At 38.8% G+C, this 60,948-nt stretch overlaps 1 protein-coding gene, 1 long non-coding RNA gene and 1 pseudogene across 3 annotated transcripts; 2 read left to right on the top strand and 1 right to left on the bottom strand.

Annotated features, from left to right (window-relative positions):
- Positions 1 to 19,419: 19,419 nt before the first annotated feature.
- LOC139440004 (uncharacterized) lies at positions 19,420 to 40,348 on the bottom strand. The gene is made up of 4 exons (XR_011650112.1): positions 40,137 to 40,348; positions 27,755 to 27,794; positions 26,508 to 26,573; positions 19,420 to 19,742 (listed from the first exon to the last, which is right to left on the bottom strand). It is a non-coding gene; the product is annotated as an uncharacterized lncRNA (long non-coding RNA).
- On the top strand, positions 38,844 to 50,002 carry GTF3C6 (general transcription factor IIIC subunit 6). 2 transcript variants are annotated; one of them, XM_004461212.4, is made up of 6 exons: positions 38,844 to 39,225; positions 39,561 to 39,641; positions 40,360 to 40,423; positions 40,533 to 40,577; positions 42,734 to 42,847; positions 46,600 to 50,002. In XM_004461212.4, the coding sequence occupies exons 1-6, from the start codon at positions 39,175 to 39,177 to the stop codon at positions 46,899 to 46,901; spliced, it is 657 nt and encodes a 218-aa protein (XP_004461269.1). In that variant the 5' UTR covers positions 38,844 to 39,174; the 3' UTR covers positions 46,902 to 50,002. The 2 variants fall into 2 exon arrangements, with proteins under 2 accessions (XP_004461269.1, XP_071074730.1); XM_071218629.1 differs by having other exon boundaries at positions 38,950 to 39,232.
- Positions 48,984 to 52,617, top strand: LOC101417722 (heat shock cognate 71 kDa protein pseudogene; annotated as a pseudogene).
- The last annotated feature ends 8,331 nt before the right edge of the window (positions 52,618 to 60,948 follow it).

Below are 60,948 nucleotides of genomic sequence, written 5' to 3' on the forward strand. Positions count from 1 at the left end.
TCAAGCTCAGGGTCTAACCACTTTATGCCCTAGATTGCTGTGACTCCTGAGGAATCTCCTAGCTATGTCATGTACAGATAAATAGTCCGACAGAAAGAGAGGCCATGTCACTTATGATTTAAGGAATACAGACTGCCCAAGTTCACAGTCCAGGTCTGCCATTTAGAAGCAATGGGACCTGGAGCAAAGAAGTTACTTTAACAAATCTATGCCTCAGTTCCCTTGCTGGTACAATTGGGAAGATAGTGTCTCCTTCATAGGGGTTGTTGTGAGATAAAATGAGTTAATAAGAAACACACTTAGATATATGCACTTGACATATAATAAGTGCTCAATAAATGTAGACTATTATTATTATAGCAAGTATCATCTTCCTCAGGCATTGTTTCAAATTAATAATATATCCTTTTCATAAGCCTTAGAAGGTTCTCAGCAGTTCTTCATAGCAACTGTAAACTTATATACACGATATACATAAACTTATATATACTGAGCCCTACAGCCCATTTCAATTTATCTTCTCTTCTTCCTCCCCCTTACTGAAACAGATTCTTAACTGGCTTTGAAGTATAAGCTCCACTTCAGCAACCCAGTCTGCTAACAAAACCACACAAGGGTCATCCACATTTGCCCTGAAGCTTCACTGAATACCATCCCTTTTTCCTAGTACTCTCATCTTGTCTTTTCTTTTTATTTCCTTGCTCCCTTTCTCTCTCTTCTTCCTCCTTTTCTCCCACCCTCCAGCCTTCTTTGGCTAGTTCTGACCCAAGTATAGAGATAGAATTATCTATATGCTCCATGTGCATTTGTAGTTCTAGATTATACATTCTTATGTATTTTCAATTATGTGTGTCCAGATTATCCCATTAGATCATAATGTCTGCAAAAATCTGCTTGTCTGTAACAAAATGTTCATAATGTTACCAACATGTTCACAATTAACTCATGGGAAAACATTTTAATTTTCTTATTTTATTTTTTTTAAACATTTGGTTCTCCTCCAAATCCCATCTTCCAGAAAAATTAAGACAATAGACAATAAAATGAAGAGAAAGCTATGCCAGGATATGATCTGAGACAGGCAGGCTATGTGGAAGGGAGGCCTGTACCAAGGAACCCAGGATCAAGGCTGCCACTCCCAAACCACTACCTTCCTAGAAAGCATGGACAGTAAGAAACAGTAAGTAGTTGAAAATGGCCAGAGTTGCTATAAGCAATTGGTCTGAACTCTAAGCAGTCAATCACTTATTACTGACCATTATCATCATTATGATCATCATGAAATATTTAGCACCTTTGTTGAGAAGGTGATACGCTTACAGGATACAAGGAGATACTGAGTGCTTCTTCCCTGTGATGAACTAAAAATCAAGTGGGGTGCTATAAACCCCACACAATTTGCTAAGCCACCTGCATAGCATAAAAATAAGAGGAAGCCATTGTTAAGGGCTATAGCAAACAATTAGTGCTTCATGAAGAAGGATGAACTTGGTCTGACCCCTAAAGAAAGGGTCGAATATTTAATTAGCATAAGGAAAAGCAGAAGTTTTAAGTGGATACTGTATGAATATTATATTCTTAAAACTGAAATGCGGGAAGCGAATGTGGCTCAACCAATTGGGCTCCCGTCTGCCATATAGGAGGTCCAGGGTTTGATACCCAGGGCCTCCTGGTGAAGACAAGCTGGCCCATGTGGTGAGCTGGCCCACGCGGAGTGCTGGCCTGTGCAGAATGCTGCCCCGTGCAGGAGTACTGCCCCACACAGGGGTGCTGGCCCACGCAGAGAACTGGTGCAGCAAGATGATGCAACAAAAAGACACAGAGGAGAGATAATAAGAGATGCAGCAGAACAGGGAGCTGAGGTGGTGTAAGAGAAAGATTGCCTCTCTCCCACTCCAGAAGTTCCCAGGATTGGATCCCAGAGCCACCCAATGAGAATACAAGCAGACACAGAAGAACACACAGCAAATGGACACAGAGAGCAGACAATAGAGGGAGGGGGGAGACCATAAGTAAATCTTTAAAAAAAAAGTAAAATGCCATTTAAAAACTAGGTTTCACCATTATTTTATAACAAAGCTATCATTCTGATGACATTTATTGAGTACTTACTAGCTGAAAACCCTATGCAATGGGATACAGAAATGAACAGGGTATGACTCCTGACCTCAAAACCCTGGAGAATATCATTACATAAATGCCTAACTGGGGAAGCAGATGTGACTCAAGTGAAAGAGCTTTCTTCTACCATATGGGAGGACCTGGTTCAATCCCTGGGGTCTCCTGGTGAAAAAGAAGACGAGAAAGCGTGTCTGCATGGCAAGCTAGTGCCCGCATGAGTGCCCACGTGGTGAGCCAGTGCCCACGCGAGTGCCCGCGTGGTGAGCCAGTGCCCTATGCAAGTGTTTCATGCAGCAAGATGATGATGCATCAAAAGAGAAACAAGAGGAGAGTTAAGGTGAAGCACAGCAGAAACTAGAAACTGAGGTGGCTCAATTGACAGGGAACCTCACTCACCATCAGAGGTCTCTAGGATGAAATCCCAGTGAATCCTAGAGGAGAGAAAATGAGAAGAGAAAACACAGACAGCAAAAATAGCAGGGTGGGAGGAAGGGAAGGGGGGAAATAAATAAATCTTAAAAAAAAAAAACACAAAAACCCTAACTGGTAACTTGCAGAATGAAGGAGCCTCAGAGAGTTGGAACTCCCAAAACTTTTAACAAAGGTTTCCTGACTGCCATACTGTTGTGTAGTCTATCTCTAGAACACAGTAAATCCCTTAATTGGCAAATTTTGGCAAAATGTTATTGTGGGTGACACCAGGCGAATAAAGAGTGTCTGGTACAGTGATCCATAAGGCTCACTGATTTGCAGCATTGAATGCTGATGCTGTAGATTATTTTATCATCTTTATCATCGTTATCACTGTAACTGGTGTTTGTCAGTTCCTGTCTCAGTCACGAGACCTTTCTGTTCCTGAAAAAAGATTAAGTAAACTGTGTGAAAGGGACCTTATTATTATCCAATCCAGTTTCCTCGTTTTATAAATGAGGCAACTGAGAATTTGCTGAAGATCACGAGGCTTTCTCTTTCATTCGTTTCGCTTATGAGAAATAAACTTTGATTTGTTTTAGATCACAATTTGTCTCGTTTGACATTTCTTACACTCCCTGTTTGATGAATAAGCCAGGATGAGCTATCTGTGTCAGTTAACACTGATACCATTAAATGCTCTAAGAAACTTCTGCGGCCCAGCTCCACGTCCCCACTAAGTACAATACCACCTATCTGTGCCGGGTCCAAACAACTTTTGTTTGCCCAAGATGTCAGTCAGCACTGCTGAATGCAATAATACATAAGGAATTTTAATTAGTATATATTATCTTTTTTCCAAGCTTCAATTTTAAATGACACCCGATTAGTTTGGGTAGTATACTTCTGCGTAGAGATATATGTGTATGTTTTCCTTTTTTAGAGAAGTTGTCAATTTAAAGGAAAATCATGGAGAAAGTACAGAGTTTCCATATCCCCTCTACACACACACACACACACACAGTTTTCCCTATTATTAACATTTTGCATTAGTGTGCTACCTGTTTTACAATTGATGTAGCAATATTATTATTATAGTTATTTTATTTACTATAGTCCATAGTTTATGTTAGGGTTCACTCTTCATGTTGTACATTTACACAGGATTTTAAAAACATTATTGGGGGTTGGGGGGTATATGGAGACCTCATTTTTTTAATAATAAATAAAGACAAAATAATTTTTAAAAAGACAAAAAAACACAAAAAAACATTATTATTCTTTTTTTCTTTCTTAGAGAAGTGGGTTTACAGAACAATCATGCATAAAATACAGGATTCACACATACCACCCTATTATTAACAACTTGCATTGGTGTGAAACATTTGTTACAATAGATGATACCACTTTTTAAAAAATTTTTTATAAAGGGTATTTATTTGGGGTAGGAGTTACAGATAACAGGCCGTAAAGCATAAGTTACTTCCCTCACCAAAGTCTGTTTTCACATGTTGGAGCAAGATGGCTGCTGATGTCTGTGAGGGTTCAGCTTCCTGGGTTCCTCTCTTCCCAGGGCTTGCTTCTTTCTAGACTTAGGGTGCCTCTCTTCCTGGGGCTCCAGCTTAAGGCTTCAGCATCAAATTCTAACATCAAAAACCCATGATAGCACATTTTTATAATTTTACTATTAACTTTAGGCTCATGGTTTAACTTCGGGTTCACTGTATAGTGTAGTTCCATGGATTTTTTAAAGAATTTATTGTTACCACATATAGGTTTTAATGTTAGGAACTTTAGAAACACTGATGTTACTTTTTTCTCCCGAATCAATCCTTTTTACCCCTATGTACTGAGTTTTCATTTGCAAAATGGATTTTGTTCCAAGTCATCAAATACCAAATTCTTATATTGTATACTATATTATAGGTGACACAAAGGACACAAAATAATACATGGTCCTCTACGCTCAAATTACTTATCAGAAAGTAGGCAGACAGGCATAGAAAGAAGCTCATGAAAGAAATAGGTCCAATTTACTTAACATAATATGAGTAAAAAAATTTTTTTTATTCTTCCTAAAGTGTGTCTAAAGTTATCAGTGACTTATGTAAAGTCACTGGTGATGTCCATCTGGGTTCCCAGTTTAATAGAGTGACTTCCATCTCTTGCTCTTAATAGAAAATTTGATGAATATAGGAATTCTGTGGCAATTCTGAAGCAAGCAACTCTCCCCTCTTAAAAAACAACAACAAAAACCCCGCAGTGTGAGTTAACATCTGAGAAAATAGACACAAACTAAAAACCAGAGCATGAGAGAATCCAGTTAAGATGTTACTTAGTGGTGTTCATTGCTTATAGTAAAGATGTTATTATAAACAAAGAATGAGGTGAGACAAAAATAAGAGGACGAGCCAATGACAACTATTAATTCAAGCTCATTTTTTAAAAAATACTGGACAATTTTTGTTTGTTCAGTGCTCTCCTCCTTAGTTACTACCCTGCATCACTAAAAGTATGAAAAGAAACATTATCTTTGTGGAAAAATCCCAGCCTCATAAATCATAGTGCAAGCTAATCAAACTGCATTGCCAACTTTTTGTTTATTTTCTCATTCATGAATATATAAAAGCACCAGGGGTGCTTGATAAACATTAACTGACACTACATTTCTATAGTAGACAATAAAATCAGCTGGAATTTTAAAATTTTACCACTGGTCTTTTAATTATCAGCACAACAAAAACAAAGTAAATGTTACTTGTGTTCACGTTAGAAGGTATTTTTCTTTAACAAAAAAAAAAAGAAAAAAATATTTTAAAAAGAAAGTATTTTTCTTCAGACCTTCATTAACCAAAGCAACATTGGCACCAGGAAGATTTCAGTAATCTCACGATAATATTAGATGCTACTCCAACAGGAATCAAGTTCTGTTCATCTGGTGAGAAGTCAGTTTCCTATTGGGAGATATACAATGATGAAGTTATAGCTGAGGTATAGGTATGTTTTATAGAATTGTCCTCTTAATTATAAAAAATAGGCATGTACCTCAAGCTTATGCTTAGAACTGGGATTAAGGGTCAAATTGCTACTATGAAACTCTCTGGGGGAGAGGATGTAGCTCAGTTGTTGAGTGCCTGCTTCCCATATAAGAGGTCCCGGGTTCACTCCCGAGTACTTCCTTAAAACAAAACAAAACAAAACAAAACAAAACAAAAACTCTCCTGCTCTGTTAATGCTCACAGTAGACCATCTTGCTCTCTGATTACCCTATATATTGATGATAACTAACTTTGTACACAGTGGTGCTATGCTCACAAAAAAAAAGCACTGGAAATCCAATGTGCCTATATAAATGCCAAGTACAATTACTATTTTTTCAAACAACCCCAAATTTTTTATAGTGTTTTTTTTTAAAGATACATAGAACACACAAAACCAAGTATTACTATTGACCCTCTGCCTTCTACTACTCAGAGCTCCTATGGCAGTTTTAATATGAGGACATCTGTGTTAATTACCCACTGCACCTTTAATGTGATCTCATAAAACCTACGGCTATCAATGTCAGGGTTTCAGAACTCACATGGACACCTGGAGAGAATGTATTCAGGGTGACAGGTAAAAGGTTTTCTTAGTACTGCAGGCATCCACTGGACTGAGTAGATGTTAATCAATGTTAAACTACACTGGAAGGCAATGCCCTAGAAGCAAGAAACAAACTTCTGTTTATTTCAAGGACTATTGGACACCCTCCAAGTTCATTCCAACTGCAACAAAAACAGAAAGAGCTAAAAAGGAAACACAAAACTACAGAAGACAAAACTGAATCCTTAAAGAGTTCAGAACTGGTCATTTCACATCTCTGATTTGATGCTTTGATCCTTCTTTTATAAGCAAATGCAATCTTAGTTTAAAGCCCCGTCTCACTCTGAGAGAATATGCTTCAATGTATAAAGGAAAAACGGACAAAAAAACGACATACATATTGAGTTGAAAGACTATATTATTGTTCCTTCAGCCAGATTTTATCTATCATTGTTCATGACAGAAGATGCTGCAATTTATTATCTGCCTGAGTGGGTGTTGTTGAAAAGACCAATACTATACTACTCTAAAGTTTACTGGGTGTGGTATATTTTTCCAATTAGGAATTAAAGTTAGAAGGGCAAGTCTGCAACTGACTCTAAAGTGGTGAAGGAAGGAAGGGAGGGAGGGAGGGAGAGGGGGAGGAAGGAAGGGAGGAAGGAAGGAAGGGGAAGGGTCTTATGCTTAACAACAAAACTTCAATTAACTTTTTTGTTTTAATTTCTTTTTAGCACTGCTTTTGCAGCATCCTATAGGTTTGTTTGTTTGTTTCTTCCCTCATCCCCATTCCCCCTGTTGTCTGTTCTTTGTGTGTTCTACTATGTCTGCTTGTATTCTCATTAGGCGGCTCTGGAAACCGATTCTGGGAACTTTCAGAGTGGGAGAGAGGCGATTATTCTCTTGTGCCACCTCAAATCCCTGTTCTGCTACATCTTATTTTCTCTCCTCTGTGTCTCTTGTTGAGTCACCTTGCTGCGCCACTCTCTGTGTTGGCCAGCACTCCTGTGCAGGGCGACTTTCCTGTGCTGGGCGGCATTCCCACGCAGGGTGGGACTCCTGTATGGGGCGACATTCCTGCATGGGGCCGGCATTCCACATGGGCCAGCTTGCTCTGCGTGGGCCAGCTTGCCCTCACCAGGAGGCCCTGGGCATTGAACCCTGGACCTCCTATATAGTAGCCAGGAGCCTAATTGGTTGAGCCACATCCCTTTCCCCTATTTACTTTTATAGATGAAATGCTAGAAAATAACTCCTTGTGTTTTTATTCATTAGCTAGATGTGTCAGAAATAATTAATACCAAAAAGTAAAATACCAATGCATTTAAATGTTTGCCTTTCAAGCAAAAAGCTGAGTAATCTCCCAAATTTAGCTCTTGGTTAATGGCAAATTTTACTCCCCACCCAACCATTTACAAACTCTGACATTGAGCAAGTCCCTCAACCTCTCTAAATCTAGCCTGTTTATAAAATTTAGGGAGTTATATTGTCTTGGAAGTTCCTTCTAGCACTAACATCTATTGTAAGTTCCTTTTTTACAAACAGGGAAATAGAAATTCTAATCTTAAGTAACGTTCCAGAAGTCACATGATAAGAGGAAAGCCTAATTTAAAAAGAGCCAACTAATCATATCCACACTGGATACACACACCAACAAGGAGCCCATTGTAGAAAAACTGTCCTCAACTTCGCAGGGCACTCCAGCTCTCGAGATCCATCCTTGACTGATCAGGGGCCAAAAGTCTCCATACTCTCCAAGATGTGGGGGATGGGGGATTATAAACTGTCTGGTGTCATCTTGGGGATATTTTCATCTGTCAGAGAATAGCAAAGCTCCTGGAGACAGGGGTAGGAAGGAAGCAGCAGCCTGGAGTTAACATGATCTCTTCAGAGACTTGGGAGAGGTGACTTGGCCGTGGGATTGTTGCTACAATGGGCTTTGTGCTTTGTTATCCCTTGTAGCCACCCAAACACTTTCTGGGAAGTGAGAAAACACGTTAGACTCATTTGAATCCCTGCCCTTTTTATGCGATTTTAATTATGGGAACTTGGTTTGGGAAGCTGTACAAAAGATTTGAGTACTGATCCTCTGGCTCATCAGCATGTGGTAAATGATCTTAGCTTTCTTTGTGCAGCTTTACGCTGTAAAAAGGCAGGCTCCTCGTATGAAGCGTCCACTTCTCTAAAACGGAAAGGGAGAAAGTAAGAAAGGACAAACTGTTTAAAGTGGACACTAATACTTTGAATAATAGCAAACATCTACATAGAATTTCTACTGTGTAGTCTCTGGTCTAAGCACCTTATACTATTGACTCATTTAATTCTCACAACAACATTATGAGGTAAGGACACTGTTCTCATTTTATAGACGAGGAAACTGAGGCACAGGGTGGTTAAGAACTTGCCCATGGAAGTAAATTTGGTAAACGGTGGAGTTTTATGAACCCAGGAAGTCAGACTCCAGGGTCCATGCCCTTAACTACTGAGCAGTTACCCTCATGAGCCCTTTTACTAGTCCTCCATTGTACTTAGGGTTTTGGTGCTCAAACTTGAGAGCATCAGAATCACTTGAGGCACTTGTTAAAAATATCTATTTCTCTTCTTTATACCCCCAGCACCACCAAGATTCTGATTTCAGTAGGCCTGAAGACTCTCTCTCTCTAATATATATATTAAAATATATATTTATTTATTTTTTTTTTAATGAGGTATCAGGGATTGAACCCTGGACCTCGTATATGTGAAGCAGGCACTCAACTACTGAGCTACACCATTCCTCAGGAATCTATATTTTAAAAAATCATTCCAAGTGATTCTAATATACGGGTCCTAAGTACCACACTGAGAAATACTAACTTAAGGTAAGAGGATTCCTTCTTCTGAGGGAAAGAAAAGTTTTCTTCTCTGCAATTTATTCACTCATTCAAGAAACATTCATGAAGCACCTACTCTAATCTCAGAATTATATTCTAAAGTCTGTGTGTCCCCCATTCCTGGCAAACCCATCTCATGCTTCATTCATTAATGTACTGTATTTAATAAATATCTACCATGTGCCCAACAATGAAAGACACTAAAACAAATTCAAACTTTTTTGAATCCTGCTCCCATGGAATTTGTACATTTATTGCAGAGACTAAACATAATATACATTAAATCGTTTTACTAATTCAGCAGGCATTTACTGGATGCTCCCCATGTGTCAGTCCTTGAGTTAACTCATTTCTATAGAGAAGAAATAATGTAAACAGTGAATGAGTAAGGGTCAAAAATGAGTGATTCCTACCCAAAATAATTAGGTAGGCATGCACAGTGCAGAAATAGGCCACTCAGTTGGATCATTTACATTGTAACCCTTGAAGCTTGGACTTAGACTTGGTCTTAGAATTAAACACGAGTTAGTTCCTCTGCCTTTTGGCTAAGATCAAATGTAAATACTAGATAAGTATTTCCTTCAATTTCTTTGCGTTAAACCAGTTTCACTTTTTAATTAATTCATTTAGTCATTCAATAACTTTAATGAACACACAACAAAGTACAAAGAAGCCAAACAAAAATTTAACTCAAGGCACTTAAAATCAAGCTGGAAAAAATATATACACAAAAACTAACAAATACAAAACAGAATATAACCAATATGATTTGAAGTTGCATATGGAAATTTATAGGATAAGTAGAGGGGGTGCCTGACAAATAGTAAGTGTTCAGCAAATGAAATGGGTTTAATGAATTTAAGATTATGAGTGGGCTGGTTAGGACAAATTTTCTGAGCAAGGAAAGGAACAGTCTTGGCCTGAGAAGACCAAGCAAAGGTCAATCTGGTGGAGCAAATAACATTTAGTAAAGGCCCAGAGGCAAAAAGCAAAACAAAAACCAACCAACCAAACAAACAAAAAACACACAACAGAATGTAGAGCATTTCAACAGATTGGCTTGGTTGGAACAACAGGGTGAGTGGGTGAGTTTGGGGGGTAAAAAGGAAGAGTGCTAGGTTTGATAAGGTACCGCAGATACTGATATAGGCCAAACTGTCATGTCAAATTAAAACATTTTGAATACTCTCAAGTACAACAGTTTTGTTCTTAGAGCTTTGACATCCTTTCTTGAAATAAAATGATAACAAAAAGTTAATTCTAGGGGAGCTCACACACGAGGTCCTGGGTTTAATCCCCGGCCCTGGTACCTCAAAAAAAAAAAAAGAAAAGAAAGAAAAAAAAAGTTAATTCTCTTAGATCAAGGCTATTTTAAAAGGTAATATTTTGTAAATAGATAAAAGGGAAATACCACCAAGATAACAGGGCAATAAATAAAATGGTATAGACAATGTAAGAAGTATAAAGGAATTTAGAGCTTATTTTTTTTCTAATTCGACTCCTTTCACCAGGTGAGGGGGCCAAAGATCCAGGCAATGCAGGGTCCTTTATAAGGTGACATAGCAGCTGTGGCCAACACCAGGCAAGGCAGCTGCCTTACCAACAGCTGATGGAAACTTTATGTTCACAACTCTACCTGAATAGCATGAATGTTATTATTTGATGATCAAGATAAAAAATACAAAATACATAAGAAAGTTTAAAAAATAAAAGATAAAGACACCATAAACAGAAAACCTTGAAATCTAAGTGAGGGAAGTTTAGATCTAGATTAGGGCAGTGGCTCAGAGAAATGAGAGGTGGGGGACATTCCAGTTGAAAAATAGTAAGACTTTTACAGGTGGCTGCCTGAAAGAGAAGGCCAAAGAGAGAAGTTAAAAAAACAAGTCCCCAACTAGGAACCTGAGAAGTTAGACCTATTGGTTTAGTTTGGATGTGGTGATTGTTTAAGGGGAAAGGTGATAGCATAAGAATACATTTTCATCAAAAAGTAATTCTTCAAAAATGCAATTCCTTTTTATTAATTTAAACTTTTGCTCAATCTATTCTGGAACTATCTCAGCTTTTTACCTTTTAGGAACACAAATTCACTCAGGCCCCCTCAAGGAATGGGAGGTCTATTTTAAGGATACATGTGACAATAGAGGAGATAAGAGTATCATAGGAAACTAAGAGTAGCAATATGGTTGGGCTTCGTTTGGAATCTAGAATAAGCACATAACTGGGCAAATTCCGTGCACACCTATGTGTGAGACTTGGTTATCTTGTCATTCTTGACTGCAGCAGGAATGCAATAGTCCTCAACCAAGAGGGTGTCACTATTTCTCTCTATCTCTATGACTACCAGCCAACTACCTCATTTAGTCATAGCTTCTGCTTACTCATAATTCCAGTTTACCCACTGTCTCTCTATAACCAGCTTTCAAGTTCTCTCCCCCACAATTCACAGACTGATTTCCTCTGTGTATCACACGGTTCAAATTCTTGAAAAAGTTTGAGAGCAGTTCTCAAGCTTCAGTGTCCATCAGAATCACCTGGAAGCTCGTAAAACAAGATTGTTGGGCCTGATTCCCAGTGTTTCTGGTTTAGCCGTGCAGGATGGGGCCTGAAAACGTGCATTTCTAGCAAAATCCCTGGTAATGCTAACTACACTGGTCTGGAGACCACATTTGAGAACCCCTGACCTGGTTAATCACTCTTTGCTCTGTTTGAACATAGCAGCACCATCCTTCTGGACTAACTCTCAGGCTCATAATAGGAGATTTTTGTCAACTTCCTTCTCTGACTGGCCTCCTCAATCAGGCAGTCACTCAGGTGAATGGAACGTCTCTGCTCTCGCCTTTTATTTTCCTAATCCAGGGTCTTATCTACTCATACCTGAATATCTACAGAAAAGCCTCCTGCTCAGAACAACCTCAGACAGCTGCCAAATTATCTTCCCTACTGGCAGTCCTCAAAAATTCTTTATGGTTTCCCTGAAGCACTTGAGTTAGACCCATTTGCCCATGACATTAAACTAAACTTTGGAACAGCTTTAAACTTTTTACTCTTAAGTCAAAATATTTCAATATTTATTTGTTCTCACTGACATTCTCTTTCTACCGTGATTGCCTACCCTTCCCCTTGAGAACCCACTTACCTGAGACCTCTCAGGACCAGATTTTAGGAAAAACACTTTATCTTTTCAATAAAGATGACTCTGGAATTGGAACCTCTAAACCTCCTCAAGTTCCGCGACTACATTTTCAACTGCTAGCAGCTGGCGCCACCTAACTGTACTCCCAGGAGCTCAAATTCAGTCTCAAAGCTAACCTCAACCTTTATGCCCTTAAGCTAGTTCTTCCTCAGGTTATTCTTTTTTTTTTTTTTTTAATGGTACAGATGCAGAGGAAGGAGCCCGGGACCTCATATGTGGGAAGCCAGTGCTTAATCATGAGCCACTTTAATTTCCCTGAGTTGGTTCTATCGGTTGCTTACTTGTTTGTTTATTTATTCTTAGGAGGCACTGGGACTGAACCTGAGACCTCCTATGTGGGAAGCAGGCACTCAACTGTTTGAGCTACATCCACTCGCCTCATGTTATTCTTATTTCTGTTTTAAAATACCCCCATTTTACCAGTTATCTAGGCTTTTAAGCATAGTAATTTGGATTCTTCTCACCATCTGTTTTAGTCACCTGGCTGCTAAAACAAATACCATCTAATGGATTGGTTTAAACAACAGGATTTATTTTACTTAGTTTTGAGGCTAGGAGAAGTCCAAAACTGAGGCATAGGCAAGGTGATGCTTTCTTCCCAAAGTCTGTGCCATCCTGGGGTTGACTTCTGGAGATCCTTTGTCCTTAACTCTTCTGTCACATGCAATGCATATGGCAGCCTCTCCTGGCTTCTCTTCCTCTGTTGACTTTCAATTGCTGGTTGCTACCAGTGGCTTTCTCCTCTGTGGCCTTCTCTATAAGGCCTTCAGTAACAGGATTAAAGCCAATCCTGATTCAGTTAGCATACACCTTATCAGAAGTAACCTCATTAAAAGGTTCTATTTACAATGCTTTCACACACACATGAATGGATTAAGAACATATTTTTCTGGGGTACATAGCTCCAAGCCACCATTCTATTTGCCCCTTTCCTTTCTCTCTTCACCTCATCCCACTACATCTATTTAGGAGCAACGTCCTGTAGATTCTACCACATATGACAGGGTCTGCTGAAACCTGTAGCTTCTGCTACAAATGTCATTATAATGTTCAAGCTGTCATTTACTTTTCATCTAGACCAGTGTTTCTCAAACTTTTCCACAGAAGTGCTTTTAAAAGCAGAGGAAAAAAAAAGGGGGTGAGGAGGGGATCCTTAGGATGTGTAGCCTGAAGCAACTTTTAAATCTTCTACCCACTGTGGAGAAATTTCTAGATAGACTTCTGTATTCCTCAAAAATTTATGCACATTTTGCTTTCTCCTCCATTGATTTTTTTCCCCTTAAACTTTTTATTTTGAAATAATTTTAAACTTACAAGACAGTTGCAAAGGTAATATTAATACAAAGCCCATACGAAGAACTCCAATATAACACCCTAGATAACCAAATCCACCGATTTTCACATTTTGCCACATTTGCTTGCCTCTTCCTCCCTCCCCGCTCCCTCCTTCCTTTTCTTTTTATCTATCTATCCATCTATCAATGTATTTATTTTCAAAATATTTGAGAATAGGCTACATACATCATGCTCTTCGAACATTAATACTTTCATACACTTTTCCTGAGAACAAGGATATTCACTTATAAAACCACGTTAAATATAGTTATCAAGTTCAAGAAATTTTACATTGCTATCAAGCTTACAGTCTATAGTCCAACTTTTTTAATATGTCCTTTTAGTGTTTTTCTCCTCCATTATTAGATCCAGTTCAGGATCATGTGTTACATTTAATTACCATTGTCTCTTTAATTGATCCTTTTTTGAAAAAAATTGTGGAAACATACATACAACATCAGTTTTCCACCTCTACCACTGCCAAGCCTACCATCTACTGGGATCAATCACATTCACAATATTGTGCTACCATCTATTACCAAAACTTTCCCATCACCTCAAATAGGAAACCTACACCCATTATGCATTAACTTTCCATTCTCCCTCCACCTCACCCCTGATAACATGTACTCTACTTTCTGTCTCTATGTGTTTGTACACTCTATTTGATATAAGTGGAATAATACAATATCTGCCAGTTTATGATGACTTATTTCACTCAACATGATGTTTTCAAAGTTGATTAATGTAGCGGCATGTATCAGTCTAAAACAGATTAAGAAGATGGCCAAGGACTAACAGGCAGACCTAAATGCTCTCACAAAAACAATGGAGAAAGAGCCAAAAGCTGTCCAAGGGACCTGCTTTGGGGGTCAGCAGACCAGGAGGGTGAGGGACAGAGAAACAAAGAAACTGAAATGATAAACATGAGTTACCAAGCCCCCATGGCAGCCAGGAAGGGCTCCCCTCCTGCACCCCCCAAGATCTTAATCTGGGGTAAAACCCCTAGCTCACTGCAACCAACTGAGGGGAACAGACATCTTCTTTCCTGTCAACTATTTCAAGGGGAAAAGGAGGGGAGGTTGGGGTGCTCTTCTTTAGTGAACTTGGCCAGCAAAGCCTGCTTTGAATCCCTGTTCTAGAAATTCAACATAGAAAACAGGAAAGCCAAAACTGAAACACTTCAGTGGAAAGGAGCACTAACTAGTGCCATCTGCTGGCAAGTCTGGAAATTGCATGGACAAAAGCTGTTCTTGCTCTCTGTGTCCAACCCCTGGATACGAGCGGCCCACTAGTGAGTCCCTGGCCCAATTCTGCAAACTTAAGCTGGGCAATTTTAAAGACTGAGAATAAGTTGACCAAAATAGCAAAGAAAACCCATGGGGGGAAAAAAACCAATAGGCAAGAAAAAGAAATTGGCCATCAGAGTAAATTCACCGACATATTCAGATGCCTAGACATCAGCAAAAAATTACAAGCTGTATAAGAAAACAGGAAGAGATGGCCCAGCCAAATGAACAGACCAAATATTCTGAAGAGACACAGGATTTAAGACAATTAATCAATGATAATCACATAATTCTCCTAAATCATGTCAAAGAATTTATAGAAAATATGACTAAAGAAGTAAAGGATATTGAGAAGACACTTGGAGAGCATAAAGAACTATTTGAAAGCCCACAAAGAAAAGTAACAGACCTATGGGAATGAAAGACACGATGGATGAGATTGAAAATACATCAAAGGCACATAAGAGCAGATTTGAATTACTTTAAGATAGAATTAATGATTTAGAAGACAGAACATCTGAACTGGAAAAAAGACAGGAGAATAGAAAGAGAAGAGAATGGAAAAAATGGAACAGAGTCTCAGGGAATTGAATGACAACAAGAAATGCCTAAACATATGCATTATTGGTGCCTCAGAAGGAGAAGAGAATGGAAAAGAGGCAGAAAGAATATTTAAGGAAATAAAAATGAAAAACTTCCCAATGCTTATGAAGGACATCAATATCAATATCCAAGGACAACGCACCCCAGACAGAATAAATCCAAACAGATGTACCCTAAGACACCTACTATTTAGAATGACAAATATCAGAGATAGAGGATTCTGAAAGCAGCAAGAGAAAAGCTAAGCATCACATACAAGGGAAACTTGATAAGATTAAGTGCAGACTTCTCATCAGAAACCACGGAGGAGAGAAGAAAGTGGTATGATATATTTAAGGTACTGAAAGAGAAAAATTGCCAGCCAAGAATTCTGTATCCAGCAACACTGTCCTTCAAAAATGAGAGTAAGTTCAAAATCTTCACAGACAAACAAAAACAACATGTTACCAAAAAGACCAGATGTACAAGAGATACTAAAGATGGTACTGCAGCCTGAAAGGAAAAAAAAAAACAAGAGTGAGAGATTTGGAGAAGAGTTTAGAAATGAAGATCATTAGGAATGGTAAACTATAGGATAAGAAGTCAGACAATAGAATGGTATGACAACAGAGAACTGAAGGACAAAATGGATGAAGTAAGTAATACCTTTACAGTAAAAACACTGAATGTTAATGGACTGAACTCCCCAATCAAAAGACATAGACTGATAGAATGGATAAAAAAATACAAGCCTTCTTCTATATGTTGTCTACAAGAGATCCATCTCAGATGTAAGGATACAACCAGGTTAAAAGTGAAAAGCTGGAAAAAGTTATTCCATGCAAATAGTAACCAAAAAAAAAAAAGAGCTGGAGTACAGAAAATAAATGTAAAATAACAGTATTATAGTATATGGACAGAAATTACTCAGTGCAACTAGTAAATTGTTCCTGCGATCAGTATTCTGTAAATTTCTTCATACAAAAGAAACACTTGCATTTAATTGAAGAGATTTTTTTTTTTTGATACTTCGTTTTTCTTTAACCCTTTCTTCTGTATACTCATTAACTAAAATAATCCATCTGGATCAATAATAATTTAGCATGACTACTGTTGAAAAAGATTTTCAGTTTTTCTGCCTCATAAAATTATGAGTTCACATATTGTTATCTGCTGTAATTCATTCCAATAAGATGTGAAAATTCCCAAATAGGAATTTGATTTTCCAGAAAGAATTATGGCCCAAATGGAAATTAAATAACTAAACCAATGATTTATTTCATTCTTAGAAATTATTATGTCCAATAGTTAAAGCTGTAATATAAAACTTAGAATTATATAATTTCTATTATATTAGAATTATTATTTACATTTATAAATGTTTGTTGCTATATTATATATTTCTTATAATTGATTATATTAAATCTAAACTTGCCTTGCAAAAAAAAAAAGAGTAAAATATGAGTAAAATAGGTATTTTTTCCTTCAATGGAATACAAACTATTAGGTAAGTGCAAAATGTTCCTTTTTAAGACAAAATGTTAATACTTTCTCAAGGTTACATTTTACTAAAATTCTGCTTCTAAACACAATTTTCATGCAGGCTCTTCTTAAGTTAGAAAGTGTATTCTAAAGGAATAAGAGCAGATTAAACAAATTTAATTAATTTGTCTCCTCCTAGTGGTAAGTGTTTATATTTCTCAGAATTGTATTTCTGAATTTTCCCATAAGAGTCATCTTAAACTACAGTTAAAATCAATTGGCCTGTTTTAAGTTCCAAGGTAATGACAAAGAAAATATCTGAAAAATATTTACACAAGGAAATAAAGGACTCTAAATAGTTCACTACAAAAGGTACATTATTACAAAAGTTGGCAGTAATGGAAGAAATGAAGGACAAAAAGGTATAAGATTTATAAAAACCCAATAGCAAATGGCAGAAAAAGGTCCTGTATTATCAGTAGTTACTTTAAATGTAAATGGGTTAAACTTGTCAAAAGGCAAAGAATGGCAGAATGGGTTTTTTTTTTTTTTAAAGCATTACCCAACCATATGCTGTTTACAAGAAATTCACCTTATATTAAAAAACACTAACAGATTAAAGATGAAGAGACAGGGAAAAAATATTCCATGTAAAAACTAATGAAAAGAAAGTTGGGGTGCTATACTAATAACAGACAAAATAGATTTTAAGTCAAAAACTGTTATAAGGGACAAAGAAGGAAATGATATATTGATGAAAGAGTCAATTCAACAAGAAGATATAAAAACTATAAATATATTTGCACCTAATAGTAGAGCCCCCATCAATATGAAGCAAATATTGACAGATTTGAAGGAATAAATAGACAGTGATCCAATAATAGTAGGAGATTTAAATATACCACTTTAAGGGATAGGACTTCTAGGCAGAAAATCAGTAAGGAAATAAAACACTTGAACAACACTATAAACCAATTAGACCTAATAGACATATATAGAACATTTCACCCACCACAGAAGATTACACATTCTTCTTGAATGCATGAAGATCATTCTCCAGAGTGGACCATATGTTAGGTCACAAACCAAGTCTCAATGAATTTTAAAATGTTGAAATCATACAATGTATCTTTTCTGACCACAATGGAATGAGGCTAGAAATCAACAAAAAATAACTGGAAAATTAAAAAATATGTGGAAACTAAACAATACACTCTTTTTTTGAAAAAAAAAAAAAGATTTATTATTTCTTTCTCTCCCCTGCCCCCCGTTGTCTCCACTCTCTGTGTCCATTTGCTGTGTGTTCTTCTGTGTCTGCTTGCATTCTCAGCGGCACCAGGGATCTGTGTCTGTTTTTGTTGCATCATCTCACTATGTTTGTTCTCCATGTGTGAGGCGCCACTCCTGGGCGGGCTGCACTTTTTTCACACAGGGTGGCTCAATGCAGGGCACACTCCTTGCACGTGGGGCTCCCCTACACGGGGACACCCCTGCATGGCACTCCTTGCATGCGGCAGGACTGTGCGTGGGCCAGCTCACCACATGGGCCACTTGGTCCTGGGTTTGAACCCTGGACCTCCTATATGGTAGGCAGATGCTCTATCACCTGAGCCACATCCACTTCCCAACAATACATTCTTAAAAAATCATTAGGTAAAAGAAGAAGGCAAAGGGAAAATTAGGAAATATCTTGAGATGAATGAACATGAAAACAAAACATACCAAAACTTATGGGATGCAGAAAGGGCAATGCTGAGAGGGGAATTTATAACTATAAATGCTTACATTTAAAAAGAAACAGAAAATCAAATTAAACCCAAAGTGAGCACAAGGAAGGAAATAGTCAAGATTAGAGGAAAGGTAAATAAAATAGAAAAACAACAGAGAATAAATGAAACCAATGGTTGGTTCTTTGAAAAGATCAATGAAATTGACAAACCTTTACCTAGACTGACAAAGGAAAAAAAGAGAGATGATACAAACACTAAAACCAGGGGGGGAAACAAGGGGGGACATTACTACTAACATGACTGAAATAGAAAGAATTGTAACAGTATTCTATGGACAATTGAATGCCAACAAAATAGACAACCAAGATGAGATGTTTGTCTATTTTGTTGGCACACAAACTGACTATAATGATTCAAGAAGAAACAGAAGATCTCAACAGACAAATAATAAGTAAAAAGATTGAATCAGTAATCAAAACCTTCCAGCTAAGAAAAGACTAGGAGTAGATGGCTTCACTGGTGAATTTTACCAAACACTCCAAGAATTAACACCAATCCTGCTCAAACACTTCCAAATACTGGAGGAGAAATACTTCCTAACTCATTCTATAAGGCCAGCATCACCCTAATAACGAAGCCAGATAAAGATATCACAAGAAAATGAAATTACAGATCAATATCCCTTATGAATATAGATGAGAAATCCTCATTGAAATACCAGCAAACCAAATGCAACAGCAGACTGAAAGGATTATATACCATGACCAAGTGGGATTTACCCAAGAACGCAAAGGGTAGTTTTTTTGTTTTTTGTTTTAAAGGTTTATTTATTTATTTCCCCTCATTGTTTGCACTTGCTGTGTCATCTTCTTTGTTTCTTTAGGAGGCATGGGAACTGAACCTGGGACCTGCAATGTGGGAGGGAAGTGCCTAATCGCTTGAGCCACTTCCATTCCCAATTTGCTGTGTCTCTCATTGTGTTTTCCTTCTTGTGTCTCTTGTTCAGTCATCTTGTTGCATCCGCTAGCCATATCTATCCATTGTGCCAACTTACTGTCTTCTTTAGGAGGCACTGGGAATCAATCCAGGGACATTCCGTGTGGTAGGCCAGAGTCCAATCACTTGAGCCACATCTGCTTCCCTGCAAAGGGTAGTTAAACATAAGAAAATCAATAGTGAGAAACTTTCTGAACATGAAAAAGGGCATAATAAAAACCCACAGCTAACATCATGCTCAATGGTGAGTCTGAAAATTTTTCCCTTAAGATCAGAAAACAAGACAAGGATGTCCACTTTTAACACTGCTGGTTAACACTGTGCTAGAAGTTATAGCCAGAACAATTAGGCAAGAAAATAAATAAATAAAAGGCTTCCAAATTGAAAAAGAAGAAGTAAAACTTTATTCACAGATGCCATGGTTCCATATATTGAAAATCTCAAAGAATCTAAAAAATAACTATTAGAGCTAATAAATGAATCCAGCAAAGTGGCAGGGAAAAGATCAACACAGAAAAATAAGTGGTGTTTCCATTTACCAGCAATGAACAATCCAAAAAGAAAATCAAGAAAACAATTCCATTTATAAAAACAACTAAAAGAATAAAGATAGCAGAAATAAATTTAACTAATGATGAAAAGGGTTTGTACATGGAAATCTACAAAACATTGCTAAATGAAATCAATTCTACTGAAAACAATTTACAGATATGCTACTATCCCAATCAAAATTCAAACAGCCTTCCTTATATAAATAGAAATGTTAATCATCAAATTCATATGGATGCGTCAGGGAACCTGAATAGCTAAAAACATTTTGAAAAAGAACAAAGTTGGAAGACTCAATCTTACTGATTTCAAACGTATTCCAAAGCTACAGAAATTAAGAGTATGGTTGGCCTGGCAGACAACATGACCAACAAACAATATGGCAATGAGACCCTGCCAAGACCTGGACCTCAACCCTAAGGTTGGACCTCATTCCGGGGATGAGGGGAGGCCCTGGATATTCCAAACAGGTCTCACCATTGGCCCCCACCATTGGTGAGGTAACCAATAACAGCTGGGAATGCCCCTTAGCATTAGTAAAGGAGAAAAAATTAATCGTTTAAAAGGTGACCACACAAAGCAGAGCTCCCTCTTTCTGCCTAGAGGAGCCCACACCAAATCTCCATGTGTGTTTTCATCCTCTCCCATTTCTCAACAATCTCTGTTCTTTCCCCCCTGTAGCAGTTTGATATTATTGATGAATTCCAAAAAGAAATATTGGATTATGTTTGTAAACTGATCTTTTCCTCTGGGCATATTAGATTATATTGGATTCATAATTATGGTTAAGTAATTATATAACCCTCTTGTGCCAGAAGTGTGTAAGATAAAAGACATGGTAAAGGACAGAGTTGAGGGGTTTTGATGTTGGAGTTTGATGCTGAAGCCTTAAGCTGTAGCCCCAGGAAGTAAGAACAGAGGAAAGAGAAGCAAGCCCCAGGAAGGGAGGAACCCAGGAAGCCTGAACCCTCACAGACGTCAGCAGCCATCTTGCTCCGACACGTGAAAACAGACTTCGGTGAGGGAAGTAACTTATGCTTTATGGCCTGGTATCTGTAAGCTCCTACCCCAATTAAATAACCTTTATAAACACCAACCAAATTCTGGTATTTTGCATTAGCACCCCTTTGCTGACTAATATACCCCAATTTCCCAATAAAATTTTTTTACTGGCTTAACTAAAAAAAAAAACAAAAAACAAAAAAAACAAAGTATGGTCCTGGCACAAGGACAATTATATAGATCAATGAAACAGAACCAAGGGTTCAGAAATAAGCCATTACATCTATATCCAAATTGATTTTTAAAAAAATTTTTTAACTTTATTTTGTATATTTACAAATTGAAAATATAAACAATTAAAAACTACAAAGAAAACAGTTGGATAAAAACATACATTTCTCAATTAAATGTACTGGACCCCAATAAAAATTTTTTTGAATCATATAATATGTTACACAATATATTTGGTTCAGAATAATGCAGTCATACAGTATTTGTCTGGCTTGCTTCACTCAACATAATGTCCTCCAGTTTCATACATGTTGTCATATGCTTTATGACTTCATTTATTCTTAACAGCTACATAATATTCCATCATGTGAATAGACCACAGTTCGTTTATCCATTCATCTGTTGATGGACACCTGGGTTGTTTCCAACTTTTGGTAATCACGAATAATAACACTATGAACATTGGGGTTCAGATGTCTGTTCACGTCACTGCTCTCAGTTCTTCTGGGTTTATACCCAGTAGTGGTATTTATTGCAGGTTCACCAGGCAAGTTTCACATCCAACTTCTTTAGGAACTGCCAAACAGTCCTCCATAGTGGCTGTACCATTCTGAAGCCTTAAACTGGAGCCCTGGGAAGTAGGCTAACAGAAGAAACAGAGCAAGCCCCAGGAAAAGAGAAACCCTAAGCCCAGGAAAAGTAAGCCTGAGGAAGGGAGGAACTGAGGAAGCCTGAATCCTCGAAGACACTGGCAGCCATCTTGCTCCAAAATGTGGAACTAGATTTTGGTGAGGGAAGTAACTTATGTTTTATGGCCTGGTATTTGTAAGCTCCCACCCCAAATAAATACCCTTTATGAAAACCAACCAATTTCTGGTATTTTGCATCAGCACCCCTTTGGCTGACTAATACACTCACCTTCATATATATATATATTTTTTAAAAAATACTTTATTTATTTATTTATTTTTCTCCCCTCCTCCCCCCCACCCATTGTCTGCTCTCTGTGTCCATTTGTTGTATGTTCTTCTGTGTCCACTTGCATTCTTGTCAGCAGTACCAAGAATCTGTGTCTCTTTTTTGTCGTGTCATCTTGCTGCATCAGCTCTCCATGTGTGTGGCACCACTCCTGGGCAGGCTGCACCTTTTTCATGCAGGATGGCTCTCCTTGCAGGGAGCAGTCCTTATGTGTGGGGCTTCCCTAGGTGGGGGACACCCCTGTGTGGTACGGCACTCCTTGCGCACACCAGTACTACACATGGGCCAGTTCACCACATGGGTCAGGAGGCCCTGGGTTTGAACCCTGGACCTCCCATATGGTAGACAGACACTCTATCAGTTGAGCCAAATCTGCTTCCCTCACCTTCATATTCGAAGGACAATTTTCCTGGTTAAAGAATTCTTAGCTGGCAGTTTTTCTCTTTCAGTATCCTAATTGTATCATACCACTGTATTCTCACCTCCTTGGTTTCTGAAGAGAAATTGTCCTAAGTCTTTCTGGATGTCCTTTATATGTAAGGGACATCTTTGCTGCTCTGAGAATTTTCTCTTTATCTTTGACATTTGACATCCTGAGTAGTATTTGTCTTGGAGTAGATCTATTTGGATTTATTCTGATTGGGGTATGGTGCCTTCTTGATCATGTAAGTTCATTTCTTTTGTAAGAGTTGAGAATTTTTCATCTATTATTTTCTCAAATACTCTTTCTGTCTCTTTTCCCTTCTCTTCTCTTTCTGGAACTCCCATAACATGTTTCCTGAAATACTCTTTCTGTCTCTTTTCCCTTCTCTTCTCTTTCTGGAACTCCCATAACATGTAGGTTGTTGTGTTTTGTGTTGTTCTCTGAGCTCCTGTTCAATTTTTTTCCATTCTTTTCTCTCTTCAATTTTAGATGTTTTTTCTTCATTATCACTTATTCTTTCCTCTGTCATTTCCAGTCTGCTATTGTATTCCTATAATGTGTTTTTTATCTCAGCTATTGTGTCTTTCATTTCCATGAACTCTGTTACTTTTCTGTTCAGGATTTCAAATTCTTCTTTGTGCTTGCTCAATGTTTTCTTGAAATCATTTATCTCTGTAGTCATATTGTCTTTCAAATCATTAATTTGATTTTGGAAATTTGTGTGCATCTCACTAATTAGTTTTCTCAAATCCTGTGTCTCTTCTGGGACTTTGATACATTCCTTTTCTTGGGCATGTTTTCCATTTTCTTAGTATGGCTTGTAATTTTTTGCTGCTATCTAAGCATCTGATTAGGATGCTCACTTTTTTTTTTTCTCTTTTTGGGATTTAGTGGTGGGAGGCTATGTGTTACCACTGCTTTTTGATTCTTGGCTTGACGTGGATTGTTAGGTTTGTCTCAGCTGGTTGCTCAAAACTGGGCTCTGGACCCAGGAGTTGATTGCAGTCTGGCTTCCTAAGGTCTTGAGGAGGGAAGCTATAAAGGCCAGCAAAAGCTTCTCTTATTTTAGTTTTCTCACATGCACTTCCTTGGTCTGCCAGCAGATGGTGGACTTTGGCAACTCTCAGTTCAGTGCCTGGTCCGAGTGTACTTGTTGGAATGCAGACTGGATCAATGTGACAGGAGCTTCTGCCTGGAGGCTAAGAACCTTGTAATTAAAACTTTCTCAGTGACAGTTCTCCAACCTTCTCTGGCACCCCCTCCCTTTTCCCAGGTTGGAAATATTTCCACACCCCTCTGAGGCCTCCATAATCAGTCCTTGTTAGTAGAGGGAGAGATTGGGAGGGTTATCTTTAGCCCATTGCAGGCTTCCAAGACAAACAATGGCATGTCCCCATGGGGCCTGGAAGGGCTCCTGGGATACAATAGATCAAATTTGTGAGTCAAAAGCTGAGTCAGCCTTAGGCTGTTCCCTCTCTCACCTCTTTCCTGGGATGATGAATCCCTGGAACACCCTTTGTCTGTAGTGGCAGGCTCAGAAGACTGAGAATTCTAAAGTGTCTTTAGTGTGGGACAGGGTACCTGCAGCAGCCACTGCTGGTTTTGATGTGGACTATGGGTGGGAGGCTCTTTGTTTCTTCAGAGATAATCTTAACCTAAGCTGTCTGTCCTGACTTGTGGGTGTGGAATGGTGAGAGGCTGCAGTCCTGCCCTTGGTGACCATGGCAACGACTCCAGTCCCAGGAAACAGTTTAACAATGCAAACTCTATAAACTTTAAATATTCTGGGGAAATGCAAACAAAATGTGCTAAAAGCTTATCTAGAATGTATGAAGTCCATGCTAAAAGCTTACCTAGGATGTGGAAGATATATGCTAATTCAAGCCTATTGAGAACTGAAACAAAAGAACCATTTGGCCTTTCCTCTCTGTGTAAAAGAGACTCAAAAATCTTGTTCGGGGCTCAGGATTGAAACAGAAAGCTCCCGAGTCTGGCTGGCCGTCAATAAACCATTTTTCCTTCTCAAAATCATTCCTGAGTCCTGGCCTTTCTATATGCAAATAATTGAACCTCTCTCAAATTCTACAACAGTTTCAACTCACAGTTCTGTCATCACAATTCCCCTCCTTTGTCCCTTTCTCCTCTGGGTGGCATCCTGCCTTTACCTGGTGTCCTAAAACCTAGAAGATCTTTTTCCAGGCTGTTTTAGTCTTTCTTCTAGCTATTTTTCTGGAGGAGAAGAGTGACCTATGTCTTTCTAGTCTGCCATCTTCCCAGAACTATAGAAGGTTCTTAATAACACTTAGCCCAACTTTGAACCCCATCTCAAACATGGATCGGTAAGTCATCTTTTTTGGATCCAGAGTCAATTTATACTTCTGCTATGCAAATGCTGTGGTCCCTGATCCTGATCTGACCTCTAAAGATTTTTTCTGTGATTGCCCATAAGCAAATTCCTCTTCCTGTTCTTTTAAAAAGTAGCTGCTTTTATTCTTTTGATAAAAGTTTTATTGAAATATAATTCACATACCACAAAATTGACCTTTTTCAAGTGTACAGTTTGGTGGTTTTTAGTACACTCAGAGTTGTGCAACCATCATCACTAATTCAAGAACATTTTCATCATACTAAAGAGAAACCCCTGAAAGAGAATATGTAATTATTTGGGCTTGACCTCAATCAAGATGATAGAGTGAGAAGCTTTGGGGATCTGTCCCTAAAGAAGCTTTGAAAAACCAGCAAGAACTAGCAGGTTTTTGTCAAAAATCCAGGAAACAGAGGATTCTAATAGCAGGGCAAGCAACGAATCAAGAAAAAGACATCTTAAAAATGGTAGGATCTTGTGGTGCTCTGACTGGCTCCCTCATCTCCTCATTGCCTTAGTGTAGAGTAACCCTGGTGCACATACTGGGAATATGTATGTATCTCTGGGAGTGGCTGAGGGCCAGAATCAGGAGATTCATCAAAGGTTCATTGTTCCAGAACTTGCCCTCTGTATAAAACACAACTCATAGAACTCTTCTACAGAATCCTGCATGACAGCAGTCAAGTGGTGATTGCCTGGCAAGGGGTTGCTGACTGTAGGACATACAGTACAATGCCTGGGACTGTGCAGAAACTGTTTCCAAGGGAAGAGCAGACATTTAAAACTGTATGGGGGTGGCGAACTTGGCCCAGTGGTTAGGGCATCCGTCTACTACCTGGGAGGTCCGCGGTTCAAACCCCGGGCCTCCTTGACCCGTGTGGAGCAGGTCCACGCGCAGTGCTGATGCACGCAAGGAGTGTCTGCCATGCAGGGGTGTCCCCCGTGTAGGGGAGCCCCACACACAAGGAGTGCGCCCCATAAGGAGAGCTGCCCAGTGCGAAAGAAAGTGCAGCCTGCCCAGGAATGACACCGCCCACATGGAGAAGTGACACAACAAGATGATGCAACAAAAAGAAACACAGATTCCCGTGCCACTGACAACGACAGAAGCAGACAAAGAAGATGCAGCAAATAGACACAGAGAACAGACAACTGGGGTGGGGGGGAGGGGAGAGAAATAAATAAATAAATACATCTTTTAAAAAAAATGTATGTGGAAGTAAATGTGGCTCAAGCAGTTGAGCACCATGCTTCCCACATGGGAGGTCCTGGTTCAGTTCCTAGTACCTCCTAGAAACAAAAACAAAAACAAAACAAAATGAACAATAAACAACAAGAAAAAACAAATGAAAAAAACTAACTCAGGGGAGATGATGTGGCTCACTGGTTGAGTGCTGGCTTGCAATATACAAGGTCCAATCTGATACCTAAAAAACAAACAAACAAACAAAAAAGTATGAATGGGGGAATTCTTAAGGTCAAAAAATGCATGCCCAAGAGATGAGTGTGAAAGGATCAGGGAGGCTCCTAAGTCTGTCTGGAGCTATTCTCTAAACTCACTGCAGGGATGAGCCCCAAAGGAGAGCACTCACTCAAGTCAATCTGGAAACTCTGGGAAGGTGTTTTATTTTTCTTCTTCTGCTGCTTTTCTTTTGTTAGCTCCTGGCATTCAAGGAAAATTCTGTCAACACTAGCTAGATAAATGCTTGGGGAACAAAAGCCTCATAGACTAAATTCTAGCAATAACACATTAAAATAACAAAATGTACAGGTTTCAACAAAAGATTACAAAACATATGAAGAAACAGGAAGCGATGAGCCAGGCAAAGGAGAACATGAATGCATTTAGAAACTATCAATAAGGAGGACCAGACCTGGAACATACAAGACAAGATTTTAAAAATACATTCCTAAATATGCTCAGAGAGTTAGATGTAGACATGGACAATGAAGAAAGGAAATAAGAAAAATGATAGATGAACACAAAGAGATTATCAAGAGATGGAAATTTTAAAAAAGAATAGAGCTAAAGACCACAGTAACAGAAATTAAAAAAATTCCCTAGCATGATGCATCAGCAGACTGGAGGTGGCAGAGGAAAGAATCAGCAAACTTAAAGATAAGACCATTGAATCATCAAGTCTGAGGAGCAGAAAGAAGAAAGAAATGACAAAAAGTGAAAAGAGCCTAAGAAACCAGTGGAGCACCAAAATACTACTGTGGGAGTCCCAGAAGGAGAAGAAAGAGAGAAAGGGGTAGAGAGAATATTCAAAGAACTAATAGCTGGAAACTTCCCAACCAAGACACTCAACAAAGTCCAAGCAGGATAAACCTAAATAGACCCATATTGTGCAATGTCTTAATTAAAATGTTGAATGCCAAAGACATTTGGAAAGTTGCAAGAGAGAAGCAATGTGTTACAAACAAGGTAGCCTCAATAAGACTGAGTTGATTTCTCATCAGAAACCATGGAGGCAAGAAGGTATTGGGATGACATCTTTGAAGTGCTGAAAGTAAAAAATTGCCAACCAAGAATTCTATATCCAGAAAAACTGTCATTCAAAAATGAGGGAGGGGGCAGATGTTTCTCAAGCAGTTGAGTGCCTACCTCCCACATGGGAGATTCCAGGTTTGGTCCCCGATGCCTCCTAGAAACAAGAAAACAAACAAACAAATTAAAATACCAACTCAGGAGAGCCAATATAGCTCAGTGGTTGAACACCAACTTTCCATATACAAGGTCCCAGTACCCAGCCCCAGTACCTAAAAAGAAAAAAAAAGATAAGGAAAGGAAAGAAAAAAAGAAAAATGAGGGAAAGTTTAAGATGTTATCTGATAAACAAAAGCTGAGGGACTTGGTCACCAACAGACCAACTCTAGAAGAGATGCTAAAGAGTGTTCTGCCAGCTAAAAGGAAAGGACAATAAACAATAGATCAAAACTGCATGAACAAATAAAGATCTCCAGTGAGGGTAATGAAATAGGTAAATATAAATGTCAGTATTACTGTATTTTTGGTTTGTAATTACATTTTTTACTTCCTGAAGGATTGTAAGGCCAATATATAAAAAGTAATAATAGGGAAGAAGATGTGGCTCAATCAATTGAGCTCCTACCTACCACAAGGGAGGTTTTGGGTTGGGTTTCCTGTGCCTCATGGAGAAGATGAAAAGACAGCAAGCTGCCGTGATGGCTGGCATGGTGAGCTGATGTAACAAGGTTATGCAACAAGGAGACACAAAGAGGAAACACAATGAGAGACACTACAAAGCAGGGAGTGGAGGTGGGTCAATCGATTGAGTACCTCTCTCCCACATGGGAGGTCCCAGGTTTGGTTCCCAGTGTCTCCTAAAGAGAAGACAAGTGGAAACAGAACACTTAGCAAATGGACACAGAGAGCAGACAGTGAGCACCAACAATGGGGGGTGGGGAATAAATATAAAATGAACCTTTAAAAAAATAATGATAAATCAGTGGTTTTGGACTCTTAATATAAAACATGTAATTTATGATGAGAACTACATAAGTATGGGGGGATAGAGGTGTGTTGGAAAACAGTTTGTGTATACTATTAAAGTTAAGTTGGCATCAAAGCAAATGAGATCATTCCCAATTTAGGATGTTAAATTTAAGCCCCATGGGAACTATAAAGAAAATATAAAGATATGCAAGCTCATAGGCTCATAGAGATCCCCCTATGCAAGAGATGTACTCTAATATGCAAGCTCAGAGTACAGGTTGCCAGGGATAGGGTTTGTAAGGGTATGTTGGAGTTTTGTGTATGGAGTTTGTATTATTTCTGTGATAATTTTGTACAGTTTGAAAGTATTAAAAAAAAAAAAAAAAAAAGAAATCTTGCATCCAGTAACAGCCATTCCTAATTCTCCCTTACCACCAGATGCTGACAACCATTTATTTACCTTCTGTTTCTATAGGCTTGCCTACTACTCTGGCCATGTTATATAAATGGAATCATATAATATGTGGCCCTTTATGTCTGCCTTCTTTCACTTAGCATAATATTTTCAAGTTCATCCATGTTGTAGGATGTATCCGTGCTTCATTCCTTTTTATTTTCAAATATTATTCCATTGTATAGATATACCATATTTTGTTTATTGCTTCTATTTTTTAAAAAAATGAATTTATTTCTTTTTATTTGTGGTCAAATATGAGTGACATAAAAATTATTTTAACCACTTTAAGTGGACAATTCTTAGACATGAAGTACAGGGAAGTATTGTGTAACTTTCACCAGTATCTATTTCCAGACTATTTTCATCATCCCAGACCAAAACTCATACTCATTTAGCTATAACACCCCATTCCTCCACTACCCTCACTCCTGGTAACCACTATTTGGCTGTCTTTCTGAATTTGCTTATTCTAACTACTTCATTTAAGAGTAATCATACAATATGTGGCCCTTAGTGTCTGGTTTCTTTTACTTAGCATAATGTCTCAAGGTTCATCATCCATGTTGTTTCATGTATCAGGTCTTCATTTCTGTTTATGACTGAATAACGTTTCATTGTATGTATATATCACATTTTGCTTATTCATTCTTCTAGCAATGGACACTTGAATGGCTTCCATCTTTTGGCTATTTATGAATAATGCTATTATGAACATTGGTGTACAAATATCTGCCCAAGTCCCTGCTTTCAGTTCTTTTGGATATACACCTAGGAGTGGAATTTCTGGGTCATATGGTAATTCTATGTGTTTAACATTCTGAGGAACCACCAAACTGTTTCCTGCAGTGGCTGCACTGTTTTACAAACCCACAACAATGTATGAAGGCTTTTATTTCTCTGCATCCTAGCTAACTCTTATTATTTTTAATTTTTAATAATAATCATCCTAGGGTTGTGAAGTGGTATCTTAAAGTAGTTTTAATTTGCATCTCTTTAATGGCTAATGATGTTGAGCATCTTTTCAAATACTTTTTGATAATTTCAATATCTTATTTGGAGAAACGTCTATCCAAGTCCTCGCCCCACTATTTAGTTGAGTTGTTTTTATATTTGTTTGTTTATTTGTTTTTTTTTTTAAGATTTATTTATGGGGAGCAGATGGGCTCAGGCAATTGAGCACCTGATTCCCACATGGGAGGTTCTGGGTTTGGTCCCTGGTGCCTCTTAAAAACAAAAGCAAACAACAAGCAAATGAATAAAATAACCAACTCAGAGAAGTCGATACGGCTAGTTGAGCACTGGCTTCCCACATATGAGGTCCCAGGTTCAATTCCCAGCTCCAGAACCTCAAAAAAATTATTTATTTATATATTCCACACACACACCCATTGTTTCGCTTGCTGTCTGCTCTCTGTTTCTGTTCATGATGTGCTCTCTGGGTCTCCTCATCTTCTTTTTAGAAAGCACTGGGAACTGAACCTGGGACTTCCATGTGGGAAGGAGGCACCCAATCGCTTGAGCCACATCTGTTCCCTGCTTGCTGTGTCTTCTCTTTGCGTCTCCTTGTTGTGTCACATCATTGCATCAGCTTGCCGCGCCAGCCCATTGCATCAGCTCTTTCTCGCTCATCTTCTTTAGGAGGCACCAGAAACTGAACCTGGGACCTTCCATGTGGTAGGTGGGGACCCAACTATTTAAGCCACATCTGCTCCTGTTTGTGTTTTTGTTGTTGCTTGTGGGAGCATTTTAAAAAATATATTCTCAATATTAAACCCTAATCAGATATATGGTTTTCAAATATTTTCTTCCATTCTTTAGGTTGCCTTTTCACTAGTTGGAAATGTGCTTTGATACACAACAATTTTAATTTTGATTAAAAAAATTTCATCTATTTTTTTCTTTTGTAGCTTTTGCTTTTGGAGTAAAATCTAAAGATCTATTGCAATTATGCCATTTCTGCCTCTCTTTTTGTATTTAGTTGCTTTTTTGTAGTATACCATTTTGATTCCCTTCTTTTCCTTTTCTATATACTTTTTTCTAAGGGGGTACCAGAGATTGAACCCAGGACCTGGTCCCTTCCAGCATGTTTCCACAGTTAAGAAAATTAAGAGTGAATAGTATTTTATGTAAATGCACCTGTAGTGTTTCCTTGTTCTCCCCTTTTTGTTTTTGTAACATGAGTTTAAGGGTTTGATTTGCTTGCTCCACAATAGCTTGCCCTTGGGGGTTATATGGAAGTCCTGTAATATGTGAAATACTCCAAGTATCTAGAAATCTTTTAAGGGAAACACTGGTATAAACAGGAGAATTATTTGTTTTTAGAGACTGGGGAAATCCCATTACAGCAAAGCAAGCTAACAATTGCTGTTTTACATGTCTAGCAGTTTCTTGTGTCTGAGCTGTAGCCTAAATGAATCTTGAACAAGTATCTACAGAGACATGAACATAACATAATTTTCCAAAGGAGGAGATATGAGTTACATCCATTTGCCACAGTGAACTAGCAGTTAAATGACGGGGTTTTACTCCAGGTTTCAGTCATTTTGGGTTATTAAGAATTTGACAGGATGGACAAGTCTGAACAATGTCCCTAGCTTGTGTCCATGTTAAAGGAAAATGAGCTTTGAGGCTGGCTGCATTTATGTGGATTAGATTATGAAAATGAATAGCTTCATGTAAAACAGGAGTGACTAATTTATCAGTGGCATTATTGCCTTGTACTAATGGTCCAGGTAAATTGGAATGTAATTGAATGTGAGTGATAAAAAAATGGACTTTTTCTATTTCTAATTATCTGTTGAAGTTTGTGAAAAAGCTTATAAAGAAACTGATTTATGTTAGGTTTGATAAGAGCTGTTTCAATCAATTGAGTAACCTGGATGACATACACTGAGTATTAAAGGATGTTTATGGACTCAGTATGTCTTGCAAAGTAGTAAGTACTGCTATTAATTTAGCTTGCTGAGCTGAAAATCCGGGAGTAGGAATTTCTTAGTTTTATACCCAGTATACCCAGCTGCACCATTTCCAGACCTGTCAGTAAAGATTGTAGGGGCATCAAGCATTGGTTGAAACTTAGTTACGCTAGGTAAAACCCACCAAGTACTTTTAATGAATTGTACTGTATGATTTTTAGGGTACTGATTCAGATTTTGAGGATCCACTCCAGGAGCTACTCTTTCTCATACAGTGACTGGAAAGGCCATTTGAAGTATATCCAAGTCACCCTGTCTTCTAGCCTGTAAAGTGCCTTGTTATAAAGCTGACAACTTTGGCTAAGTGTCTCTGGGCATAGGAGGGGTAGGAGGTGTCAGTGGAGGGGAAGGTGACTTTCAAAAGTCAGTTAATGAAGAAGCTGAAGGTAAAATAACTTTAGATTTAGTATCATCAAAAATTTCAGTGGGAGGAACTTCCTCACTTTCTCTATCTTCATTTTTCTCTTCCTCATCTTCTGTTTGCAAAGGTTCCAAAACAGATTTAATAATCATCCAAGTGGACCAAATAGTAACAGGGAGTGGAACACCTTGTACATGTAATTTTTCTAACTTTTCCTACTCTTACCCAGTCTTCTTATTCTAAACTTCTTACTGCTGGGAATCCTGAGCAATATTTTTCTATAATCCATAATATGAGACTCGCTGGCCTTGGCTTTTCCTGCCTTGAGTTGTTTGAGGAGCCATATGGGCAATATTTTGTTGAACTGTCTCTGTTTCCCATTGTAACCTTGCTAGAATACCCAAGAGTGTCATTACTCACTGAGGACTTGGAAGGCCTTCTAAACTCCTGGGGCTGTAGGCTGTGACAACATCTTTAATTTCCCTTGAAGCAATTCTTCTTTCCTTTGTGGCCCACATTGGTTGCCAGTTGCTGAGACCATCTCAGCAATGGGTTTGCACAAAGGGAAGATGACATAGAACTGAAGAAATAAAAGGACAGAAAGAAAGACACAAGAGAGGAAATAAAGATGGGACCAGGGGATTCACAGCTTCTGAAACTGAGAGACTCAACCCTAGTTTCCACATCATATTTATTTAGGAACTAACAAGCAGCTGTTTGTTATTTACTATAATAAGGGACAGTGCAACATTTACGATAATAAGGCACAGGTCATACAAAGTTCAAATGCCTCCTCATGCAAACATTTTTTCGTGCTGACCAGACAGTGTTCCTTCTAGTCAAGGTCCAGTGTTTCTAAGCCTGCACTTTTTGTCTGCATTTTGGAAACGTTTCAATTTCAAACCATGTTCCTTATTGTTTTTCCACAACACTTATTTGAATATCTTAATTTCTCCTTCATTTTGGAAGATAATTTTGCCAGATATAGAATTCCTGGCTGACATTTTTTAAAATGGATTTTAACTATGTCATTCTTACTGTCTTCTGGCCTCCATGGTTTCTGATGAGAAAACTGCTTTAATCTTATTGGGTATCCTTTGTATGTGACAATTTGCTTCTCTTTTGCTGCTTTCAAAATCCTCTGTCTTTGGGTTTGACAATTTTGCTTTAATGTGTCTTGATGTAGATCTCTTAGAGAACAGGGGTTCTTAACCTTTTTTTCCACACACCCCTTTGCCAGTCAGGTGAAATGACTACTACTGTAATTTATTTATTGCATACATTCATAAGTGACGAAAATGATAGATTTCAGTTAGAGGTCAGGAAAAATAAAGATCAGAGGTTGATTTTTTTCAGTTCAAGCCCATGGACACCCTGAAATCTTTCTGTGGACTCCCAGTTAAGAATCCATGTATTAGAGTATTCTGCTTAGAGTTTGTCAAGCCTCCTGGATGTGTGTCTATTCCTGTCTTCCATAAGATTTGGCAAGTTCTTGGCTATTATTTTTTCAAATATGTTTTCTGCCCCCTTTCTCTTCTTTTCCTTCTGAGACTCCAAGATGCATATAGGCACACTTGATGGTGTCCTACAGTTCCCACATGCTCTGTTTTTTTTCTTCATTATTTTTTGTTTCTGCTCCTTTCACTGGACAATTTCAATTTTTTGTCTTCAGGTTCACTGAAATTTTTTTCTACATGTTCAAAATACATGGTTGAATCCATCTGAGTTTTTATTTTAATTTTTTTTGAGGTACTGGGGCCAGGGGTTGAATCCCGGACCTTGTATGTGGGAAGCTGGAGTTCAACCACTGAGCTACATTGGCTCCTCTGAGTAGGTAATTTCATTTGTTTGCTTGTTGTTGTTATTTTCTGTTTTTAGGAGACTCCAGGACCCAAACCTGGGACCTCCCAAGTGGGAAGCAGGTGCTTAATTGCTTGAGCCACATCTGGTCCCCAGATCTAAGGAGTTTTAAAATTTCAATTATTGTATTTGCTGCTCCAAAATTTATGGTTTCTTTTTATAAAATTCATGTCCCTATTTTGCTCAGATAACATTTTTTTCCCAATTTCCTCTTGTTCGTTGAACATATTTAACTTCCTTTAGTTTGTTGAACACATTTAAGACAGCTGATTTAAAGTCTTTGACTAATAGTTCCAAGACATAAGCTATGTCAGGGATGGTATCTGGCAAATTATTTTTCACTGTGTGAATGGACCATACTTTCATGTTTCTTTGTGAGTTTTGTTATTTTTGTTGAGTACCAGGTATTCTGAGTATTGTGCTGTTATAACTCTGAAAACCTAGTTCTCACTCTCCTCTAAGATTGCAAGGTATTTTTGTTGTAGTTGTTATTGATGATGATAAGGGTTAGAGCCATCCATTTGCGACTACTCTAAACTATTTTTGCTCCCAACTGAAAGAGAAGAGAGAGAGAAAGGTACTGCCTCTTTAAGACACCTCTCCTGCTTTTGCTTTTGGGGGTTAAAACAATGGCCACTCTCAGAGCCCATCTCCCAGTGATATAAAGTACTGATTAAAAACAATGATCAGGGAAGTGGATTTGGCTCGATGGATTGAGCCCATGCGCTGTGCTGATGCGTGCAAGGAGTGCTGTGCCACACAGGGGGAGCCCCATGCGCAAGGAGTGCACCCCATAAGGAAAGCTGCCCTGTGTGAAAAAAATGCAGCCTGCCCAGGAGTGGTGCTGAACACACAGAGAGCTGACGCAGCAAAATGATGCAACAAAAAGACACAGATTCCCGGTGCTGCTGACAAGAAAACAAATGGGGAGAAGCAGACTTGACCAAATGGATAGGACATCCGTCTACCACATGGGAGGTCTGTGGTTCAAATCCCGGGCCTCCTTGACCCGTGTGGAGCTGGCCCACGCGCAGTGCTGATGCGCTCAAGGAGTGCCGTGGCACCCAGGGGTGTCCCCAGCGTAGGGGAGCCCCACGTGTAAGGAGTGTGCCCCATAAGGAGAGCTGCCCAGTGCGAAAAAAAGTGCAACTGCCCAGGAATGGTGCCGCACACACGGGGAGCTGTTGCAGCAAGATGATGCAACAAAAAGAGACACAGATTCCCATGTTGCTGACAACAACAGAAGCAGACAAAAGAAGAACACACAGTGAATGGACACAGAGAGCAGACAACTGGGGGGGGGAATGGGGAGAGAAATAAATAAAAAAATAAATCTTTTTAAAAAAAGAATATAAGCAGACACAGAAGAACACACAGTGAGTGGACACAGAGAGCAGAAAACTGTGGGGAGGGGGAAGGGGAGAGAAATAAATAAAAAATCAAACCACAAACCCCCAGACTTGGGAAGACTAAGTCCTTATAACCCACCCTGGCACCAGCAAGCTCACCAGGACCCAGGGCTGCAGTCACTACTGCAACGGTGTGTGTATGTGTGTGGGGGTGGGGTTGGGGATGAGGGATGGTATCTGCTGTGCAGAGGGTGAAATTCACTAGTATTTACTGCAATTTACTGGCCTCTTCCTCTAGCTCTTTCCTGGATGCTACACAGTGCTGCATTATACTCCTGACTTTCGTAATAGTTGATTCAGGCAGTTTCTGTTTTGGTGGAGAGACTGATTCCTGAAGCTTCCTACTCTGCCATCTTGCGACAGTCCACTCCTATTGCTTCCATTCTTCAGAAAAGACAATTTATTCTTTCTAAGTTGACATCTGGGCCTTATTCTCTTTTTCAGAATTATAAGCCATTCAGTGTAGTGGATATTAAGAGTGCATTCTAGTTACTATGCAATGAAAATTTCCTCCCAATCATCAAAAGCCTTTTAAAAAAAATTTTTATTAAAAAAATTTTTTAAATATAATTGCCTTTTAAAAAAATACATAGATCTCAAAAAATAACTACATTAAAAAATATAAGAGGTTTCCATATACCCCACACCCTTCCTTTTCTTCTTCTTTTGAGGCTGATACTGATCGATTCTGCTCCAAGTCAAGCCTGTTTTCTATCTGAGAGATGTTTCTACATCTAAGCTTATCTTCAAATGGTATGAACTTTAGGCTATGAAGCAAATACTGTAATGTCTTCTTTCCTTCCAAGGGAATGGTTTTCTAGCCTTGAGTAATGTATTATAATACTAAAACTATTTTACAGATTTTGTATATACATGTTGTTGTAGACACATAGAATATATTTGGAAAGATACCAAGAAACTGACTAAAATGGCAGCCTATAGAAAGAGGTATGGGTAAGGACGGCTTATTTTTCATTCTATATCATTTTGTAAATCATTTAAATAAACGCAAATAATAACTTCATAAAACTAAAATAGTAATAACCTTGGCTAGAAGTATGAGGCTTGTTTATACGAAAGAGACATTTAAAAAAAAAAATTTCTCTCCCCTTCCCCCTGCACCAGTTGTCTGTTTTCTGCGTCTATTTGCTGCATACTCTTCTTTGACTGCTTCTGTTGTTGTCAGCGGCACGGGAATCTGTGTTTCTTTTTACATCACTTGTTGTGTCAGCTCTCCATGTATGCGGCGCCTTTCCTGGGCAGGTTGAACTTTCTTTCGTGCTGGGTGGCTCTCCTTACAGGGCGCACTCCTTGCGCGTGGGGCTCCCCTATGTGGGGGACACCCTGTGTGGCAGGGCACTCCTTGTGCGCATCAGCACTGCGCATGGGCCGGCTCCACACGGGTCAAGGAGGCCCGGGGTTTGAACCGCGGACCTCCCATGTAGTAGCCAGAAGCCCTATCCACTGGGCCAAGTCCGCATTCCTATTTTCATACTTTGAGCTTTTGCTTCTGCTGTTCCTTCTGGTTGGATTGTCCTTCCCCTCTACACTCTCTCCCCATCTCAATAAAATCTTACAATTTAGGTCATTTTAAATTTACAAAGCATTTTTAGATACAAGATAAAATCTTCAAATTAAAAAAAATACAGTAATATTTTTGCCCTCATTTAATGAATCAGAAAATTGAAGTTGAGAAAGGTAGCAACTTGTTCCAGATCATTAAATTTTAAATTTCAGAGTCAAATTCTAATCTACAAGTTCCAATAAGTCCAATGCTCTATTAAATAAATGAATCAATCCTATTCATTTAATTGGGCAACTGGTCAAAAATGTCCAAAGATGTTTACTAAAAGATTGTTTATAAATGAACAAATTGTAAATAACTCTAATTTACAATAAGGGATTAATTTACGGCATATCCATACAACAAAATACTATGCAGTTGTAAAAATTATGATGTAGATTTACATTTATCATGGAAAATATGGAAAAACATCCACGATGTATAAAGTGAAGAAAGCTAATTCAAAACAGAATGTACAATTTGAACACATTTTTGTAAGAAAGAGTGTGTGTGTCAAGTCTGGAAGAACATATATATTAAAATGTCTTTTAAAAGCATAATCCAAAATTTTTGTATTATTAATAGATTAAATGCTTATTAAATGTTTACTATGTGCTGAGTTCTGAGCCAAATCCATTTTATATACATATTACTTCATCCTCACCAGAGCCAATTTGTCTAAGGCCTTGCTGTTAATAACAGCAGAACCAGACAGGTCTCAGACTCCAAAGCCCATGCTCTTAACCACTACATCATTCTGTCTCAAGTACAAAGACCATTTATTTTATAATCAGAAAATTCATGGGGTTGCTTTTAAAAAGTCTGTTCAAACTCTTCTTCCCGGGGTCTCTTTATATTCCCAGAGCAATTATTTATTTATTTATCTATTTATCTCCCCTCCCCCCACCCCAGTTGTCTGTCTGTCTGTTCTCTGTGTCTATCTGCTGTGTCTTCTGTTGTTGTCAGCGGCATGGGAATCTGTGTTTCTTTTTACATCATCTTGTTGTGTCAGCTCTCCATGCATGCAGAGCCATTCCTGGGCAGGCTGAACTTTCATGCTAGGCGGCTCTCCTTACAGGGTGCACTGCTTGCACGTGGCGCTCCCCTATGCAGGGGACACCCCTGCATGGCAGGGCACTCCTTGCGTGCATCAGCACTGCGCACAGGCCAGCTCCACACAGGTCAAGGAGGCCCAGGGTTTGAACCGCAGACCTCCCATGTGGTAGACAGACGCCCTAATGACAGGGCCAATTCCCAGAGCAATTGTTTCTCTTAAGCACTTAAGGTAACCTGATGGGCATTTGATCGGTCGTCCATTCACACACCCTTCCTAGGGCCTATGCTCCTGGAACCTGAAACCCAAGTGTATTTTGGGGTTTTTACAGTTTACCCGTTAAATGAAATGTGCTCTTTAATTTGTTCCGGAGGACGCTGAATTGAGGATGCTTACACATTAAGAATTTTTTTTCTAATAAATATATGCTTAGCCAACACAAGCCCTCTCCGGTTCCCTCCTACAGTGGTTTCCTCGCTAGGACCTTCTTGATCCCCTCTCCCTCTCCAGTCTTTTCCTCCCACCCGGCTGGAAGCCCAAGGAATCCGGGGCCCAGAACCTCGGGCGGGGGGCCCACGTGCGACTGGGGGCCCTCCTTCAGCGCAAGCCAGAGGCCTCCTCCGGCTTTCGGAAAAGCAACTAGCAGGGGCCGGGAGGCGGGTGTCGCAGGGGCGGGGCCGGAGGCGGAGGCGCAGGCGCAGGCTGTAGCAGCTATCGGCGCCCACCGGCGCCCGTCCTCTGCCGTAGGTCGCCATCTCACGTTTCGGAGAAGAGGTTCGCGGGCGCGGCGAGAGAAGAGCCAGCTCCTGGGAGCTGCCGCCCGTACTCAAGATGGCGGCCGTGGGCGGGCGTGGCTAGACCCTGGGAGGTGCTGCGGGGCGCCGGATCATGGCGGCGGCAGAGGAGCGAGGTCGGGATGGTGGCGAGGAGGAGGAAGAAGTAAGTGGTACGCCGAAAGCCCGGCCGGCGGTCGAGGTGACTTTCCCGGCTGTGTGCCAGGAAGGAAATTACTGGATGCAGCCGGTGGGAAGGAGGCCCCGTGGGCGCCTCCCGGGGTTCTTGTCCCTCGGCGCGCGGAGCTGGGGAGCGAATGGCCTCAGCCTCTTTTGCCACAAGTTAGAATGGGAAAATACGGGGAAGCCACTTGCTTCCTCTCGTTGCAAACAGGACCGAATTTTCATAAAGATACGATGACTGCAATGGGGATTTTTGAGTTCTTTAGTTAATTGCCTCTTCCCTCATGCTAGCTTGTTAACCCATTTTTCTTCCACCAGGAACAATTGGTTCTGATGGAATTGTCAGGAATTATTGACTCAGACTTTCTCTCAAAATGTGAAAATAAATGCAAGATTTTGGTGAGTCTTCTAGAATTGGGGAGTTCTTACATTAAATGGAACAGAAGTGAATAATGAAATACCCATCTCCAAAGATAGATTTATTCTTCGTATGAAAGCACTGAACTTTTAAGGATCATCATAGAAGTACCAGGGGAATATGGGAGCCTATAGGAAAAAATGCCTTTTTAGTGCTTGGATCTCTGAATGTGTGGCTGGAGGGAAATGTGAAAATTTGGAGACGGTAATCTTTTGATATATTTTGATATGTAACAATATGATGTATTTCGAAAATATATAGTCTTTAGAAAGTGAGGTGGGGCAGAGAAATGGAAAGGGGGTAAGTCAAATACACACACGGAGGTTAAACTGGAAAAGGAGGGGAAGATAACTATCAAAAGACATCAGAAGCCTCACACTCTGCTATTTACTTAAGCTATGACATGTTACCATCTGTTTCATCATTTTACTTCAAAATCTTTGAACTACTATTGACAAAACTTCAACAGTTCTTACCTTAAATTTGAAGAGCATGTTGGTTGAAATAGACCAGGCTACTTGGGTATGAACTAAGTAGTCTTCAAGTGGTGTTAAGGTGGAGTCGTTTTGGTGTATCTTGAAGTAGCTCAAACAAAACTTTTGAGGGTCCCCAGTGTTGTCGATCAGTCTTCTCGATAGCAAGGGTACATGATGAAGGCTTTTTCTAATGATGATTTTATGATCCTGTATTCTGATGTAGGGAATTGACACTGAGAGGCCCATTCTACAAATGGACAGCTATGTGTTTGCTGGGGAGTATGAAGGTAGGATGATGTCAGAAGATGAAACTCCTTACTGTTTTTTTAAAAATAGGCCTTTTAGAGAAGATAGCTCTGTTATTTCTCAACAAGTTACCTTCACATTTTCCTGCAGACACACTTGGGACCTGTGTTATCTTTGAAGAAAATGTGGAACATGGTAAGTGATTGCTCTTCTAACCAAACTTTTTTTTACTATGAAATATTTCAGGCATACTTATTTATAATGAATATTACATATCCCATTTACTATTGTCTAGCTGTATGAAATCCTACCATTTTGTCAACTTAACTCAGATTATAGTTCTAAAACATTCCAGATATATTTGAAGCCTCTTGTATACTCCTCTCCAAACTTAGTCCCTTCTCTCTGTCTCAGAGGTAATCACTGTTGTGCATTTTGTGTTTCTCTTTCCTGTGCCTGATTTTATATTATATATGTATGTATCCACAAACAATAAATAGCAGTTTTGTCTATTTTCAAACTTGATATAAATTATAGCATATACTGTATCTTTTTTTCACTCAGATTTTTTTTCCAGATATCTTTTGAAGTTTATACATGTTGATACATATACTGTGGTGTATTTTCCCTGCTGCTTAGTATTCCATTTGATGACTATACCACAATTAATGGATACCTTGAGTGTTTCCATTTCAGCAATAATTACTACTAATATTTATTGAGTGCCTTCTATATAACGAGCACTGTTCTAAATGCTACATATATTCATTTAATCCTTAGAGATAGATACCATTATTCCTCATTTTATAGTTGAAGAAACTGAAGCACAGAGGAGTTAACATTCTCAAGGCTATACATGAAATAAATGGCAGAGCCAGTATTTGAACCTAGGTAGTCTGGCTCCAGAGTCTATATTCTTAATTATCCTTATTACCTCAATACAAATATACTGCCACAATTTTTTTTTTTTTTTTGAAGGGAAGAGAGGAAGAGAGGTTAACTTTTTTTTTTAGGAGGTACTGGGGATTGAACCTGGGACCTTGTACATGGGAAGCAGGTGCTCAACCACTGGGCTACACTCACTCCCCAGGAGGTTAACTTTTATTTAGAAATAATTTCAAACTTACAGGACAGTTACAAAAATACAGAATCCACACCCCCATCCAGATCTACCGATTTTTAACATTTTGTCACATTTACTGTATCATTCTACCTGTTTTCTAAACATTTGAGAGTGGGTTGTATACATCATGCTCCTTCACCATTTAATACTATTATGTACATTTTCTAAATATAAGGATATTCACTATCTTATCTACGTTAAATACAGTTTTCAAGGTCAAGAAGTTTAACATTGATATATAGCTTATAATTTATATATTCTTGGCTTTTTTTTCCCCCCATATGTCCTAATAATGTCCTTTTGGCTGTTTTCTCTGTTATTAGATCCAGTCCAAGATCATGTATTTTATTTGTCTTTGTCTTTTTAGTCACACTTTTATTTTTTCAATTGTGGAAATATATCTCAAGCCACTATTCAGTGGGATTAATCACATGTGCAATGTTACACTACCCTCACTATCATCCTGCTATAAATATTCTTGTGTCTCCTTGCCTGTATATATATATGTGTGTGTGTGTGTGTGTGTGTGTGTATAAATACCCCTAAGGTATAAACTTAGAAATAGAATGCTAGGTTGATGACTGAGCTATTTTTGGTTAAATATTGATAACTTCATATGATAAAGATATCACCGTGTTGATCTCTAAAGTGTTATATTGGTTTACATTCACAGTAATAGTATAGGGAAATTTACAGTGCTTCACTGCTCAGAGCCTCATTGTCTCTCCTGCCTAGACCCACAGTTTTCTAGAAAGCTGTAAATAAGGCAAAAAGTTAGCAGCAATTTTTATTTCAGCCTTATTTTATGAGTGGGATGCCCCCACCTGAGACTTTCTCTGACTTGAAGCAATTAGCCTGAATTTGAACCTTCATTTTGAGTGGTAGAATTTTGACCTTATAGTCTTGTAGGTCCAAATTTCTGGCCCCAGTTTCTTCTTTCAGGGCTGGTCCCTGGCAGGCTCATGACTTTAGTATCACTTACAACTTTGTATTTCTCTTCTCTGGAGGTGTTTGCTATTTTTTAGTTTTGTTGTGCCTTCTACTATTAGGTATTTTATCTGTCATTTTTCTGTACTTGGACAAAAGGGATGAGTTAAACCTTGGATTTACTATACTGTCTTGAGAGGAAATAGTTTAATTTCCTCAACTGGAAGTAACCAGGATTAACATGGTTATTTTATTTAATGGCATCAAGCAGTATGATAATTGAGTTCATTTTATGTTCTAGTGGATGCAGAAGGCAATAATAAAACAGTGCTAAAATATAAATACCATACAATGAAGAAGCTCAGCATGACAAGAACTCTTCTGACAGAAAAGAAGGAAGGAGAAGAAAACATTGGTTAGTTTACTCAATTCTCTGAAAATCGGTGATTCAGTATTGGACTTGACAATAATACTTCGCTGCCAGGACATTCCTTGTACTTTGTAGCAATAACTATATAATGTTTCAAATGATTAAAATTGAGGGTGTTCCATAAAAAGTACCAAGTACTTAAAATTCAGTTGAACTTCATTATAGCAGCCAGCACTGGGGACATATAAGAAATTTTTATCTACTTTACATTGGAAATTCCTACAAAGTTTGCCAAGAAACTTGCTATGGTTTCCAATCCCTAGGGAATTTAGTCTTTTTTAAGAAAAACTTCCTTATAAATGGAGAGGATATGAAGATAGCAGACCTAGATACCCAAGATATGATCACAGGTGATCCCCTAGGAAATTTTGGCAGCTGTAGCAACCTTCTCTGTCTTAGTCAGTATTCTCTAGGCAAACAGAACCGACAGGACATATATAAAATAAATGTGTATGAATTATATATATATAATGTAAATATTATGAGATTCATTATAGGAATTGGCTCATGCAACTGTGGGGATAGGCAAGTCTGAATTCCATAAGGCAGATTGCAAGTTGGAGAGAAGCTGGCTGGCTGAAATAGAGATAGAAATTTTTCCTTCTGATTACTGAAATCATCAGTTCTTCCTTTAAGGCCAACTGATTGGATGAGACTTCTCTCATTGCTGAGGCATTCTCCTTAGTTGACTATACTTATAATCAGCCATAGATGCAATAAACATTAATGACTGAAATCCATGAAGTATCCTCATAGTATCAGGCCAGGGCTTACTTGACCAAACTAGTGGACACCATAACCTAGCCAGGTTGACTTATGAACTTAACCATCACCTTCCCCAAGAAGCTCCTAATTGAAAGAAACTAGCTTCATGTGGGAGGATGGGGGGTGGGGGGAATGGGATGAGACTGTAGGACCACAATTGCTAGTCCTCAGTCTAGTTCTTAATTAGCATCCATTTAGTCTTCAATGCTTGCTATTCATCACAGACTAGAGACTTTTAGCTAGTGTTTCTTGTGTCTATAGCAGGCACATGTTTGTGGGGCTGAAGAGATAACCATTTATGGCTTGATGAACATATATTAAACTCTAGTAAATAATGATTCTAATAAAGATAGTCATGAGTGTTCATAACTAGACATATTTCAAGCAAGGAATAAATATTTTGAAGGTACATTGATTATATAGAAATTAGTTATACATCCTGAACAGTTATATAACAAACCTTTGCTCTTAAATATATATCCCAAAGCAACCCACTCTTTTAGGTACCCTGTTAAAAATAATAGGAAGAAGAGGTACTTGAAATTCTAAATTAACTTGAAAGGCACTTAGATACTGCTATCAATTAGACATTCTTATATAGGGAAGATATGGAATTTCCCTTCCTGGTATCTTTAATAATCTGATAGGTCTTTGGAAAGATTTGGGGGATTTGTTAATCAAATAAGATGGCTCACTCACATGACTGGTATATTTGTACTGGCTGTTGGCAGGAGGCCTCAGTTCCTTTTCTCGTGGACCTCTCCACAGGTCTGCTTGAGTGTTGATTTAGTTTGCCAAAGGGCTGCTGATGCAAAGTACCAGAAATGAATTGGATTTCATAAAAGGGGTTAATTTGGGGATAAAAGCTTACAGTTCCAAGGCCATGAGAAATCCAAATCAGGACACCAAAAGAGGTGCTTTTTCACCAAAGTCAGCTGTCATAATGATGAAGCACGATAGCTGCTGATGGCTGCCAATCTCCGCTGAGGTCCCTGCCTTTCTGCAGCTGTAGGCAAACCTGGTGTAGGAATTTTCTTTTAATGGGCCTCCTCTCTCAGCCTCTGTATGGCAGGATCAAATATGGTGGCTTCCTTTTCCTTGTGTCTGTCTCTGTGTTTCCATTTATATGAAACCTAGCAAGGGGACAGTGACTCAGTCTGAGTCATGCCTCGTTGATGTACAATCAAAAGCCCTTAAATGATCTTATCATGTAATCTAATCAAAGGACCCTCAACCGAATTTAATGCACTCAAAGGGTATCACACCCACAGGAAGAGATTAGTTTAGAAAATAATCTTTCTCTTTTGGGGATTCATAAAATCATCTCAGATGGCCACAAGTATCTTTACAACATGGTCGCTGGCTTTCCCTAGAACAGGAGTCAACACGGTGAGAGCCATAATTTTACCAATTAGCCTTGGAAATTGTGGGAGGGGCCCAAACGGGGTCATGAATTTCATGAGGTGAGGATCATTGGAGACCTTGGATGCTTTCTACCAAACGTGGCAATATCCTGGAGGCAGAACAAAATAAAGATGGGATGTGATCTTTGCTTTTTAGGAACTTGCACTCTAAAATAAATCACATTGAAACAGATGTGAATGAATGTGACTCAACACTGTTTCAGTCAACTTAAATTTATCTGTTCGATGCCAAGTACTGTGCTTGGGCTTGCTATAGACATTAATGAGGATTTACTTCAAATGTTTAGCTAAAAGGGTAATAAGGATAAAAGAGAAAACTAAGTAACATTATTGGAGCAATTCTTGATTAGAGGGGTTCATAGAGAAGTTAGGGCTTTGACTGAGTATGGAAAGGAACAATTTTTTCAACTTGTTTTGTTTGTTGAGAAATGACTTACTTTATAATTGGAAGTTCCAACAGTAGAATCCTGACTTGGAAGATGATAAAGTAATACAATACTACTCAGTTGTATTATGAAAATTGAGTAGATAAGGAAAAAATTGTAGGCAAGTGACAAATTTGCTTTACTCTTAGGCATGAATTAGCATTGAGAGTGCAAATTATTTCTCAATATGAGATGAGAATTGAATTCTGGGGAAGGGTTTGATATAGTAACTGAAATTGATTACTTTTAGTGATTTTGATAAAGTGTACTTTATAGGCATGCCAGTGTCTCCATGAAAGATGGAAATGACATGATTATTTTATCAGTAGTTATAGGCATTGTGTTCCTTGATTTAAACTGGGGTTTTACTTTGATGTATGTGTATAGGATAAAAATTTATATTAAAGAAAAATATTGTTAAGTAACTGTTATTAGTCACCCAAAGGGGTGCTGATGCAAAATACCAGAAATCTGTTGACTTTGGGGTAGAAGCTTACAGTTACCAGGCCATGAAGCATAAATTACTTCCCTCACCAAAGTCTCTTGCCGCATGTTGGAGCAAGATGGCTGCAGATGTTCAGCCCTCCTCTTCCTCTTATGGCTCTGTGGTCCCAGCATCTTCCAGTATCAAATGTAGGCCATCAGGCTCTCTACACTTTCACCCTCACCCGGGTTTGATTGTTTTTGGGCTCAGATTTGCTTTTCTCCACAAGGTCTTCTGTAGACTATCAGGTGAACAGCTCATCTCTCTTCCTGGGGCCTGTGCTGTGTTTGTGGAGCTGTCTATTCCTCTGTGTTCTTCTCCTGTATGTTTACTTCCCGGACTCCAGGATCAAAACTCTCAATTCTTGTCCTTTGCCATGTCTTTTTTCTATGAGTCCCTGCCCACCAAGGGGGTGGGGCTGCAATGTCCTAATGATGTGGCCCAGTCAAAACCTTAATCTGATTTAAAAAGTAAAACCTCTGAATCCAATATAATCTAATATGCCTGGAGGGACAGCCCAGTTTACAAATGTAATCCAATATCTATTTATAGGAATTCATAAAGAATATCAAACTGCCACAGTAACTAAAATTCCTTTTTCCTGTTTCTTTTTTGGTTGGTATCCCTCCCCCCCCATAGGTGGTGTGGAGTGGCTGCAAATTAAAGATAATGATTTCTCCTATAGACCCAACATGATCTGTAGCTTTATACATGAAAATGAAGATGAAGAAGTTGTAGCTCCAGCTGCAGATAAACCTTTGGAGTTGGAAGAGCAAGAGATTCAAATGAAAGACAATTCAAACCTGAATTACGAACAGGGGAAACCACTGCACTTGGAAATAGAGGATTCTGGTCCTCTTATTGATATCCCTTCTTCTGAGACAGAAGATTTTGTTTTGATGGAAACTCAAGATGCTGCCTTAGAAGCCTCTCCTAGATGAAATGTTTCTCATAACTAGTCATGAATATTTTAGAGTTTTCATGTAAGTAATTTGCTTTGTTTCTTTAAATTATTTATATATCATATTTTTATTGGCTACATACTTTTCCAGTTATAGCAAAACTTAATATAGCAGATTCATTCAGGACCAGACATTAATTGAATTAAAAACAAAAAGTTCAATCAACTATAGAGACTTAGACTCTTCTCTGATGAGTCCTTTAAATTGGAGGTTACTAAGGTAAGTGTATTCATTTTCTATTGAAGCTGTCACAAAATGCTGCAAATGTATTGACTTAATACAATTTTATAGTCTTACATTTTATAGGTCAGAAATCTGGCATGGGTGTCACCTTAGCATCAAGGCATTTTTGTAGGACTGTACTCCTCTTGGAGGCTCCAGGGGGAAGTGTGTTACCTTGCTCATTCGTTGGCAGAAGTCAGTAGGCCTGTGGTGCCCATTTCCTTGCTGTCAGCTGAAAGCTGTGCCCACCTTCCAGAGGCTGCCACATTCCTTGGCTTATGACCCCTTTCCTCCATCTTCAAACCCAGCAACAGCAGGTCAAGTCCCTGTCGTGCTTTAAATCTTTTACTGCTTCCATCATCCTATCTCTCTGACTGGCCCTTTACCTTGTACTTTTACTTATAAGGGCCCATATGATTACATTGAGCCCATATAGATAATCCAGGGTAATTTCCCTATTTTAAGTGTGTAACCTTGATTCCCTCTATAAAGTTCATTTTACCACATAACTTAACGTATACAGGTGTAATATTAGGCATTAGGGCATGGATGTCTGTGGGGGGGGGGGTGGTATTTTTCTGTCTTCCACAGTAAGTATTGTTTCTAGAAGCAGAAAAAGAATTTTGAACTGCTTAAGAATACAGGTACAATTCTTGGTACTCCAGTTGTAATTCCACTCCTTTCCCAACTGGGAAAGATGATTGGAATTCAGGTGTGAATAAGAGTCATTTTATTATGATGATGAATTTAGATGTATTGTAATTTATATTTTGTAAATAAATTACTCACAAACTTTGATACTTTGTTATAGGTTGGCCTTTTATGAAATTGCCAGTATTTGATTGTTTTTTACTACAAAAAACACAGTACTTTCATTCAGTTTAACCTAATCATTTAAACTCACTTTACATTAATTATATCTCACAATTGATGGATATATAACTTTGTTTTAATATAGTAGAGAACTGTTGTTTAGGATGGGGATTTTTTGTTAAGAATACATTATATAATTTTATTTAATTGGGAAAATAACTTACCTTGTATTTTAGTTTACTCATTGTTAAAAAGCAAGTACCATGCAATGGGTTGGCTTAAACAATGGGAATTTATTGGCTTACAGTTTTGAGGCAGGGAAACAACCAAATCAAGTCCTCATCAAGGTGATACTTTCTTCCCAAAAACTAGCGTTCTGGGGTTGGCCAACAGTGATCCTTGGTCCTTGGCTCTTCTGTCACGTAGGGATGCACATGGTGATCTTTCCTGGCTTCTTCCTTCTTTTACTGGTTCTGTTGACTTTCAGCTTCTGGCTGCTCCTTCTTTGGCTTTCTCTGTCTGTCTCAATTCTACTTATAAAAGATTCTAATAATAGGATTTAGGCGCATCCTGATTGAGTTGAGCCACATCTTAACCAAAATAACCTCATCAAAAGGTCCTATTTAGAATGGGCTTACACCCACAGAAATGGATTACGTTTTTCTGGAGTACATAGCTTGAAATCACCATACCTTGATTGAGAGAATTTCCAAATCATAAGCATATGTCTTTCCCATTTTTTATGTGACTTTTCAGTCTCAGCTTTTGTTTAATTAAAAAGCTCATTTTCCCCACCATACGAATATGTAGGAGAGACTGCTAATTTCCCAATCCATTGTCTTTCTCTCTTCATTAATGGTCCCAGCTTTCTTGTACTTACATGTGGCCATATGATAAATTTGGCCGTGAATGGAATTGAAAGTGTTGAGTGATGCTTCTGGGAAGTTTCCTTAAACTTCACAGGTGTAAAGGGAAGTAGACAAGCTCATTTCTTTCTTCCTGCTGCAAACATGGAATGTGGATGTGATGGCTAGAGCAGGAGTAGGCTTCTTGGACCATAAAGTAACCTTGGAAACAGAAACCGTGAGTTACAGCGTAAAAAGAAAGAAGATTAAGTCTTGGTAGTATGCTATATCAGCCCTGGACTGCTGTGAGTAAAGGGTTAACAAAACCCTTTCTCTTTCTTCCTGGTAAAATGATCTTAACACTATTTCTCCGAAAGTCACTAGACAAGATAATTATGGAATGCCAGCTGTGATACCAGGCAATATTGTGTATGTTTAAAAATGACACCTTACTGGTAAACTATCTGGACTGACTGGGAAGACTGTGACAACTACCATAAATGTTTTTTGGAAAGAAAAGGCTTTGGGTTTCCCTAAGTACAGAGTTCTTCATTGCAAAGATTCCTGGAAGCTATGCACATGAGCTGTTTTAAGAGATAATGGTTCTTACAAATCATGAATCTTCTAAGCCAGAGTAGCTTCTACACCTGCCCAAATCATCTTGTTTCCTTAACCTGAGGTTACACTTGGGAGGCCAGAGAGAAGATATCTTCCTCTAAAAATAAGCCTCATGCTGCCATGCTGTGTGTCCTATCCTGCAATGTTAAGTAAGCCTGGTACCAGATTGGGTCCCACAAGGCTTACTGGGTTTATGAGCTTGAATGTCATTCTAAACCTATGACCACTGCTGCTATTAAGGCAGAGAGGCAATTGCAACTGCCTGTCTCTGGTCTTCTTTACATGAGAAAAAAATAAACTTCTGTCTCTCAAAATCACTCTGTTACAGTCTAACTTAATTCTCATTGATAAATTATGCATTTTAGAAAATGTGAAAATTATAGAGAAGTAGGGTGGAAAATTCTTGAGATGTGTAATTTTGCAAAAGAAACTGATCTAGACTATAATGTAGTTTACCTTAAATTGGAAAGGAAAATAAAGTCTTAACATTCTGAAGAGATCATGATGTATTTTAGCTCTTCACCTGTTAATAATAATAAATGTTTGGAATTTAGTAAAATAAAGTCTTATTTTTCAACTCAAGTTTGTGAGAGTAGAACTTTGTATATTAATTTCTCTGTCATTGATTAACTTCTTTACTAATTTATTAGGTTTCTTTTCCAGATTATCTTAGAACCATGGACTCTGTGTAGTTGCCACACTTAATTATTATTGCTTTTGCTTACAAATAATGGTATTCTGTTGAGAAGGGTCACAGTGTTAAGGTGCATCATGAAGAATGATTTCTTATGGTCATTAGAGAAATGTCTGAAAATCCACCCATTCATTCATTACAAATTCATAACAAATTTATTGATATTGCCATCTAGCAAAACAGTTGACAATACTGTGTACTCCTCTACTCATGTTGTTTAGAATCTGCTGTTTCCATTTCCCTTTGTTCCAACAGCTTAGGTGAACCTGTTCAAGCTTCTTAATGTTTCAGGCATGTAAATTCTTATCTTTCAGAAATGTCATGGGTTTTAGAAGTGGATTTACTGTCTTTATGACTTCGACTGTTATTTCCTTCTGAAATAATAAGTAAATGCTATTAATAAAATTTTATAGCATTATATTTTACATTATTCATACAATACAGAGTGATTATAGACCTTTTGTTAATGATAACTTACGGTTTCTAGGCACTGGTATTTTGCAAGTGAGTCTGTATTTATTGTACCCATACTTGTGTATCATTAATGAGTTGTCAAGATAGAGGTCCAGATACTGCAGAGGGACCCCCTGGAGTACTGATTAAGCCCATGTGTGTCAGAAAACCATCAGAGGCAGGGGGAAAAAATCCACCTGAACAATCCCTGCAGCTCAAAGTTTACAACTTACTACTGATGTAGTTTACTGATTTTGCCTCAGTAGTGGGACAAAATTAACTTAAATGTGGCTATTGCCCCACCTAACAAAGCTTAAAAGCAAGATCTGAAAGGATCAAACTGCTTCCAAGTAACAAGTATGTCCCAGAAAACACTTGAGTATTTTAACACTCAACAAGATAAAATTCACAATGTCTGACATCAGTAAACATCTATCAGGCATGAAAAGAAAAAAAGGGAAATTCAACCCATAATTAGGAGAAAAGTCAATCAATTGAAACTGACCCAGATCTGTACACTCCTCAAGGGTAGGGCAGTATTTGTATTTTCATAGCAAGTGCTTTCTAAATATTTATTGAACTTTCAAGAACAGTATCTCTTTCAAGTAGCGTTGTGGTTAAGGAAATTAAATAAGCCAAAAGTTAGTGGAGGAATAAGAAGGCCAAGCTGAGTAAATATGTATGAATCAATGAAAAACTTTAAAATGGTAGGAGTGATAGTGATCCTGGTGTGGTTAGGAAGAATAACTGAATAAGCCTAGCATGGCCAATACAATAACATCAGTAGTTTCAGGATTCTTTTCCTAGGCTGCTCTGGAGATGAATTAGGAAAGTAGTTATTACCAGAAAGGTGACCTGGCATTTTTTGTATTTTTAGTGATGACCAAGGAAAAAAGACAGTGATTAAAACTTAAGGTCTCATTTGATACTAAATTGTTTTAGCTGTTTTTAACATACCTTATCTCTTCTATTAGTTTATGAATTCCTTGAGAGGCAGAAACCTATCTTAGTAATATTTGAATTCTTCATGACATCTAGCATAATGTCTTTTGCATTTTAGATAGTCAATAAGTATTTTTTAAACAAATCGGTTTTATTGATACATATTAAGAAAGCATAAATCCACCCAAAATGCACAATCAGTGGGATTTGGAATAATCACATAGTTGTGCATAGTCAATAAATACTAACTGAATAAATAAATTCCTTCAAGGTGAATCTGACAGTGTCTTTATTTGGCTTTGATTCTTGATCTGTAGCCTAAGGCAGTTAGTTACATGGTACTTGTAACACAAATAATTTATTAATAAATACAACTTTTGGTGTGAATGGCTATTTCCAAATTTTGTGAAGAGTTGTTTTTCTACTAAGGTATGTTGTTAACATTCTCTACTTAAAGTTAGATTGAAGTCACCTTTGATATCGATGCCAGTGGCATCCTCAACATCACTGCTATATAGGTAAGAATACAGGAAAAGAGAACAAGATTATCAACACTAATGACAGGGCCATTTGAGCAAAGAAGACATTGAGAGCATGGTCCAAGAAGCTGAGAGTACAAAAGTGAGGGAAAAATTATCCCCTAAGAATTTGCTGATTCTTACGCATTTAACATGAAAGCAACAGTTGAACATGAGAAACTTCAAGGCAAGATCAATGATGAGGACAAGATTCTTGACAAATGTAATGAAGTCAATTGGCTCAAGAATCAGACTGTTGAGGAAGAAGAATTTGAACATCAGCAGAAAGAGATGGAGAAAGCCTGCAACCCCATCATAGCAAAGCAGCAACAGAGTGCAGGAGGCATGCAAAGGGGGATGCCTGAAGGCTTCCCTGGTGGTGGAGCACCTCCATCTGGTGATGCTTCTGGGCCCTTGACAGAAAAGGTTGATTAAATCTACCAGCATACCTTAGCATTAGTTCACAAAAAAATTTGAAGGACCCAAATTTGTAGCACATTTTGTGGCTGTTTAAATTTCAGCTCCTATAAAAAATTCTTGGGCATTCTCTACTATAGAATATGTATAGAGGGAAAGGATGTAACATTGCACTTTATTAGCACTGTTTTGTAAGTGGAAAATGGAAAATCTTAACTAAAACTATTTAAAATTGTCAAAAAGGAAGAATTAAATATCAAGATCCTTTGATAATTAGACTATCGTTTGTAAAAAGTCAACCATCCTTGGTTCTGGAGGCAAGAGCAGAATTGATATAGTAAAAGTAAAGGTTAGATGAAACTGGAAGAATGACAGTATACTGTGTTGGCTATTGAAAGCTTTAAAAGACAGAAACATGAGGCCTTGGGCCAGCTGAAATTTACTTTAAAAAAAATTACGATCAGAAGGCTGATGTCAGCAGAAATGGCAAAGTAAAGACCTCCCAAAATTCTCTCCATAAAAGCAATGAGAACACTGGCAAAAGTTTTCAAAATCAACTTTTTCAGAACTTTGGAAATTAACCAGAGTCTGGGAGTGTTTAATAAAGAAAAATGATTGAACATCAGTAAGAACAGTGAGATTAATGGCATTTTAAACTGGCTGTATTTCCTGCCTTTTCTCCCAAGCTCTCAGTGGCTTTGAAAACCAACAGCTCTGCAAACACAGTGAAAAACAGAAGCCTAGAAGCCACAGGAGAGAGTAGAATAGGCTTGGAGCTTCCCAAAAGCAAAGTTCTCAAAATTGTCATTATTTGACCTGACTGGCACTTTTCTGGAAATCCCCTCTTGAAGGGGTTATTTGATTTCAGTGTTTGTCCATTGCAAACAGCCTTTTCTCAGGAATGTCTGTCAAAAAATCAATTTTTTAACTTTGCAGCTGCCTAAGGCAATGATAACAGTGGAGGCAAACAAGAATTTAAAAGAAGAAAAATGTTTAAAGAAAAAACTAGGGAATGAGATGTCATAAGTGGCCTTGAAAAGCTCTGACACATTTCTGGAAATCTAGGGGGACACAAGCATGCTTACAGCTGTTGCACATGACCAGGAAGCACCTGAGATGGTCCTAAGCTCTCACTTTGACCTTGAGGCTTTGTGTAAGCAGGAAGTAAAGGTTAAGACAGAGCTGTAAACTGCCTGCTTAAGCGTTGAAGGTGTAGTCCAACACATAGCTCTCAACTGGTTCCAGACATTTAAAGAAACTGCTGTATAATCAGTAGCTGACAATTAAGTTAAACAAGCAAATATTTCAGTGGTGGCACATAAAGAATACAGACTTTAGAGAATTAGTTCAATAAAGTACTAAACAAATAGCAACAATAACAACAGCAACAACAAGCCCTGGGAGGGGAGGATCTGATTTCCAGTGTTGCTACAGTGCATTATTCAGTTTATTATTCAGTGCAGTTTTCAGTGAAAAATTACAAAACATACAAAGAAAGCATGGTACATACACTGTATTAAGTCAGCCAAAGGAGTGCTGATACAAAATATCAGAAATTGGTTGTTTTTTTTAAAGGGTATTTATTTGGGGTAGGGCCTTACAGATACCAAGCCATAAAGCATAAGTTACTTCCCTCACCAAAGTCTATTTTCACATGTTGGAGCAAAATGGCTGCCGATGTCTGCCAGGGTTCGGGCTTCCTGGGTTCCTCCCTTCCAGGGTCTTGCTTCTCGTTCCTGTTTTCTCCACAAGGTCAGCTGTAGACTATCAGATGAACGGCTCTGTCTCTCTGCCTGGGGCTCCAGCTTCAGCATCAAACTCCTTGAAGCCCTTAACTGTCCTTTGCCATGCCTTTTATCTGTGAGTCCCCACCCCTTGGTGGGTGGGGACTCTGCCCTAATGATGTGGCCCAATCAAAGCCTTAATCATAACTTAATCATGCCCAGGTACAGAGAAGATTACAAAATCCAATACCTATTTTTGAATTCATAACCATGTCAAGCTGCTACATAATCACAAAAATGGAGTCAACAGAAACTATCCCCAAGGAAATAGAGGCATTGAAACTACTAAAGGCTTTAAATCAGTGATTTAAAAAAACATATGCACAAAGAACTAAAAGAAGCTAATGTACTGAAAAAAAATCACTAGAGGGGCTATTTCAGAATTGAACCATGTCTCTCACAAAAAAGATATTCAAGTCCTAACTCCCAGTCTTGGTGTGAACCTATTTATAAATAGATCCTTGAATATGCTACTATTATTAGTTAAGGTGTGGCCAAACTGAATGAGGGTGGGCCTTAATCAAATATTGCTTAAGTCTTTATAATCAAGGAAATCAGACATGGAAGTAGAAGCCAAAGAGAGCAATTACCACATGATGGAGAATTTTCTATAATTAGAATGCTACAGACTGGAGAAACCATGGCCATGCCAACACCTCAATTTTGGACTTCTAGGCCCCCAAATAAATTGTATTTGTCATAGAAGCCCTGGCAAACTAAAGATGACTCAATAGTAGATTTGAGTTAGCAAAAGAATCAGGGAATGTGAAGATAAGTCAATAGTTGTTAGCAAGTTTGACAAACAGAAAACAGAAAAAAAAAAAAGAAAAAAGAAAAATGAACAATCTCAGATCTGTGAGTCACGATCAAGTGGATCAACATATGCATAACAGGAGTCCCAGAAAGAGGAGAGACAGAAGGTGGCAGGGGGAATATTTGACAAATTAATGGGTGACAGCTTCCTGATTTGATGAAAAATTTTAATCTATATATCCAAGAAGCTCAATGAACTCTAAGCACAATAAACCCAGAGATCTACACCTAGACACATCATAATCAAACTGTTGAAAGAATCTTGAAAGCATCAAAAGAGAGGTAATTCATTATGTACAAGGAATGCTCAGCAGGACTAACAGGTGATTTCTCCTCAGAAACCATGGAAACCAGAAGGCAATAGTATGACGCATTCAAAGAATTCTTAAAGAACCAAGAATTCTATATCCAGCAAAACTCTCCTACAAAAGTGAGGGCGAAATGAAGACATTCACAGGTAAACAAAAACAGAGGGTTCATAGCTAGAATAACCTGCTCTAAAAGAGATACAAGGGAGCAGAGGTGGCAAGCAATTGGATGCCTGCCTCCCACATGGAAGGTCCTAGGTTTGGTTCCTGGTGCATCCTAAAAAACACAAGCAGACACAACGAGCAGATGCCATAGCCACTACAGCCAGCAGATGCTGCAATGAGTAGATGCTGGAACTACCACAATGAACAGAAGCTGCAATGAGCAGATGTTGGAATGAGCAGATGCTGCAATGAGCGGCCAACATAACCAGCAGGGAGCAGAAGTGACTCAAGAGGTTGGGCACTTGCCTCCCACATGGGAGGTCCTGGGTTCGATTCCTTGTGTCTCCTAAAGAAGATGAGTGGACAATGAGTAGACAGATAAGGGAGCCATTTGGTTGGGTGGGGGATAAAAATAATAATAAGAAGAAGAAATACTGAAGGGAGACCTTCAGGGCAAAATGAAAAGACTCTAGATAGTAACTTAAATTCACATGAAGAAATAAAAAGTACCAGTAAAAGTAATTACACAGGCATTAAGATTCCAGGATACCCCAATGCTGAAAAAGCTGGGAAGACACTGAAAGGGATAAGGGGAATTGAAACACCTGCCTTGAATCATAACCTAGAACAAGCAAACAAATGTGGTGCTCACTTTCCAGAGTTGCTTCTGTAGGGGAAAACTACCTTCCTAAAAAAAAAAAAAGTAACTGCATAAGTAAATATAAAATAGTATAAATGTATTATTTGTTTATAACACTTTTTTCTCCCATCTGATTTAAGTGAACTTCATAAAGTAATAATTATAAATCTGTGTAGCTGGGAATTCAGTCAGTCCACTCCCAGGTTTGGTGGTTTGCTAGGAAAATTCATAGTATTCAGCTAATAGTTGTACTCACAGCTGTGGTTTATTATGTGAAAAATACAAGCAAAATCAACAAAGGGAAATCAAATGGGGTGAAGTCTGGAAGAAATCGGGAAAGCTTCCAAAAGTCTTCTTCCAGTATAATCACACAGAAAATGTGCTAAATTCCCCCAGCAATGGGCTGTGGCAACATGAGTAAAATGCTATTATCCAGGGAAGCTTATTAAAGGCTCAACTGCTGAGGTTTTTGTTAGGGGCAGGTCACATCAGCACCCTCTGCCTGGCACATACCTAAGTTCTAGACTCCCCAAAAAAAGTAAGGTATTCAGCATACTGTTTGTGCAAATAGTTTAGGCACACTGTGCCATATTTATTAGTTAGGGTTCTAGGAACCCTTCTGAAATTCACATTCCCAGACACCAATAAAGGGCCAACCTTGTAAGTAGGTTTTTCTAAGGAAAAGCAGACCTGATGTGTCAACTTGTTTCTTCATAGGCATGTAATGTATAAGGATGTGATTTCTATGACAATAATAGCATTAAGTAGGAAGTAAGGAATGGAGCTATGCAGGAGCAAAGGTTTTATACATTATTGAAATTAAGTTGATATTCACCCAAATTAGATTGTTGTAAACTAAGATGTTAATTTTAATCCCCAGGGCAATCACTAAGAAAATAACTAAAAAATATGTAGTAAAAGAAATGACAAGGAGGGAAGCAGATTTGGCTCAATGGATAGAGTGTCCACCTACCACATGGGAGGCCCAGGGTTCAAACCCAGGGACTCCTGATCCTGTGTGAGCTGGCCCATGCACAGTGCTGATGTGCACAAGGAGTGCCGTGCCACGTAGGGGCACCTCCCATGTAGGGGAGCCCCACGTGCAAGATATGTGCCCCATAAGGAGAGCCACCCAGCATGAAAAAAGTGCAGCCTTCCCAGGAGTGGCGCCGCACACACGGAGAGATGACGCAGCAAGATGAGATACAGATTCCGGGTGCTGCTGCTAATAATACTAGTGGGCACAGAAGAACACATTGAATGGATACAGAGAGCAGACAACTGTGGGGGGAGGGGGAAGGGAGAGAAATAAATAGAAAATAAATCTTTAAAAAAAAAAAAGAGGTGGTGGACTTGGCCCAGTGGTTAGGGCATCTTTCTACCACATGGGAGGTCTGCGGTTCAAACCCTGGGCCTCCTTGACCTGTGTGGAGCTGGCCCACGCGCAGTGCTGATGCGCGCAAGGAGTGCCATGCCACATGGGTGTCCCCTGCATAGGGGGGAGCCCCACGTGCAAGGAGTGCGCCCTGTAAGGAGAGCTGCCCAGCACGAAAGAAAGTGCAGCCACCTAAGAATGGCACCACCCACATGGAGCTGACACAACAAGATGACGCAACAAAAAGAAACACAGATTCCCATGCCGCTGACAACAACAGAAGCAGACAAAGAAGACGCAGCAAACACAGAGAGAACAGACAACCGGGGTGGGGGTGGGGGGGAGGGGAGAGAAATAAATAAATCTTAAAAAAAAAAAAGATAAGGGAATTAACATGATACAATAGAATTTATTTAACATAAAATAAGGAAAAAATGGAGGAACAAAAAAAGACATAAAACATATAGAAAACAAATAGCAAAATAGCAGATATGAATCCAACCTTAGTAGTTACATTAAAGGTTAACTGATAGGGTAGCAGATGTGGCTCAAGTGACTGGGCTTCCACCTATCATATGGGAGGACCGGGGTTTGATCCCTGGGGCCTCCCAGTAAAGGCATGCTCACGTGAAGAGCCAGTGCCCACGCAGTGAGCCAAGTGCCCATGCAAGTGTATAACACAGCAAGATGATGATGCAACAAAGGAGAGATGAAGGGGAGAGTCAAGGCGAGGTGCAACTGAAACCAGGAACTGAGGTCGTGCAAGTGACAGGGAACCTCTCTCCACATCAGAGGTCCTCAGGATCAAATCCTGGTGGATCCTAGAGAAGAAAAATGAGAAGACAAAAAAAGAAATAGACCCAGAAGATCACACAGTGAATGGACACAGCAAAAACAGCAAGGCGGCAGGGAGGGGGAGGGAGAAAAAAAGGTTAATAAAACATTCCATCAAACGTCAGAGTTTGGCAGAATATATATTTTAAAAAGATTAAAGGGTGGGAGCAGATGTGGCTCAAGTGGTTGAGCACCTACTTCTCACATGGGAGGTCCTGGGTTCTGTCCCCCATGCCTCCTAAAACAACAAGCAAACAAATGAAAAATCCAACTCAGAGGAGCTGATGTGGCTCAGTGATTGACAACTGACTTCCCACATATGAGGTCTTGGGTCCAATCCCTGACTCCAGGACCTCAAAAAAAAAAAAAAAAGATTCAGGACATAGTTCAGTGTTTGAGCACCTGCCTCTCATGTACAAGGTCCGGGGTTCAATCTCCAGTACTGCCTTAAAAAAAAAACAAAAACAAAAGATTCAGCTGTATGCTGTCTATAAGACAAACACATTAGGTTTAAGGACACAAACAGGTCGAAAGTAAAAGAATGGAAGAAGATATACCATGCAAGCAGTAACCAAAAGAGAGCTGGGGTCATTATACTACTATCAGACAAAATAGGCTTTAACACAAAAATTGTTAACAGAGACAAAGAAGGACATTTTCTAACGAGCAAAGGTTCTATCCATCAGGAAGATGTAAAAACCACAGCATATATAGACCCAATAACAGAGCCCCAAATACATGAAGCAAAACTGAACTTAGAGAGAAAGAGACAATTCAACAATAGTAACTGGAGTCTTAGTGTTTCTCAGGCTGTGCACAGGGAAGCGGGGAATAATCCAGGGTGCGGGTCTGCACCCACCTCCCAGTGCGCCTCGTCACCATGCCTCGTAAAATTGAGGAAACCAAGGACTTCCTGCTCACAGCCAGGCGAAAGGATGCCAAATCTGTCAAGATCAAGAAAAATAAGGATAATGTGAAATTTAAAGTTCACTGCAGCAGATATCTTTATACTTTGGTCATCACAGACAAAGAGAAGGCAGAGAAACTGAAGCAGTCCCTGCCCCCAGGTTTGGCAGTAAAGGAGCTGAAATGAACCACACATGCTGATTTGAACTGTATTAAAATTTTTTAAATTAAAAATAAATAAATAAATAACTGGAGTCTTAAATACCCCACTTTTAAAAAAATAACTTTCAAATTCAGAAAAATAGAGTAACAAACGGGCAGGTCAGCCAGTTATGGGAGCATTATTCCTAAAAAATTCTGTCTAGGCACTTTTATCTCATCTAATGCCAACTAAAAATTCAGTTGTTTCTCTAGTATTCAGAAAGATACACATACGAACACAGATTAGTTAAATGATAGAGTCAAGGTCTCATTATTAATGAAAAAAATGAAGACAAAAAATGTTTAATCATATGCATATTTCACAAAACCAAGCCTCATATTCATTCATTCATTCATTCTTCATTGTAGCAGTTTGATATTATTGATGAATTCTAAAAAGAAATATTGGATTATGTTTGTAAACTGATCCTTTCCTCTGGGCATATTAGATTATATTGGATTCATAGGTTTACTTAATTAAGTAATTATGTAAACCTCTTTTGCCAATAGCGTGTTGAGTCTCCATGTATCAAAACATTCTTAACACCTTGAAGTAGGAAACATATCTTTAGTTATATTATTAACCACAATCTTCATCTGTTTTTGTTTTTAAAAGATTTATTTATTTATTTAATTTCCCCCCCCTCCCCTGGTTGTCTGTTCTTGGTGTCTATTTGCTGCGTCTTGTTTCTTTGTCCGCTTCTGTTGTCGTCAGCGGCAGGGGAAGTGTGGGCGGCGCCATTCCTGGGCAGGCTGCACTTTCTTTTCACGCTGGGCGGCTTTTCCTCACGGGCGCACTCCTTGCGCGTGGGGCTCCCGCACGCGGGGGACACCCTTGCGTGGCGCGGCACTCCTTGCGCACATCAGCACTGCACATGGCCAGCTCCACACGGGTCAAGGAGGCCCGGGGTTTGAACCGCGGACCTCCCATGTGGTAGACGGACGCCCTAACCACTGGGCCAAAGTCCGTTTCCCCCAAAATCATTGTTAAACATTCCCTGTTATCCTCCAGCTGTCCTCCAACTGACATTTATCTCCCTCAACTATTCCTGTCAGCCACAATCACATCCATAAATCAACAGCATGTTATACCATTATATTGTGTTATCATCAAGTCTAACCATTATCACATATATATTTTTTAAAGATTTATTTATTTCTCTCCCCTTCCCCCACCCCAGTTGTCTGCTCTCTGTGTCCATTTGCTGTGTGTTCTATGTCTGCTTGTATTCTTGTCAGCAGCACCCGGAATTTGTGTCTCTCTTTGTTGCGTCATCTTGCTGCATCAGCTCTCCGTGTGTGTGGCGCCACTCATGGGCAGGCTGTGCTTTTTTTGTGCTAGGCGGCTCTCTTTATGGGGTGCACCCCTTGCGTGTGGGGCTCCCCTATGCAGGGGATGCCCCTGTGTGGCACAGCACTCCCTGCGCGCATCAGCACTGCATGTGGGCCAGCTCATCACATGGGTCAGGAGGCCCTGG

This window comes from Dasypus novemcinctus, chromosome 11, assembly GCF_030445035.2.
Source record: "Dasypus novemcinctus isolate mDasNov1 chromosome 11, mDasNov1.1.hap2, whole genome shotgun sequence".
NCBI classification, from domain to species: Eukaryota; Metazoa; Chordata; class Mammalia; order Cingulata; family Dasypodidae; genus Dasypus; species Dasypus novemcinctus.

Coding starts and splice junctions, on each gene's coding strand:
- GTF3C6 (XM_004461212.4), top strand. CDS start 39,175: ATGGCGGCGGCAGAGGAGCGAGGTCGGGATGGTGGCGAGGAGGAGGAA. Junction 40,424..40,532: donor GTTTGCTGGGGAGTATGAAG/GTAGGATGATGT, acceptor ATTTTCCTGCAG/ACACACTTGGGACCTGTGTT. Junction 42,848..46,599: donor GGAAGGAGAAGAAAACATTG/GTTAGTTTACTC, acceptor CCCCCCCCATAG/GTGGTGTGGAGTGGCTGCAA.